General features: G+C 38.6%; 1 protein-coding gene across 1 annotated transcript; it reads left to right on the forward strand.

Moving 5' to 3' along the window:
• The first annotated feature begins 512 nt into the window (after positions 1-512).
• On the forward strand, positions 513-51,591 carry BARD1 (BRCA1 associated RING domain 1). The gene is made up of 11 exons (XM_087819605.1): positions 513-670; positions 8,951-9,007; positions 11,812-11,960; positions 18,434-19,386; positions 25,397-25,477; positions 27,099-27,271; positions 36,837-36,957; positions 39,739-39,871; positions 40,403-40,495; positions 47,998-48,095; positions 49,107-51,591. The coding sequence occupies exons 1-11, from the start codon at positions 528-530 to the stop codon at positions 49,437-49,439; spliced, it is 2,334 nt and encodes a 777-aa protein (XP_087675731.1). The 5' UTR covers positions 513-527; the 3' UTR covers positions 49,440-51,591.
• Positions 51,592-72,089: the final 20,498 nt, after the last annotated feature.

The following is a 72,089-nucleotide window of genomic DNA, read 5'->3' on the forward strand; positions in this document are numbered from 1 at the left end:
AGGAACCTGAGGGCAGGTGCACCCAGACAAAAAACTGGGTTGGAGAATAAAAGTTACTTTCTTAGGTCTAAAGAGCGTGGCACTTCCAGTGTCATGAGTAAAGCTTTCAAGCTCAACAGTAGTCGGAACACCACTCCTTGCAGATAAGAGCTGAACGTGTCCCGGTTTGTGATTTTTCCTCGGTTAAGTTCAGCCGAAAGCGAGGACTCCTTCTGTTTTTTTCTCGCCCGAATCCCTCCGCGAAGGGGGCGGGGCTGCCCCTGGGCCCGCCCTCTCGGCCGAGGCCCCGCCCCCGAGCCCGGGCGTGCGCTCGCTGCCCCGCCCCCGCGTCCCGCGCGCCGGGGTTTTGGCGGGTTTCAGGGCCCGGCCCCGCCCCCCAGGCGTCCGGCCCGCCCAGACTCGGGACGCGCCGGGGCAGAGCCCGGGCCGGGGTCGCGTCGCTGAGCTGCGGCGTCTGGATCCGTGTCCGTGTCCGCGTCCGCCCGGCATCCCGCTCTGCCGGGAGCCTTCTCCGCGAAGGCGGGGCGATGTCGGGGAACCGGCACCTGAGGCTGCGCTCCGGGAACGAGCCCCGCGCGGCGCCCGCCATGGGGCCGGCGGCCGGCGGGGCCTGGGCCCACAGCCGCGCCGCGCTCGGCCGGCTGGAGAAGCTGCTGCGCTGCTCGCGTTGGTAAAGATGAGCCTCGAGGGGGCGGCGGCGGGGCGGCGGCGGGCCCGGCTCTCCCGGGCCTGGGGGCGGGGACCTTCTCAGAGCCCCGCGTTCCTCGGGCCATTGCGGTCCGCGGCCGGGCGGCGGGCGGCGTTGTCCCTGTCCCGGGTCTGGAGTGAGTGACCCCTCCCCGCCCCCGTTCACATTTCCGGGTGGCTTTCTAGCCGCCTTTTTTCGGTTGGTTTTGTTTGCAGCAAACCCGACTCAGGGTAGTTCAGGAACTTTGGCGGGCCGGGGAGCGCGGGAGCGCGGCTGACCGGGCGGCTCCTGAGCCCGCCCCGGGTTTGAATCTGGGGAGCGGGGGTGGGGCTAAGGCGTCTGCACTTCTCACTGGGCCCCTGGTCTCCGCCACCCGCCAGCTTCCGAAGCTTGCGCGAGGGGGAAGCAGCTGCCACTCCTTGCTGACCGGCCTCTTGGACCTTGTAGCAGCTTTTGGGGGGGAGAGGGGGAGTTTTGGGGGACCCTTGTTGAAGGAAGGTTGGAGACGGCAGTGTGATGAGCACCGACATTCTATTTCTCATTCAGTTTCTCATTTCCTTGGTTTGATCGAAAGACTGGCTTGGGGTTCCACCTCTTAGAGATGCTTGCTTACCGTGTTTGGCTGCTTATTTTCCTTCATGCTGTTAAACCATTTAAAGTCCCCCGAGTCCAGAATTTTCATGCCATCTTAAGACATCATTTTCATGACTGATACTCCTTGCTTCTGCTTTTCCAGTAGCTCTTCCTAGTATAGAAACCAAGAAGGTTTATAAAACCCAGGAAGGGCTTTTCTCACTTTTCATTTCGTCCAAAAGCATTTATTGAGCACCTACTCTGTGCACAGCTCGGGATTTCTGCACGAGTATCACTGTTTGGCAGGGATTCTCTCCTTGTAGCTGCCTCGACCATATTTTCTTTTTGGACTGTTTTGATTTTTTTGCCTCTGATTTCCAACTTGCGGAACTTAGTTATACATAAAGTATAAGTAACATAGCAGCTTTTCCTTTAAAAATGAAAAGGACTTTATTGTCACAGTTTTGCATTGATATTTTGTTTTATAAAAACTTTAAAACCTATGACAAAAATGACATCATTGTACTCCTAAGAAAAGTGGCAGTTTTGCTGGAATGAGCACCTGAAGACATTCTGGGTTATGTGTGTTTTCCTATAGCACAGGAGTCATCCATCTGAGAATCAGAAATTTAGAACTGGCTCTGCTAGTTGCTATAATAGGAGCAATTGTCACGCACAAAAAGTCAGTTCAACGAAAGTTAGACGTTTGGATGGTACATTTCTGTACGGGAGACACTAGGGCAGCAGCTCAGTGCTTCACTTGCACCGTACTGTCAGTTGTCTGATTTCAGGTTCCAGCTTTGACGCTACTGAATGGCCCAAGTCTTTCAACTTCTCTGTGCGTCAGTTTCCTCATCTGAGTGATGCTAGTGCTCATTAATGATTATTAAAAATATTATTGAGCACCTTCAAAATGCCAGGCACGATTCTAGGCATTTGAGATTCATTAGTGAACAAAGTGGGGGGAAAACTCCAACCTTTATGAAGATAAAATTCTATGGGAGTGAAGAACCTAAATGAAATTACACATGTAAAATGTATATAGTAGTTGTCATAGAATAAGTGATAATTAATAGATGTCTTATAAAAATATAAAAAAATCATAGTCTGCTTGCTGAGTAGTTTGGAGGAAACAAGATAGGTGATTTATATGAGTAATCTCTAGGTTGCCCTGAAATCTAATAAAGCCAGTTTCACTTTTTATCCTCTAGCAAATATTTTCCCAGTTTCCTACTGAAGTGAGCAGACAATAAGAGCCATATAGGACTGAAAGTAGATGTCAGTAGTTAGGTCTGGACTTTGAATACAACTTATCCCTTAGCTGGAGAATGATGTTGAACTCCAGTGATTTAAAAACAACCACACGAATATGTGAACCACTAATAGATTAACTAAATCTCAACTGTTTCTTTAAATGCAGATTTTAACATAGGGCTCTGCACACATTTTTTGTAAAGGGCCATACAGTAAATATGTTAGGCTTTGCTGGCCACAAACAGTCTCTTTTCTTATATTTTTGGTTTTTTTACAATTCTTAACCTAAACAACATTTTTAGCTCAAGGGCTATACAAAAACAGCCTCTTGGCTTAATTTGGCACTTAGGCAATACTTTGCCAACCTCTGTTATAACTGGTAAAATGTCTTGTTTAAAAATCCTTGTTGGTGTAAAATTTTATACCACATGGGTTTAATAATAAGATGATTTTGCATTCCGCTCCTGGTATCTCTGCATGTTTTGCACTGCCTGTAGTGAATACAGCATGACCGGGTGCTCCTTAACCATAGGGGGAAAACACCATTCTTTTCACCTCTGCCTTTGCCTAGTAGCTGCCTGGCATCATTGCTGGAAAGGAGCAGCTCAGGATGGTCTGCTTCTTGCTTTTGCTACCCATCGTTCAAAGCACGTCATGTTATTAGAAATCGTGTGTCAGTATGTATGTCCTTTTACAGAGTTTCAAGCTCTACCCAGAGGGCTAGTGATTTTACAGCAAGCATTACTTGCAGGTGAGGGGGGATTAGCTGCATTACAGGGCATTCTTTCTTGACCTTTAGCATAAGTACTGCTCCAAGGTGAACTGATGAAATTGTTCAAGAGGCCACATGTGACATTTGAGATAGGTCCAAGCCTCACAACCAGATAGAGACTATTTAAAGATTTGGAAAAATGAGACAGGAAGACCAAATCATGTGAGAGGCTGGTAGAAAGGAGAGTAATGATGTGTTCCTAAAGGAAGCAGGAAATGATAGCAGGAGCTGCAGTGTGAAGCTGAGGTGTCATATGATACCACTTTGGGAGTTGAAATAATTAGGTACCTCAACAATTTATTGTGGGGGAAGGTTGTCATCCAAGACAATTGTAACTTGGAGTTCTAGCACCTTTCAAATCATCTTTTAGTAAAAAGTCAAAAAGTAATCTTGCCGTTTTCAGAATAGGTGATTGTATTTTTCTGAATTATCTCTTGTCTTTTAAAAAGTGATCAAGTTTTGAGGCAGTCTAGCTTAGTGGTTAAGAGCATGGATTTTGGACCCTGGCTCAAATCCTTACTCAGTGATTTTGAGCAGATTAATTCATCTTTGTATGCTGCTTTTTCTTCATCTGCAAAATGAATTATTAGTAGTTTGTACCATATGAGGTTGTTGTGGGAATTAAATGAATTAATATTTTTGAGCTACATGGAACAATGTCTGTTACATTCTAAGTGCTCTATGAACGTTTGTAAAATAAAGGATAGATTTCTTGACTTCAGCAGTCAACTTTTGCCTTTCTTTGGGAGTTTCCAATGTTCAGAGGCATTCATATAGGCCAGTGATCCTTACATGAGATGATCGCTCCTTTTGGTTTGTTCTGGAGCTAGTTGTTCATCAGGGTAATAAGCAGTCACTGAGGCACTGTTGGTGGGGATATGGTGAGACATTCCCTATCCTTAAGGAGCATATACTTAATTCTAAGCGATAAAATGTGTACACAGTTCAGGGTAAATTACAGTGAAGGCCAAGGGAATGCAAAGAAGAGTACTAGGGTGGAGCCAGTGGAGGAAAGCTTCACGGGCTTTTAAATTGGGCTTTGGGTAGATTTTTATTAAAATGGAGCCAGGTGGGGAATTATTAGCAAATAATATGCTAAAAAATATTCTAGAATAAAGGTGGAGTGAGTCAGGTAGGTAGAGAATTAAGGCAGGGTCAAATCATAGAGTGATTAGTAGCCTAACAGACTATTCAGTTGGCTCAGATGGAGGCATACCTCCGATTGCATTTTTTACAAACTGAAGGCAAGACCCCCTCACCAGCAAAACGATTAGGACTTGCTTTATTGTGACACTTGGTTTATTGTGGTGGTCTGGAACCAAACCTGCAGTATATCTGAGATACGCCTGTAGTTACTTCCAAGGAGAGCAATTTGTGTAGCTTTCCTGAGACAAATGTCCTCCTCTATAAAAATGAGCAAAGTGGACTAATTGATTTTTAAGGCTCCCTCCATCCAGTTCACAGACTCCATAATTATTAGTGTCTACTGAGTGCTATTTAAAATTTTTTATTGAGGTTAACATAGATACAGAAAAGGGCACAAATCATTGGTTTTCGGTATATATCATGTAGCCCTCCAAATTGTGGGATTTGTTTACTTACGTGGCATTTGATTCTTCGGTTGATGCCTGTCTTCAGTTATACTACACATTTCATCAGGACAGATTCACATTTGCAGCCACAGTGTTGGACCCATAGCTTCTTAGCGTTTGTTAAATTGACGCATGAAAGAATTAAGTTAGGATCCCATTTAATGGGCCTTTGAAATTGGACATACTAGAAGGACCTGGTTAATCCACTTGAATCACCAAGAATGCCCCCCTAAGATTCTGGGGTTAATTACCCATAGTAAACATGACTAAGGGCAGGCAGGTATAGAAGGTTCAGGTCTTTCCCCCTGGGATTTTGAGCTGAAACCACAGCGTGAACAATCCCATTACAGTCCTACACATACCTGGTGTTATATAGGGCTTGTGACTACCAGAGAAACTTACCAAACACACTGAGCACCCATAGCATAGGGGAGGGTCTTACAAATGAAGTTTTTGGTCTCTAGATCTGAGGCCCAGAGGAGAGCTTTCAGGCTGGAAGTACAAATTTGAGACATTGCCTGTAGGTGGTAATGGAAGGCGTTCTTCTGGAAGTGAGCAGGGAAGAGAAGATACAGAGCTATGCTTAGGTCCGAGCCTTGAAACTCAATATTCGAACATAGGTGGTGGTAGGCATGAAGTCCAGCAGTTACCTAGATGCCGTTTTACTTTGGAAAAAGGGAATAGAAGACAAAATAACCAAAACTGTTTCAGTTGGGCACACACAGGACTCTGTGGCTTACCTGCCTGTCTCACCTCACACGGGAGATTCTGTTATGATTGGTCATTAATAGAGTTCTAGTGTCCATTTCACTTTTGGGATATTTGACTCATTGATTCAGTAGTTATTGACACTAAACAATTAGACATGACTTCTTATTTTTCCCATGTGATTTTCTTGAATATGGCATATAAAATAGCTATACAAAAAATAGGATGCTTCTATGTCATCCATATCCCTTACTTGTTAACATTTCTTCATTCTCGTGAAGATAAACATAGAGAAGTGTTTAATTGGTTTGGAGAGCCTGTGCATTTTGGTGTTAAGTATGTGTTCCACATTTAAAAATACCTTGGAGATTTTCTTACATGTAAGAATACTGTGCTAGCTATCTTGTCTAATATTTAATAGTAGTTGATATATAATGGAAGCCTAGGGAGCTGTTAAGAAATAGATCTGCCTTGTAATCTCAACTGAATTTACTTTCTTTTTTTTCTTTGCAAAGAAAATTTTATATCAATAGGGCCTTTTTTTAAAAAAAAGTAGTTCTTACTACTTAGCTCTTCCCTAAATTATAATCCTCTGACTGCACCGATCTTTCCAAATCAACCACATGTAAAGTAACAGAAGTGTGGCTGCAATGGGAATTTTCAAGATACAGAAATCCTATTACCATGCAGATTCCTTTTCTTATTCCTCTCGATTTTTTCTTTCTAATATGTATGTATATTAAACAGAAAATAGGGAAGGACCAAATAGAATTGTTACTATATATGTGTTTTTGCGTGTACTCTTCTATTTGGTTTTTTCAGTAAGGATTTATTGAAATCCTGCTGTTGATATAGCACCATGCTAGGTAGGTAATAGTGTGTTGGGGAAGCTCAGAAAAAAATGAAAGTCATGATCTCTTGTCTGTAGGGCTACAATCTACTTTCAAACAAACAAACAAACAATCAGGCAGATAAAATACAAAAGATATTGTTTTCAACTAGATGCCATTTCTCTGGAACTTCAGAACATTTTATACTTCTTTTAAGTCATATATATAGTAACTAGGCTTATAAAACTACCCAGCTAGATTATAAGCCCCTTAGGAAAGAGTGTAATGCATTCAGCCTTGTGTCCACAGGAGAAAATCCTGTTAAATTACAGCAGACTAACCAGAGGGAGGAAGGAAGAGACAAAAAGGGGTTCATCAGTTAACTGCAGTGCAAAACCAACAAAAGACTGCTCACCTTCCATAGTGTAGTTGGAATCATTAAATTAATTTCTAGGGGCTATATCCAAGATTATCCAAAAAGAATAGCAGGCACGGCTGACCCCAGGACTTGTTTACACGTCTTGTGGCTTGTTTACACGTAGCTTTAAGGACTCTGTTACCCTATCCCAGGGCTAGCCCCATTTCACCTTCTCACGCCCCCTTTGTCTATAGCTAAAGTAAATTCTATCAGAGCAGCTCACATCTTTCCCTTGTCTACTTAATGTATAAAATTGCTTGCAAAACTCTAGAGGATGTACATGTCTGTCTCCATGCCCCAAGACCTGTCTTCCGTTTTTGCTAGCAATGGCCTAATAAACCCTCCCTTTTAAAAAGACTTCCTGCTCTGGAAGTTAAGATTTTTGTTTAAGTTTTCTTTACATTTCTGCAGGGTACAGATTTACCGGAAGCGATGGCATGGACACTAACACCCAAAGATTCTTATGCTGCTTTGTTTAGTGACATTTTTATTACGTCATCCTGGACAGTATTTGGATAAAGTGGCAGGCCTGAATAGTTTTGGGGGAGGAGGAGGTGTGTTCTAGGTGGGGGAGAACAGTCTGAGAAGTGTGGGCTTAGAGTTGGACCTAGGGTACTTGAGAAATGTTACAGACACTGTCCTGATGAGAGCACGGGGTTTTGGTGAGCAGTGATAGGAAGGTTGTGAGGGGTACCAAAGTCTTGCCACCCCCAAAATCTGTCTTTTGGGATATGATTCAAGACTGGTTATTAAGAAACTAAGGACTCGGAAAGAACTGGTTGGAGCATCGTCCTGTTCACCTGAAGGTCATGGGTTCAATTCCTGGTGAGGGCACATGCCTAAGTTTCTGGTTCGATCCTGGTCCAGGGCCTGTCTGTATGGGAGACAATGGATCAGTGTCTCTCACATCGATGTTTCTCTCTCTCTCCCTCTGTTCCTCCCTCTCTAAAATCAATTTACAAAGTAATGGGTTTCATAATGTCAGTAAACACCATTTTTGGTAACTTGAGAATAACATTGTGGGTACATACTCTGTTTTTAGCACTCTTTCTGAAAGCTCAATTTCACTTTAAATTCATATCTATTAAAATATGCAGTGTGATACTTTTGATCTTATAAGAAATGTGTTAAAATTATTTATTGGTATGTGTACAGAAGTAATTGGATAATAAGGGTGTAAACACCTAAAGGCCCTAGGATTAGTGTAATAAACCAAGCACACAAAAACATGTTCATCCTTTAAAAACTTGACTTCTGTTTGCTTTTGCTACATTATGCCCTCTGAATATAATGACTTCCTGTGTGTTTATTAGTAAGTACCATTACCTTAGGATTATCAACTATGCCAGGTACTTTGATGGACAGCATTGGAAATAATTGTGTTTCTGTCTCACTTACCCCAATGCCACAAATCTCATTCAGTCTGCAGATTGATTGTCTGCCTGATGATTCCTATTTTCACTTGCTTAAGAACAAAACAGTTGACTTCCTGTGACCTGAAAGAATGGCTGTGTTTTTGACAAGGCACCTATGAAAAATAGGTGGCTGCTTAACAAGAGCAAGGAACCAGTGTTTTCTTATGGGAACATTGAATTCTTATTGGTTAGGTGATCAGATGTCCTGATCTTCTTGGGATAGTCCTGATTAGACCTGGGGGCCCAGCATCCTGTCCAGTTGTTACACTTCTTGACTCTCAGAAGTGCTCTCATTTGGATGGTACATTATATGGTCATTAAACTGTGGGTCTAATTTTCAGATTTATAATTGACTCTTTGAATCATTAGGTGAAGATGTATCATAGTAATTGAAAGCAGCAGCCAGTGATTGGTTTTGCCTGTTGGGAGAGGTTTGGAGATGTTAGAACAAAGCTACTTGTTTCTATGACTTCGCAGTACATGTTATTAAAAAGTGTCACAATTTGTACTGAATTTTGGTAGTTGGTATTTGAATTCAACAGGTATGTTATATAATATTTAACCAGGATGAATACATCCTTAATATCCTCTGCTTTGAGAAAAGACAAATATAATAGTGTTGGGCCTTGGATTTATGAAATGTTGGGTATGAAATGTTTATCAGTGACTAAGCCTTGATTGTTTACCTTTCTTCAAACAGCACTAATATTCTGAGGGAGCCTGTGTGTTTAGGAAGATGTGAGCACATCTTCTGTAGGTAAGTAGTTATGGCGTGATACATATTATATATTATATGTTACATATGTAGTTATACATCTATATGTAGCAACTGTTTTTTACTAGTAGCAGTCATGTATTCATATTTATGATGATATTTCTTATGTTTGTGTAACTGTCTTAGACTTCAAAGTAACTTATTATACATTATCTCATTTTGACCCTTATAACTGTCTTAATTTATAAGAAAGAAATCAAAGCTCAAAGAGGATGACTTTAGCAAAGTTATAAAGTTTAATAAGCAGCTTTGCTAAACTTGGGGGAAGATTAATATCTGTTATATAATTCAAATACGTCTCTTTTTTTCTTCCAGTTAGTTTTGAATTTAGACTTTTCAAATTATAAAAGTCTACTTATAGTAATTGTGTTAGTTTCCTATGGCTGCCATAACGAAGTACCAAAAACTGGGTGGCTTAGAACAACAGAAATGTATTGTCTCTCCCTTCTGGAGGCCTGAAGTCCCAGAGCAAGGTATTAGCAGGGTTAGTTCCTCTGAGGGCTATGAGGGAGAACCTGTCCACGCTTCCTTCCTGCTTTCTGGTGAGAAGCTTTGGCGTCTGGCAGTGTGTGACATCCTTGGCTTGTGGATACATCCCTCTGTTCTTAGCCTTCATGTTTACATGGCATTCTCTCAGGTATGCTTGTTTGTCTCTGTGTCCAAATCTCCCCGTTTTATAAGTATACCTGTTCTGTTGCATCAGGGCTCTCACCCTGATGATCTCATCTTAACATGAATATCTGCAAAGACCCTATTTCAAATTAGATCACATTTGCAGGCACTGACTGAAGGTAAAACTTCTGGGGGACACAATTCAAGTCCTAGCAGTTATTGTGAAATTATATCCATGTTATAATATGAAAGCCCTGGCTTATAGGTTATAATATTACATTTTCTTCTTATCCTGTTTCTTATTCAGGAGAAACCCATTTAAAGACTGAATGCCTTAGTTTAACTGTCTTTGATCAGGGTTAATAGAGCCTCCTTTGAATCAATCTTTTAATTATTTCCAGTGATGTCTGTGAAACTAACTGGCCTGAGCAAACCGCATTATGAAGTTTAAGCACATATGAAAATAATTTACTGTGTGACTTCAGTGGACTGGAGATGTGTAGGAGGCAGCTATGCTCAGGGTCCCAATTTTGCTTCTAGAAACTTGGATCTGTTATACGGGGCATATCCGGCAGGAGGATGGGGTAGGAAGCAGTACCTATCACCTACCTGGTACCTCCATTTGGAGGGTGAAAGGGTTTCACTTTGATGTAGTCAGAGCAGATCCATTCACCATCATCCCCTGCAACCCCTCCCTGCCTCAGTGGTCTTCACACTAGTAAGTGGTGCTGCGGACTGCAGGGTTGGTCAAGGCAGAGACCATAGCCCTACCTGATTCCTCTTTTTCTCCCTTATCCCACATCGGTAAGGTCTGTCAATTCCACCTCAAAATGTGCCCTCAATCTTGAATTTTCTCACTTTTCTCTGTACTGACTACTGTTCACACTTTGGTCCAAGCCATCATCATATTATCTCTCCAAAGCCTATTGTGATAAGTTCATAAGTGGTCCCCTCTCCTACTTGTCAGTGATCTTTTAAAAATGTAAATCACATCTATACCATTACCTACCTTAGAATCCTTCAGTGGCTTCCTGTTACTCTGCATTAAGGTCTCCTGAGGAATCAGTTTACCTACTTTATGTGTTGAGGTTTCAAGTTAAGAGTTCTTAACTACGAGCAAACAAACTCAAAGAAGTTCATTTCTTTGCTAAAGAAATTTTACATTTATTGAATCCAGTGATCTGGATGGTCTCTTCCAGCTGCAGTATGTTTATAGATTCACTTTACAACATTTAGTGAGTTACTTTGATTCAGGAATCATGCTAAGATCTAGGGATACAAATATAAGAAATGCCTCAGGGTTTTTCTGAAGGGAGCTCATATTGTAAGAATCTTCTGTGCCTACCAATGAGTGGGTCACCTGAAAAAGAACGTAGTGTTTGGGGGAGATGAGGCTTTTACGACTGTTACATTACCCAGTCCTGCTAGAGCCTGTCTGATGAGGCTAAGGAAGGAGTGGATTTATAGGTTTCTTATTTTGGAATTCACAGATAGGCTTCAGGGGAGATTATGATCCCTCCCCCACCCCCACCCCCCTTTTTATTTTTTACAAGAACTTGTGTATTTTTTCATCAGATTTGCAAAGGGTTTGTAACCACCAAAATTAGGAAAACCCTTCTAATTATGAGACTGTAACTCCTGGATAGATAATCCAAGGTAATTTAATTGAATCTACAGTTACACAGGTACCCGAAAGAACCAAAGATCTTTTCTCAAAAACTACTATAAAGCCTTTAGACACGTCCCAAAACAAAAGTAACCTTCCCAGTCTCTTTGCGGTAATTTCAGGTATTTTCATGAAGCACAGTGTTAAGGTTTAGCATAGGGGAGGTTGAAAGACATGGCTGTTATGTATTACGTACTAAATATGTTTTTTATGTCCCCCTCTGTGCTCTTGCCCTTTAGAAGCTACAGATTTATTTGCAGGGGAAAATTGTACAGATGAATGTCTGGCTATGTAGTCTCTTCATTGCAAATTACTGAGCAACTTTAGATTTTATGTGTGTATCACACTCTTTCAAAAACAGTTTTAACAAATATTGTATAATTGTCCATTGTTAGAACAGCCTTTTCTTCGTTTATTTCTCTTCAGACACTGTTTATATTTATTTTTTAGAATTCAGATTCTGCTCAGTGCATTGATAATTGCATATATATTTTTAATTCTTTTTCAGTAACTGTGTAAGTGACTGCATTGGAACCGAATGTCCAGTGTGCAACACCCCAGCCTGGATACAAGATGTGAAGATAAACAGACAACTGGACAACATGATCCAGCTTTGCAGTAAGCTTCGAAATTTGCTGTATGAGGGTGAGCTTTCAGGTGAGAAATAGCACTGTCTCCCTCAGTTAAATAACTGATGAATTCATATTAATCACATAAAGGGTGTAAAAGAGCTATCAGGAATTCTGAATGGCACGTTTCAGATTTTAAGACTTACAACGTTTGGAATTATTTTGAGTTACAGATACCTTAGAGATAATTAAGTCTGACTCCCTTTTTTATAGATGAGAAATGAAGGTCCAGAGAGGTTAAGTGATCTTGTCTGAGGTCACATATGTAGTTAGTACCAGAAGCAGGGGAAACAGCCCATTTCTTCTGATTGTCAGTCCACTTCTGCTGCCTGCTTTTTCATTTATGATGTCTGTGTAATATGTATAGAATAGTGATTTTGTCCTTAAACTCCCTAAAATACACTTTTACAAGATAGAATATAACCTTCTTCCATGGATCACTTTTCTAGACTGAATTAATTAGACCAGCACATTTCAAAAGAGCAAAAATCTAATATTCATTTTTTTTCTTTTTAAATGGGAGCTAATGTTTTTCAAATTGTTCTTAGACTCTGTGTATTAACTATGTATCTTCCCATTGTGCTTTCTGCTGAGAACTAATTAGGTGTGGAAAGAAAGTAAAGTGTTTTGAATCTTCATAATTAGTTATTGAAATTGCCCTTTTATTGGCCAGATCACGTAATTTTAGCTCGTGTCTCTGTAGGCGAACCTGTTCTTGACTGGCAGGTTGCCATGAATGATTGATAAGGCTCATATGAAAGGACTGGATTTCTGTGTTAACATCTTTTGATCTTAGTTTTCTGACGTGATGTGTCACTGTCAACTATTCATGGTGAAGTGATTGGACAAAATAAAGAAATGAGGCAAACACTCTGAGTCTTATTGACCAAGTCCGTATTTTTAGGAAGAATTAAAAACATAGTTACCTACCAAAAGTTTTCTTCATCTAGTTAATCTGATTATTATATTAGACTCCATTCTTTTATGATAAAATGTGCTATAGTGATGAAGTTTTACTGATTTTCAGATGTAATTATACACATACACCTTTTTAAAAATACCTTTTTGAAAAAAGAGGCTGTGTTGTAAATCTCTTAACGAGCACAATGAGGAAAAGTTTTATTATGAAGTTCATCTGTATTCTTTTCCTTCTTTTCAGAGACTGTGCTAATAGTGTTCATTTTCTAACTAAAGAGATTAGTGTACTGTCGGGTGCCCCGATCCCCCAACATTGATTAAAACACTAGTTCTTAATCAGAGTCCGTGCATCTTTGGCAGTGATGGGGGTGGAGGGGTAGAATTAATGAGCCTCTTGAGTTAATTATACGATATGAAAAATGTTCGTGTCTCTGTGAAGGTGGTTGTCATGAGATTCTTAAAGATGTGTGGTCTGTTAGGAGTGTTGGCCAAGCATTGAAATTTGGGTGCTGCTCCGAGATTTGCGTCTGTCCTAATGTTTTGATTTGATCCTTCAGTTGCTGTGTAGTGATTTTTAGGGCTACTGCAGTGACGTTAGCGTGCTGGGGCTGCCGTAGCAAAGAGCGCACCACGAGCTAGGGGACTTAAACAGGAAGTGCTTATCTCATAGCTCTGCAGGCTAACGTCCGAAATCCAGATGTTGCTAAGGTGGGTTCCTTCAGGGTCTGTGAGGGTAGGATGTGGCCCAGGCCTCTCTCCTTGGCTTGTAGATGGTGGTCTTCATGTTCTCATGATGTTCTCCCTATAGGTGTGTTTGGGACAGATTTCTGTTAAAAAGATGCCAGTGATACTGTATCAGAGTCCCACTCTGCTCATTTTCACTAATTACATCCATAATGACTGTTTCCAAATAAGGTCACATTCCGAGGTGCTGTGGGTTGGACTTCTATATATGAATTTTAGTAGGAACACAATTTAACCCATAACAGTGATGTCACACATTTTTAATGGTGATAGAAGGGGAGTAGAGTAACCCTTGCTGAGCAGTACCAGGGGGTGCAAAGAATGAGATTGACGACTTCTCTAGGAATTTTGCTGTGGTTAGTGATGTTTGAATCGTCGTCGTGGTTTTCGTATTTTGTAGACCATGGCTAAGAAATGCTTTAATATTTCATCATTTAAAAAGGTATTTAGGGAAATTACTGAGCTTGAAACAGTTTTTGTGTGGGATCTGAGGCCCTTTAGTATGCCATCTTTTTCATCTAAGAGCAGAGGTGGAGTTTGGGGGGAGAATTATGCTGATTAATTTTCCTAAGCCCCTTTTGTATTCATTTTTCTTTTTATATAGTGAGTAATTGCTTTAGTCCTTAGCAGACTTGAGTAGTGCTGGCCTTAATGTCACTTACTTTAAGATGAAATTTCACAGTTTGTATAATATATAATCAGAATTTTAGGAGCTGGAAGGTTATCTTTAATCCCTATATTCTGTAGATGAGGAAATCAAGGACCTAGGTTAAGCAGGTGGTCATATTGTAAGTTTCTTGGCTTTTGGTTTTAACTTTTAGCACATTGCTTTTGTTAGAAGTATAGGTGTTCATTATTATGTTTGTTTAATTGAGTTGGAGAAAAATTGGCAGTGCTAAGACTTCATTTGTATCCCAGAGACTAAACATAATTAAAACAATTTTAAAACAAATTCTTAGGTTTTAGTTGCAACAATTCCTTTAATAATGGTAACATTCTCCTTTGCTATTTTTACAGAAGATGATATATATAAATGCTATCTGAAATATAAATTCTGAAATACAATTTTCTAATCCAGATCTCATTTCCATGGTGCAAAGCTTTTTCTACTTATTGTAAATTGCATTGTCATCAATTGTTTCTCCCAATGTCCCTTAAAACAAACTACCTTGAAGGGCATTTGAGTTTTTTTAAGAGTGTTTCTTTATAGTTATCTATTCAATATGTTTTATGTAGTACCTTTATGTTAGTTTATCTAGCAAGTATTTAGAGTGATATAAGGCGAATGAGGTGAGTAGGTAGAGAGAAATAATAGTCAGTTCAAATAATGGTTGATTCCCCATTATAATGCAGAAGTTAGAAGTGATCTCCTCATAAAATAAGAGTATTAGATCAAGTGATTTCTAAGGCCTAGCTCTGAGATCTTATGGTTAAATGGTCAAGTGTTGAAAGTGAATTAGGTGGAATGGTTGGACATCTCCCACATTTTCTCTATTTTTTTTTAAAACCTCTAGTTCACAATTTATCTTCCAAATGAACCTTGTTGTTTGCACTTACTATGAAATATATAATCACTGTAATTGAGGTGGGTAGTTAGGAAGAACTTGTCAAGTCCTGGACACAGTATATGGTATATACTGGAGATAAAGCAGCCTGATTTACAGTAATACTTTCTATAATGAGCTTCTAAATACTTGAATAGATTTTTCTCAGTTCAGTGTATTTTAAAGTGAAGAGACTGTGTGTCATAAATGTTTCTGACAATCATTTATGGATAATTTTACCTTATTCTTTATAACATAATCTGCTTTCTACTAATGTAGTGAAATTTAAAAGTTTTTATTTTCTCTTGGCCCCTTCATATTAAATTGGACCTCACAGGTGCTGGTCAGGTTCTGTGAAATACATGTTCGTATTGGTGACATTAAAAAAAATTGTGGTGATGCTTTCATAGGATCACAGTTTTATTTTCTGGTTTCAGGAGAGGCCGGTCTTTCTGTGGCAAATTACATACTGTTTCATATATGCTGTGACTTTTTTATAATGATGAAGATGAGCATTTGAATAGCTGTGTTTTTATTTTATTTAGATAGAACTGAATACTTCTTAACTTACAAAATAATCATTCTTCAGTGAAGGCGTTAATGTTGCACAGATGGTAGCAAAGTACTTCCCTTTGGTTTTTAATAAGGGGCTAGTTTGTCAACGAGATTCCTCAACTTCTGTTGTGAAACCTATAATAGAGGATAATTTGAAAGGCATACAATGTACATCATTACAATCCTTTGATGCAGATTAATGATAGCTGGATCACATTTGCTAATTGCCTCTCTTTTCTATGGTTTATTATTAAATTTTTAAGAATAAATTTGGCTGAGCAGGTCCTTGGCACACGTGCATCTCTGTTCCAGGGTAGTTTGGAGTACTCTGAAATGTTTAAATTCAGAGAATAAAATTCTTTTAAATAAATATCATCGTTATGAAATTTATCGTGTAGAGGATGGACCAGTATTTTTCTTCATGAAATGAATATGATAATTTATCATGCTAGAAGCATTCACCCGTACAAACTGTTGTAGCTGTTAACAGTAAGGTTGATGTTCAGCAGTGGTGGGGATTTTGCTTTTTGTCATCTTAACTTTGATACGCCATGTAAAACCCAGAATTTACAACATGCTTGTTGTTGTGGTCCTTGCTTAGTTAGGACAAGATACACAGTTAAAATAATCTTGAGTAAATATAGTATTACTGGATGACTAGTGAAGTTATTGTGTGCCTGTTAATTGCATGAATGTATGCTGTAATCATTTACTGATTTATCAGATAAGAAACATGTACACCTGAGTGAAATTTGTTGTCTTCTTAGATTTAGGTTTTTTTGGTCAATTGAGTGTGTTGCTACTACTTAAAGCCTTAATTTTTTGTTAAATGTCTAATTCTACGTTTTTTAAGTTTTATAAGCATTGAGGACTTCAGGATTTGACTTTTTAGTTGAAAATGTAATTTATCTTTGTTTAAAATAAATTTTAAAAAAATCAAATACACGTTTTTACAGACTACCAGTGGATTAACCTTAGGTCTTCGTAATCCTGAGTCTTCCTTAAAAATTAATCCTGGTAACATTTCATTTTGACCTTTCCTCTAGACTTGAGAGTATATCAAAAATGACTTAGTTTTGAAATCTACTTATCACTGCAGAGGGAAGACCTTGTTGAATTTAGACATTAAGTCTCTGTGTAAATGGATACCTCATTCTGTTCTGATTTTCATGATCCTGTCCTAATAACACTTGGTTGACCAGGTGCTATTTAGCTAGGACATTAGAAGGATGTTGGGATATTCACTATTCTGACTTAGCATGTTAGATTAGTATTAACTGTTTTTATGTACTCTTTGTATCTTGCTGCTTTTGCTCAAGAGTATATTTGAGAATGTAGTTATAGTTCACTCATTCTTATTAGGTTTTGGTTTACATAGCTTGAGATTATATTAGATGGTACGTAAAGAGTTGTGACTATTACCTCTAATCCCCTAGATTCATTTTGTCTGAAGTAAGTTGAAATTGGGTAGTGTGAGTTCTCCAACTTTGTTCTTCAGTATTTTGGTTGCTATTCTGGGTCTTCTGCCTTCCTATTTATATATTTTTTTGCTTTTCCATGTGAATTTCAGAATTAGCTTGTCTATTTTACCAAAAATCCTACTGGAATTTTCACTGGAATTATGTTATAGTCTGTAGATTCTATTGGGGAGAATTGACATCTTAACAGTATTGAGTCTTCATTTCATGAACATGATATGTCTTTACATTTGTATAGGTTTTTTTACAAATGTTTTGTAATTTTTAGCAAGCATAACTTGCACATATTTTGATTTATATTTAAATATTTTATGTACTTTTGTTTGTTGTTAGTATAAAGAAATATAAAGTTGGTATATTTACCCTATATTCTATGACCCTGTTAAAGTCACTTGTTAGTTTTACTAATTTTTTTAAAAGAATCTTTGGGATCCAGTCTATCTAGTCACTTAAGTCAACTATGAGTAGATGCAGTTTTATGTCTTCCTTTACAACCTGTGTGCCTTTCATACTTTTTTCTTACCTTGTGCTTTCTAGGACTTTCAGTATGATGTTAAATAGGAGTGGTGAAAGCAGACATCTTTGCCTTGTTCTTGATAATAGGAAGAAGGTAATAGGATCAAAATAGTAGATTCAGTCTTTCAGCAATAAGCATGATACTAGCTGTGTGTATTTTTGTGGATGGCTCTTCATCAGGTCGAAGTTCCTTCTATCTCTAATTTGCTCAACCTTTTTAAAAATCATGAACGGCTGTTGGATTTTTTTTTGTCTCAGTATCTGTTAAGAAAATCACAGGGTGTTCCCTTAGTTGGTTGATACCATGAATTATATTGATTGATTTTCAAATCTTTAAAAAATAAGCATCAATCAGTGTCTTAATTTTTGGACTACTGCTTATTAAATTCCCTATCTGCCTATTTATTTAGTTAATATATCTTCATAGCTCTTATAACCACCAGCATACTGTGTATTTTGCTTATTTATTCACATATTCTGGTCATCTCCAGTGGAATATACATTTTCTCTTTTGTTCTCTGGTGTATGTCCAGTCCCTAGGATGTTGTCGGACCTAACGTAGGATTCTGTATATATTTGTTAAATGACTGAATATCTGTGCTTATGGAGTTCATAGTCTAGGACGAGAGAAAGAGGTACACAAATAAAAGGTGATGTATTTAAAACCATAAACAAAATTCTTTGGGAGCTCAGGATGGGAGAGATTAGGTTCATGTAACAGATTTCTTTTCTATTTTTTCTATCAGATTTTAAAGAAGACACATCCAGGAAAAGTTTATTTAATCATGCAGAAAGTAAGAAGAATTCAATAAAAATGTGGTTTAGTCCTCGAAGTAAGAAGGTCAGATATGTAGTAAGTAAAGTTTCAGTGCAAACTCAGCCTCAAATGATAAATGATGAAAATGCCTCGACGTATGAATATGTTTCTACGAGTCCTCCAGTTGATGTTTCTGCGAGGGCTAAAAAGGCTTCTACAAGATATGGAAAAAAGGGGAAAAAGAAAACTTTAACTAAAATCAACCAAGAATGGAATTTAGAGGCAGACAAAAAAGATGGCGAACTTGACTCCAGAGAGAAATGTAAGGAAAAGCTGGTATCTTTCTGTGTCCAACCATCTGTTATTGCTAGTCCTCAGAGAAACGGTGAAATAGACTTACTAGCAAGTGGCTCTGTAGCAGAAGATGAATGTTTTGGAAACTTAACCGAAGTCTCTTTACCGTTGGCTGAGCAAATAGAGTCTCCAGAAATTGAGAGCAGGGATGAAGTAATGACTCCTGAGAAGAATCTCTGTGAAAATGATCTTACATCTGAGAAGTCCATGTCCTTAGGTCATAATGGAAAACGTCGGCGTCACAGGAGACTTTCCAGTCCCGTTTCTAAGAGATGTAGAAGCAGCATTCCCAGCACCAGTGGAAATTTTGTTAAGCCAACAGTGCTCTCAGAAAACATCCCGTTGCCTGGCTCTTCTTTGCCACCTTCAAGCAAACTTAAAGTTGGTGACACATTAAGGAGGAAAACCAGAACTATATTAGATGAGTCCTTTAGCTCGTCACCAGGTTCACCACCTTCTACACTGAATAATACAAGTTACGGACGAATGCTGTCCAGCCCTTCGGCCTTGAAGTTGTCGCAGGGTAACCTTACGACTGTGAAAAGAAATCACAAGGGCGAGACTTTGCTCCATGTTGCTTCAATTAAGGTACTAAGCTTACTTTGAAATACAGTTTCAGAATGAGACTAACCATAAAACAGTTTCTTTGGCGTTTGTGAAAAATGAGAAGAGATGACTAGGATAGTTTACCACAGGTACGGTACTCTTAAAAAGACTGAACCAGAGAAGTAGAATTCATAGGGACCACATGCCCACCTCAGTTAGAGCGGTGGTCTGGGGCCTGAGGGAACGTAGTTTAGGAGGATACCAGTATGTCATATTTTAACTTCTACTTTGGCAAGTGCCTTTCATTTTGTCTATTCCATAATGGTTTTCTGTTTTTACCATTTTGTTGATCCTTTCTTCTCATGCTTTAGGAATACAGATAATTGCCAAGTTACTGCTGGCAACGTGTCTTTCTTAGCAAAAGAGCTAGGGGCATTATGAGAGATAGCAAGTTTCTGTATGTTTGCCACTCTTAGGGGGCACTGCCAGCATTTGGAAGGCTGAAAGATGTGATCTGTACGCTTCTCCGATAACCAGGAAATTAGTCTGTTAGAAATGGCTCCTGTAGTTCACCACAAAGGAGTTGCTTTGTGTCCTACAGCCAGCCATTCCTTTCACTAGCATGTTCATTGAAGTTAAATTCTCTTCATTTATTGCCTCAACACCTGGGGTGTGGCAGTGTTTGTTTTTGGGAACCTGGCTGGTTTATGGAGCTTGAAGTGATTAATCTTTGAAAGTTTCACAGGTACTGCACATAAAGAGAAGCAGTTAGCACCATACCTTTATAGACTTTGATCTGTGATTTCACGCAAGTGTTATGAAAATATGACATGGGAGAGCTTGGTACTAAATTAAGATAGGTTTCATGATATTCCAGTAAATTCTTTGAGAGATCCTTGGGTCCTTTGTATGTATAGAGAACTTTGGGATGTCTAGAAGGAACCCCTTCATGAGGTTGGTGACATAAAACATCTGGGAGGAACATAGAGTAGACATTGAGTCCAGGGACCCCTGTATTTTTGTGTAGAGAAAGAGAAAAGCACAAAAACCAGTTTCTCCCAACTGTTAGTGTTTTATTTTTTTCCTTGATTTATCTTCCAATAAATGATGTATGTAGAGTACTCTGTGTGATGCAGCTTTCAGGGAGAACCTGTGATGTGACCACATGCTTAGAGTTACATATCCTTTGAACAACTTGAAATTTCAGAGTTAGCTTTGGTTACATTTTAGTTTGATTTTTGCAAAGCATGATTTTAAAAATCAGACTATATTTTTTGTCTTCTTTGTTATATATAATATATACACATACATGATTATAAATTTTAACATGCTATTAATGCTTCATCGACATAATTAGCTAGCATAATAATAAATTTTTCTTAATAATACATCAGAATGTGGCTTCTTGAGTTTCTACATTTTGCTTTCTGGGAATTATTTTCACACCACCAGGTAAGCATCCACTTACATTGGTAGAGAATTTTTCTTTTAACCATAAGATTTATTTATCTTTATTAATGAGGATCTGTAAGACCTAGAGTCTAGGCCATGGTTTGGCAAACTCTTTCTTAAAAGGGCAGCTAGAGTAAATATTTTCAGCTTTTCAGGTCAAATAGTCTCTAACTATTCGGCTCTGCTGAGGTAGTGCAAAAGCAACCACAGACAATATGTAAGCCAATAAAACTACATCCACAATCAGGTGTCTGGCCCACAGGCCATAGTTTGCTGACCCTTGGCCTAGGCCATGGAAAAATGCCAGAGTAGAATCTTAAGACAGGAAAAAATGGTGGCATGATGCTGCCTTGTGAATTTTCTCCATTGATGATTGTTTCATACAAATTTTGTCAGATTGTCAGTTTGCTGAGAGTCTTGCCAGCTTTAGGATTACCCATTTTGATACTCTTGATCTTATCAAATACTGTTTTTGTCATTAGTTGGAAGATTCTGATACAATACACTTATGAAACGTTAATTGATTTCTATTGGTTTTTAAATAACTATTTAACAATAGTGTCTCTTTTAAAAATTTACAATGAGTTGAATGTATACCCCTACCCAGCTTGATTTTAATAGCAGAGATACTTGAAAGAAACTCAGTACATTTATTTGTATATACATTATTTTGTTTGCACTTACATTCATTTAGCTTTCTATTTATTATAAAACTCATGGTTATCCAGTATATATTCCTCATTTAAAATTTAATTTCAAAATATGAGTAATAACTTTGTTTCAAAATAAAAAAATGTATTGGGAAGCCTCATATCTGTTCTGTCCCAGCCACACTATTGCTGATAAGCCCTACCTGTTAACCACCTTTCTTATTGTATATCTTTTGTGAATTTCTTTATGCAGATGTATGCAAATGCTCTCCATAATAGTACACAACTTTTTGTACATTTTCTTAGTAGCATAGCTTTCCATGAATTTTCATTATTTAACTAGTTCCTAACTGATGGATGCCTGTTTTTCTTTCTTTTGCCTTTATAAACAGCATGACAGTAAGCAATCTTTGTTTTAGATGTGCACAGGTATATTTTTAGGATAAATTCCTAGAAGTGGGATTTCTGGGTTAACATGTTATCTTATTTATCTTGGCAGTAGAAGGATCTTATGAAATATCCAGACTGCCTAAATATTCAGACTAACAATGTAGATAGATCATCAGCAGATACTGTTTGGACTGTCAGTTCTCATGTCCTTCCCCCTGCCAGGATCAGGGGCATATAGGCCAGCCAGCTCGTTTTGGAGTATATACAGCACCATTTGAATGAAAACTCTGCACAGGATTATTTTTTAATATCTTAATTGAACTTTTATTTTGTTACACTATAAATTTCAATTAGAATATTCATTAATACTATGCCTGGGATGTTGTGAACATTCTCATTTAACCAGACCAAAGTTGAAGTCCATTAGGCTCTTTATTCCCCATGTTTCTGTTTGAGTACGTATGTCACCTGTAGCTATAATGCTTGTGTAACAATTGAGAGATTTTATGAGAAAATGTTATGCGTAAGTAGAAACTAAGACAAACACTCATATTGTTTATCCTTCTGATTTAATGAAAAAACTACTTTAGTATTTGACATTTCTCTAGATATAGAGAAGATTTCGATTTGTTACTCAATTATGCTACCTTTGCTAGAGAATTCGTAGGTGCTGGGGAAAACCTCCCCAAATTCTCTAGTATACAGATCCTTAAAATGGTAATGATTACTCGTAACTCATGCCACAGCAGTGAATGTATGATGAAATACAAGAATGGCTTGAAGTTGGCATGTCATATGATGTATTTGTCATGCAGACATCATAGATAATATTTTGAAGGCAACTTACAAAGCATGATGTGCTTAACATAACAAAGGGGATGAGAATCTGGGAAGAGAGAAAATCCCTGGTGAGGAGCCTCCTCCAGGGTTGGTAATTTTAGGCTTTACGGCAGTCATGTTACACTGTGTAAAGTTACATCATTACATGTCCTTCCTACTAGCCTCCTGAGGAAGAAGTAAAGGACTCAAAAGCACACTGGCATCTATGATATTTTCAAGATTTTAATTTCTAGAACACCCCTTGGGGTCAGTATCCGTTTCCCCTGTGCCTGTCACCTACCACCTTTGTAATACCAGTAACTTACGTGACGATGACTAGGTTGTCAGAATCATCTGTGAAATCTTATTTTATTCTATAAACTATGGCTCAGAAGCCAGGGAAATGTTTAATATATTTGAGAGCTCCATTCCAGATGACTCAGTTTTTTAAAAATTACATCTAGTTGCTAAAAGAAGTTTTAGGTACTTGGTTAGTTCATATGTGTGGAAAGCTTAACCATTTTGGGTAACTCAAGATTATCGCACTTAATCGTAATATGCTATACTATATTTATAAAGATGTTTATTACCAGTACTTTGGAAGCACTAACCTATATAATAAGGAAAAAGTTTTGTTTGTGTATGTGTTTCTAGAAAGTTGATTTATATTGTTACAGTATGCAGGAATGTGTGAGAGCCTTTCCTTTGAATGAAAGGTTAGCAATAAGAAAATTCAGTGTGGCACCCATGCTTCCTTATTTTCAGCCTTGGAAGTATTACTTCAAAATATCAAATCCATTTAAAATTTCTTATAAGCCTTGGTAAATACTTTTCTCAGATGATTTTTTTTCTTCTTGCTGCGATTTAAAAAAAAAAAAATCTCACTTTTTTTAAAGTTGTGAGGAGCCTAAAAGTGAGTGCTTATTACTCAGAAAATAATCTCTTACAGAAGAAGGTAATTTAAAGAAATCAGGAGTGGAAGTTAATTTATTTCCTGGAAACTTCATATTGGTTCAAGCTTCCCCAGTTGCCGTGGCTCCTATCTAATTACCATAATTTTATTTATGTGCATGACATTAGATTTACATAAAGGAGACGGATGAAAACCGGACACACCTTTAAGCACTTGGGGAGAGAAGCAGGTTGGGTTTAAAAGTGAACAGTTTGCCAACAGTGGTGGTTGCGGGGAGGGGCAGGGAGAGGGGTGGATGGAGGTGGAAGAGGGTATGGGGGGTAAATGGTGATGGAAAAATAAAATGAAAAATAAAATAAAATAATCAAGCAGTCTGCAAATCAGCTATGCAGTTCAGGGACACCTAGGGGTGCAGTATTAACAGGAGACGTCTGGTAACAGGAAGCTGTGACGTGAAAGAAAAATACTGCTATTCACAGCCTTACAGGAGGCTCTGCTTTGAGTCTCTAGATTCACTCTATTCCTGTGTGACTATTTCCATGTGACTCTTCCAATCCCCACTTGTCTTTATGTTATTTTATGGGCTTCTTTAGGTGAATACAGTTTTGTGATTACCATGTAGAATTAGAATGAAGAAATTTTGGAGAAAGTTTTTTGTCTGCTTATGTTTATTTCCATGTTGAAGGTTGGTAATGGGTGTGGTTGTAGCAGTCCATCTGCCCCAAATTGTTTTTAAAAATTCATATTTGTATTTTGATAGGTTTTCCTGAGCTCATTTGGAACTGACTTGAATATAGAGCAAAAGTTGCTAAATACATGTTACCTTGCACCAGAGATCTAGAAGGTGCACACTTCGGGAACTATGGGAAAATAGTTCAAACTGGAGCATTTGATTTGAAACATATACCGTGCTTATTTTTTAGGTGCATTGAATATTTAAGGTCATTTTGTTAATTTAGGAACATTAAAAAAATGTATGTTGCAATGTGGATTTGTTTTTCAGAAAACTGAGTAAGCTATCATCTTAAGATATGCTGTATTTGATAGGTGGCCCAAAACAGTCAAACAAAAGCAAATGCTACTGTATTAAGGTTCTTAATGACTTCTTCATTATCAACCTGTAGGGGATAAAAACTCATTTCAGAAGAGTCGGGGCTGGGAGTGGGAGGAGACAGACTTGGTTCTCTTTGAACAAGTGCTTCACAAAGCAGCGTTGTCATAAGTCACTTGTCAAATGTAATTTTTTAAATTTATTTTTTCTGAGAAAGCTCTGTTATTTTTGGAGAAAATAAACCTTGCTTCTGCCTAGAAAAATATCTTTGAGCAAATAAGGTGAATTAACATATTAGGGATAGAGTGACAGCCCATAAGACAGTTTTTGGTAGTCTTAACATTGGTTTTACTGAGCAGTCTTCTTGGCTTTAATTTTGTTTTAAAGAATACTCAGAAACCATTTTTATGTGTGCTCAAAAGGATGTTTTTCACAAATGAAATGACTTAAAACTTTATTGTGATTGGCTGACTTGTGGCTATGGTCCTTTATTTGGTATTTTGAATTGAATTTCAACATGGGTTGCTTATACCAGAGAATTTGTACTCTGCGTTCAAACCTGTACCTGTCACATGAGTTCCAGCAGTCGGCACCTCAGAACAATTCACACAGAAAACATACTGCTTATTAACTCATGAGCAGTGGACACAAGGGAAAAGATTTGTTTTATTTTATCTGAAAGAAGCAGAATCTTTTAAAAAAACAACAAAATCTCATTATCTTACCTTTTTCCTTCATGGTTTTTAATTTCCTTTCGTTTTCTTGTTCTTCTCCTAGGGCGACGTGCCTTCAGTTGCATACCTCTTACAAAATGGAAGCGACCCAAACGTTAAAGACCACGCTGGATGGACACCATTGGTAGTATTCTATTTGCTTTTTATTTCCATTCTTTTATATTTTATAGTTATTATAGCTGTTAGTTATGTCGTTGTCTATATACCATTCTCTGCCATACATATACTCTTTTAAGTCAGAAAACTTGTATTTTCACCAAGTAAGAGAAAATGATTGTTTTTCATCTAGCTCTTCAGTTGTGATAGGCACGAAATGAGCTCCCTTTTGACTGACTACCTCTAGATTTAGGGAACCAGTTACACCATATTGCTGAATTTAGCAAACGTGTGGAGAGGTAACTGCTACAACCAACACCAGGCTCCATTCTGCAGCATTGCATGTAATTGGAAACATTTCATGGAACAGAGAGGTCAGAGAAACTAGGTGGACTAGGAAGGTATCACTAGGCAGCGATTCTTATTGAGGATCTATCTCAGCCTCATTTATATACCCTACCCAATTCCAAATATAGACAGGAAGTAAAACTTGGCTTCCCTAATCATTTTTAAAGTGCCTGCTTATTATTACTAAAATGCAGTGTGAAGAATAGTCTGGAAAAAGAATGGCACAAATACATGGAAACAAGTGCCATATAGGCTAATTGGCTTAGGGCAGTAAGCATTTGAATATAGCCATAGATGTGAGTTGGAGATTCACAAAAATTGGGAGATTCTTATTAGGTTAGGTGCAAAAAAGGTTTAAAGTGGTACAAAATGACTTCTCTTTGCTAAATTTAAGCTGGGAGGTTTAGTTTAGTCTTTGTTGTTTGGACTCTGGGCTGTTTAACCTTTTAACAGAAATGGGTTTTTTTTAAGCCACTAAGGCAAATTGTGGCCTGATGCCTAATTTGGATTCCTTCCCCCTAGAAATAAACCTATAGACGTTTGTATGTACCACCTGTTATGAAATTAATAGCACAATATGCCCGAGATTTATTAGAATACAACAGAGTGGCATTGTTAGCAGATCCTTACATGTTCAGGAAAGATTTGCACGTGATATATCTCTGAACATTCCATTGTTACCAGTTCTGTCATTCATTCAGTAAGCTCTTTTTGAGGATCTACTCCATGTCATTTCTGTTATCATTGACACCAGCCGTACAGTAATCTGTAGCTTCAGCAAATAAGAGGCTTGTCTTATACACATTCTAGAATATTCACAGTATTGCATGGTTATGCACATGTGTGGGTGCACCACTTAGCTTTTGGCTAAAGCACCTGATTTAGTGAATTCCGTTTAGCCTTGGAGAATTTCAAAGTCTATGCGTGACTTGGTTGTTGAAGACTTTCTAAGTTTTTCTTTCTTTTTTGTTGTTTTATGTTTCTTATTGTAGAACAATGTAGGAGCTATAATTGGTTTGAAGCTACATTTTCTTTTTAAAAAAGCACTCAACCTAACGCTCAAATGCAAATGTTTTTTCATGAATTGCATAGGTCTTTATCACCATGTATCTTATCAGAAAGATTATGAATAGTGGCTTTTCCTCTGTCAACAACTTATGGTCTCTATGAGTATTTAGGTAAGAACCAATTTGCTGACTGAGGCTCACATTAATTTTTCTAAAGTAAGGTTTTATTATGATATTACCCATTGCTGTTCTTCATCACTCTTCTCACTCCTTTTCTTTTTTAAAAAAAATTAGCATGAAGCCTGCAGTCATGGGCACCTGAAGATAGTGGAATTGTTACTCCAGCACAAGGCATTGGTGAACACCCCTGGGTATCAGAACGACTCACCACTCCATGATGCAGCCAAGAATGGGCACGTGGATATAGTCAAGCTCTTACTGTCCTATGGAGCTTCCAGGAGTGCTGTGTAAGTAGTTCAACGTGGAGACTTTTTCATTGACTTGAATTCCTAAATCAAGGTCTGTGATGAAGCAGATTTTTTAACCCAGTGATGACTCTCTTCTCTTTCTCAACTAAAGTTGGATGTGACCATTAAATTCTGGATTTAAAATCATCATTCATGGCCTTTTTCTTTATGATACATATTCGAGGGAGATATGCTCTTTTAATTCAGAAATAGTTGTCCAATTTATTTTAGAAGCTTTTACTTTCTGTACAAATTCAGTTAGTTTTTATATTCTTTGGGTTGATTAATGCTTTTAATAGGAAAAGAGAAGTATAGAAATAACTTTTTTATGCTTCACAATACTTTCAAATTTTTTTATTGATTTTTTTTCTTCTTTTTTTTTGTTTTGTTTTTTTGTTTTTAGGGAGAGAGAGAGAGAAACATAAATGCGAGAGGGACACATGGTCCACTGCCTCCTGCACGCCCCCTACCAGGGATTGAGCCCACAACCCCAGCGTGTACTCTCTCTGAGGAATCAAACTGGCAACCTTTCGATGCACTGAATGACGCACAACCCACTAAGCCACACTGCCAGGGCTCAGATTGTTTTAACTATTCATTCCTTCCTGCTTTCTCTGCATATTTAGTATAACAACAATTAAAATATGTAAGAATTCAGATGTTAGGCAAGGAGAGTTGAATTATTTCATAGATTTTTCACATCATTCAGATGCAGCTCTGGGTAAATTGTTTTGCAGTGTCAGGGCAAAGATGCATTAGTGAGTGCTGGCTGCTGCATTTTAAAATGGTCATTGTAAAGATCATCAAGCAAATGCTGTGTGTGGACTTTATATCTTTAATCCATAACTTGGTTCATGTCTCCCTATATATTATTTTACTCTTTTCAGTTAATGAGGTAATTGAAATGGAAATGCAAGAACTGTCTCTGTGTTCCCATTGCTTCTTTAGGTTTGGAAGGAACCCACAAAGGTCAGACTTACTCTGGTTAAGAGGCAAATAAGAATTACAAAATACAGAGCTTCTAGGTTGTAATTTTTATAGGTAACCATGTAACACAAATTACTAATGCAGGAGTACTCTACCTTGGAGCTGTTCCTTTCAGTAAGTGTGTTTAATATCCTTTCTTCCCCATCACATGTGATAAATTAATTGGGGAAAACTCAGGGGATGAATATTCTTTTTATTAATTAATTATTTTTTTCTTGCTTTACATGCATGCACACACACACCTTGAATTCGGCCCATATATAGATATGAGATACGGACCTAACAGATATGACCCTCCTGTGGGTTTAACAAGCCATTTGATAAAGCAAATGGTTGCTTGGGTCAGGTGAAATGGAATAGTTTCTATCCTTGGCTTCTTAAATCAGCCATGACTACTTTAATGAATGGGGCACTGGTCAGGCGTTAGGGAATCCAAGTTCTATTTGTGACTCCATTATTGACTTTAGAGCCTCAGGCAGGTTAATTTCTGTGCCTTGTGTCCTCACCTATAAAACATGGGTGATGCCTGTAACTTTTCTATTTCTTCAGAGCATAGTGAGGATTAATGAGCCCAAACACAGTGTTTTGTGGCTCATACACCATGAGTCTTCTCTACACTGTGAAGCTTATTAATATACAAGGTGTGGGCATGAGACACTGAGTGAATCTGCCTTCACAGGTGCCTTCTCAGATAGATGTGCTGTTTTAAATGTGTTGGACCTTGCATTTGTAATTATAAGTTAGAGTTAGAATGATTTGTGGTTTTATCTTTAATTTTTTTGCCCTCAAATTTTGATACTAAAATTATGCCCATAGCTTTTTCAAGGTATTGGGATGCTTTCCACCTTCTCTGGTGGAATATGAATGGTGTATCTTACAGAAATACACCCCCCTACGCCTGTTACATCATTTATCTGTTTTGATAACTTGCATATTATATAATACTTGGAGAGCTCTCCAGTTTTGTTACTAGTAGCTATTACCACTCTGAAATACTAATGTATTAACAGTAGATTGTAGACACTAAAGACCAGGTGGATTTTTTGTTATGCTATTAAATTTATCCTTAAATAGTCCCTGTAGAATATAAAAAAAATGTTGCCTATTTTGCAGTTTAATCTGAGGCTGTGCTTTTTAGGAAGATGCCCAGGTATATCATCCTACTGATGCTTAGCACAGGGCACACCAGTGAGACAGGGTCTGTAAGGAAACACTGTCCCTAGTCTGTTTCTCACATGTATATCAATATTCAAACCCATAAAGTCTCAGGCCTTCCTGTATATATTTTTAGTCAAATGTTGTGATAGTTTCTGTGTATTGAATGGTAAGAAGTACTTTGTTTCCACGTATTTCAGGGCCCTATAAGTGAAGTAGGCCAGCATCACGTCCATTGATATCCACTGCACTACATACACAGGAAGTGGTGGTTGATGGAGTTCCTGTTACAGCATGTTTGACAGAACACCTAGGTCCTCACACCAAATGTGGTCTCATTCTTATTACTCAACATTTGGTATATATTGATTGATATTACACCTTTGCTGCTGCTGTAGAATTTTATTTGAATTATTTTAATTGGAGGTAAAGCAGACTTGTAGAGAGGAGTAAAGATTTTTGTACCTTAGCCTTGGGTGAGAGAAGAAAACCCAAGACAAAGAAAATCCAACCTTAAAGGTACTTTTGGTGTGTTTAGAAGAGAGAAAAGGTAAAGGGATCCACGTTAGAAAGTTCTGTATTCTGTTATGTTTTGTTATTAAGTTGTCATGAATGGTGCTAACACCACATACCTTTAAATATTGGAGGAAGGCTCAAGAACTATCTTCTCAGTAGTAATTTATAAAATGTGAAGATTACTGAGAGCCTTTTTGTAGCCTAGGAAGTGGGGAGGGTCAACAACTCAGTAATATAATTAGGCACTGAATGATTATGGAAGATCAGAGAAAGAAAGGAATATTACCTACTGCAGAACCCAGTGAATTTGAAAGCATTTTATTGCATACTGTTGTAGGGAAATCTTAAAACCTCATAAGGCAAGGCATGATAACTAGGAATTAACCACGTACAATATTAATTTAAAATACTGATACTCTTTATTTGCCATCTTCATGATTTTAAAGTCACATTTTACTTAGAATACTTTAATATGCGCTTTGAACTTCTGCTGTGCAAACTTTGGCATTTTCTAAGTGCACCTTGCATTTGAATTTAGTTTTAATTCATTTAGCTCTTGAACTTCTATTTTCATGAGAAATTGACCTCTAGTGAGCTAAAATAAGAGTCCATTACTCAAGAGGGCAAATGAGTTCTGTTTTGACCTCAGATAATGAGAAAAGATTCATCTTCTATACTTCTTTGTTGCCCGAGTATTTCTACTAATAACTGTTCAACACTTCTTTGGTGGCCCTCCTTCCCCACTGCCTTCTTCATGCTATGTCCCCGGTGGGAACCTAAGACAAGAGCTCTTCAGTCACATCAGAACCTTCTGAGTGTAGAGAGTGTCAGGAGCTTTTTTTCTCTTTTACAGATAGGTAGTTTAGGATTGGTACTTGGTCTGCATTAGCAGAGTTTTCCTTGGAAGGATGTAGAATTCTTAATTAGAAAATATGATGTGGACCATTGGTTCTTTCAATATCCCTACCTAATTTTTTAAAAATTAATCTCCTACAACAGAGATAATTTATGTTTTATAGCATTTAAAAAAAACATGTTGCTCTTTTGAATTTCTGTGCTTTTTCCTGCTTCACAGCAAGCCAAGTGACTTGAAAAATTAAAACCTATGTGCTTGCAATTTCATGGTTGTTCATAACGGTTTCATTCATGGGCTGTCTCTTAACAGTTATAATAGGTTTAGCATCAGTAAAAATTCCTTTTTGCTTATGTGTGTTTGGGATTGAGTGGTCTGTATGTGCCAAGTGCAAGTTTAAATTTGCCCTTCTCTCCCCCCTTTTAATAGTAGGGCAACTCATCAAGGCCCAGTTGTAGGCACATGCCTGTTATATCATTCTTGAGGAGCAGAGGACATTTCAGGCTTACACTATGTTCTGAACTCTGCCTTTGGGGTCAACCGTTTAAGACTTTAGTTGAACTGTTTGATAAGTACTTCTTTTTCATTAGTCTTAGTGATGAAAATGAATCCTAGTGAATGAAAGTATATTCAGGGTCATCTAGTACATACTGCTTGTCTTTAGATTTGTACCGTACAGGAAAATGAATATCCCCTCCTATTCCAATGTTGTTAAGAAAACAGGTTTCTATGTTTTTCCTTGCTAAACCTCTAAATTATCACTACAGAGCACACATGAAGTATATTATAAAGTTGGGGAAAATGAATATAAGGGCCACCACTACAGATGTAACTCATGTTCCCTACTTCATTCTGTTTGTCTTCCAAAAATGCAAATCAGTAATTTAATAGATGGCAGTTATTGAGCTTTCACTATCTGCTGGGCACTGTTTTACATGCTTTTGTTGTGAGAATTCATTTGGTCCTCACAACAGTACTATAAAATAGTAGGTTGTATTATTGTTCCCATTTTACAGATGAGGACACGGGCACAATAGGTGAAGTAACTATTCTAAAGACACAACTATTGAGTGGCAGAGCTGTAATCTAATTCAGGCCATCTGATTCTGTGACCCCAGCTCTAATTGCGGTGCTCTACTGATCCCATCCCTCCTGCTTACAACCTTTGAGGGAGCTTCACATTTGTCCTTAGGATAAACTTTGTTCAGGGCCTCATGTTGTCCTTAGAATAAAGCCCGACTCCGATGCCACCCATTTGTTCTTTCTTAATCTGGCCACAGCTTACATTTCCAGAACAGCACCTTTCTTCCCTGTGCGTTCTCTCTCTCTGCCTCTCTCTTTGTGTCTCTCTCTTTCTCTGTCTCTTCTTTTTCGGTCTTTCTTGCTCTTCTCCTTTCCCTCTTTTTGGTGGTCTCCTGTGCCGCCCTAGCTCACTTCAAGGCTTTGTGCACACTTTCTTCTCTGCTGGGAAACTCTTATTCTATGTCTTACACTTCTTTTCCTTTTTTCATGTCGGGGGAGGCTTACCAGAGTTTTAAGTCCTTCCTGTTTGCCGCCCTCTGCTTTGTGCCTAGGAGCTCTGGGAGGACAGGAACTGCCTTTAATCTCATCAGTTCCTTAGCGCCTGAAAGAGCTCTCAGAGGTACTTGTTGAGTGAGTATTTGCCAAGCTGATTACCAAATGATATTTGTACTCCTCCATGTGCATACACATGTACTCATTCTGTGTGTGTTAAATAAGTAATAACTAAGTGGTTATTGCTAGTCCTGGTATATGAGTGTTGTGTATATTAATATATATAGCCGCTTTTTGCATAGAATCTATTAACTTGTATGAGTAGCAGTGATCCTCTAATATTTCTTAGTAGCTTTCAACAGCAAAAGCAATTACTTAGGAACGCTTAGATCTTCTGCCAAGACTTTAAAGTAAGTTTAAAATCTTCAGTCACTAAAAGTTTTACATGAAATATATTTTCAAAATTATGATGGAAAACCATAGCTAAAGGAATAGAGCAGGAATACCTTACAGGAAAAAAACTGGTAATATTTGCCAATGTTCTGTGTTGCGAAGGAACAGAAAAGAAACCCAGAATCAGAAAGGTATCTTCTTGGTTAGTGATCGTGTAATGTTTCAATAAGCAGAAAAATACAATTTTTAGGATTTAGTGTAGATAAAGCATATTGTCTATGTAATCCTTTGGAATTCACTGAATTTTAAGAGGCTTTTTTTGATAGGGCGTTTAGAGAACTGAACTGTCAAAGGTGGTGCATGTGACAGATGTTAATAGACTGTCATGCACTACATGCAAGTTCAGCAGTGAAGATGCTGTGTTTTTCTGCATCCCGAACAGAGCCATCATTATACTGGTGCCGCATCGGCCCAGAGAGTTTAATAGTAGACGCTTGTGCCTTTCCATTTTCACAGCTACATGCCGCCTTTGTCTCTAATGCCCAGTATTTCATGCCTGATTATTTCATCAGCTTTCCGTATCGTATTCTACACATGAGCATGCGGTGATTAGACCCAGCCTTGCCAGAAGGCTTTCTCCCATCGATCCCATTCCTTTCAGCAGTCACACTGTTAACGCCCTCCACAGGCCCTTCACGTTCACCCACCAAATTGTGGTTGCCAGTCCTGGGTTCAAGGCCATTGTTTGCCTATGTGTATTCTTTACGTGCTCTGGAACGCCTCTTATATTTCACCTCATTACTCGTGCTTCGGCTTATACTTTGTCAGTTTTATTCTTATCTGTTGAATGAGTATCTCTCCTCAGTAAGATTACAGGCGAGGATAATCATTTCTAAGTATTATGTATCTCTCCAACATGCCAAGTTTACGTGTTAAGGCTTTAGGTTAAAGTATGTCAGAAAATAGAGAATGTGCTATGTTTAAGAACATTTAGCCCTGCCTGGTGCTGCTCAGTTGGTTGGGCTTCGTCCCATGCACCCAGAGGTTGCCATCACTGTCAGGGCACATGCCTGGGTTGTGGACTTGGTCCCCAGTAGGGGGCATGCAGGAGGCAGCTGATAGATGTTTCTCTCTCTTCCTCTCCCATCCTCTCTGTAAAATCAATAACAAAAAAATATTTTAAAAAAAGGACATTTAGGGGGGAAAAGTCAATCTATAAGCTCCCTTGGTAACTCATTCTAATGAAATTATTGATGTTTAGCCTGAGTCCATGGTGTTTTGACAGATTAAAAAAAAAACTTTCCTATGTAGCAATGGAGAGTAAGAGATTTATCATTGTCTTCAATTAATAGGCAGTCACACTGATAGTCCCTTGTGCATGTGACATGTGACATTTCCTGTATAACCTATTTTTTTTTAAAGCATAAATTTAATTATGTACATTTTAAGCTGATTTTTAACTCAAAGCCTGTAAGCAAAGTGTGAGCTCATTCAAATATATCATTTTGGGGGGAAAATTTTATGACTCTTTTTGTGCCCCCATAATAAAGGAGAAATTTTGCATATGCTCTGACTTCTCCTGCTATGGTTTTTTGAAGGTGCCACTTAAAACCTTGTGTCTAATTTTAAATTTCAGTTGGTTTAATAGGCTCCATCTCCTATGATCTCCGATGACGCAGGGCTGGGGTTTAACTGATTCTCTTTCAAATGAGTATTTGTAATGTGCCATTAACAATACAGGAGGGCTGAGGGTCTAGTGAGTTGTGTATAAGCAGAAGCCGGCCACTGTCTAAGTAGAGAGACCACGTGTTTACAGGCCAGATGAGATAGCTTTGTGTGAAAGACTGTAAATGTAAATTAGAGTCCTGCTATTATTTTATGAAGCAGTTCTTCAGGCAGCAAAAACATCTTCCAAGGCCATTGTTTTAATTGTTAGTTTTTGGTAAAGTCCTCACTAGCTAATCGCTGAGGCACTTTGGGAAGTACTTTCATTAACTTTTTTTTTTATGTTACTATAGTGGCCTTGATTTGTATTTGTGTAAAGTAGGATACTACAGTTACTAGGCATTAAAGTGCATGTGACTGGGCTCTTAAATTTTATTTCTTCCAAGTGTAAATTCTACATTTGTCTTTGTTAAAAAGTCTTTATGTGTGCAAGGATTTGTTTGATGGCATATAATGTGACTTTAATTTATTTTTTTTATTCATTTTTGCACTTGGTGGGTTAAGACCTAGAAGATTGTTTTTTTTAACTCCGATTTCTGATTTTTGATTGTCATACTTACAGATCGTGCCTGTAAAGAGATTGTGGGGTTAATGTTTGGGCATAATAACTTAGGGAATGCAGTTGAGAAGTATCAGGTATAGTGTAGTGATGAGATTGGCTACCTTTGAAGTAAGCTGAAACTGTTGGCCCGAACTATGGGGATTTGCAAAGACCCCAATTCCAGGACAGTGACTTGCATCACTTTGTTGTAAATCAGAAAGCTGAGTTACAATTGATGGCAGTATACCTTGTCTGGAAAAAGCCTATTGCCGGAGAGAGGTTATACATTATTGGACCTGGGCACAGAGGGGACTCTGAGAATATGAACTTATAGCGTTTACCCAGCGCTGTCCCAATAAGAAATACTGACTGAACCCGACAGTCATGAATAGCAGCCATTAGAGAAACATTTGCAGTTCTTTTTTTTCTTAATCCACTAGCTTTCTTTTCCTACTATGCCATCAAAACAATTTTCTCTAAAGTTGTTAACGACCTTGTCTCTAAACCCAGTAGATGCTTCTGTATCCTACCCATGTGTCTCTCATCGCAGTGCCCTCCATGCCACATCAGAGGCGACACCTTCCTCCTCCCTCTCTCTCTAGTGTTCACTCTGTTTCCTTCCAGATCTTTTTCTACACGTTTAGTACAATTGTAAAATCTAGTATTATACCATGTTTATAATTTTATATCCTGTTTAACACATTGCATTTTTACGTGAACTTTAGTCGTCATTATATGGATATACCATAATCCTAAAAAACATAAAAGATTATGCCCTGGCCGGTGTGGCTTAGTTGTGCTTCGTCCCATGTACCGAAAGGTCGGAGGTTTGATTCCTGATTGGGGCACATGCCGGGGTTGCTAGCTTGACTCCTGGTGGGGGGCATGGAGGAGGCAGCCGAACCATGTTCCGCTCTCACAGCGATGTTTCTCTCTCCCCCCTCTTTCTCTCTAAAAATCACTAAAAATATTTGTAAAATCCATAAATTATAAAAGAAATGCTCATTTTAGAAAACATCCGCCATAGTGTGGTATATTAAAATCATTTTGAAACCGTATGATGGTAGTGGAATAGGAGACAAAAGTTGTATAGTTTTTACAGTTTACTGATAAATGAAGGACTGAAGATGGGCAGTAATGCGAGGAGTACTGGGACAGACAAGGAGAACACGACCCTAAGCCAAGCCGCTGGGCCTTTCTCTCTTGGTTTTCCCTCTTTGTCGTCGTCTTGCTGTGTGTGTCTGGAGTCTCCTCCAGTGTATAGTCTGTGCCTTGTGAATTAGTATGTGGTCAGAAGTCTGCCTCAGCTGTTCTCTGAAACATTCCGGTGTGTTCTGTGATGGTGTGATTGTTACACACTGTAGTGTGCATACGTGTTAATCTAAAAAGTGCCCTGTTTGCTACTTTGTTAAATTCTTTGTCATGTGGCATTGGTTTTCTTTCTAATGGATCCACATATCCATTAGTTTATCTCATTTCTGTATTTGTTTATATAGATGATAGAGCCTGTAATTGCTACCATGATTTTTATCCACATTTGAAAACCTCTCGTACATAGTGATTAATGATTTAAAGTATGAGTATGAGTATGAACACAGAAGAGTATAGAGTTGTGAAAAAATTCATGTGTGAGTAACAATATATTTAATTAAAAATACTCCCTCTCAGAGTCTGGTGTCAAATTGAAATTTCACCTCTCCCACTGAATGCAGCAGCTTGTGGTACTTGATCCTTACGCTTTGTGTGAATCCTGAGTCATTTCTTTAGTGAAAATAGTGTGGCATTAGGAGAGTTGAAAGAGTATTTTGCTGGTGCGTTCATGTAGTTAACCATGAAGTCTCCTCTTCTGTTTGCCTAAACCCCTGTGTTTGTCCTGCCAGTAACATATTCGGCCTGCGACCTGTGGATTACGCGGACAGCGAGACTGCGCGGTCGCTGCTGCTGCCGCCGGAGAAGAGGGAACCGTTGCCTGCCGGCCGCGGCTCAGCAGGAAGCACGGAGGTAGCTTCGGGAAGTTTATTTCTGATTGAAAGTGGTTATGAAGGAAGCATAATGGAAAAATTTCCAGTCAGTAAATTGCTTTTATTCACTAAACAGTTATTGAGCACTTCCTGCGTATTAGCTATTGTGAATGTGAAAACATAATTGGAACAGATGTATCAGCAGGTATTTGTTGACCCCCTCTATACTAGGCAGCACTTAAACGCAGTAAATATGACTGATAGAACTCCCTATTCTCAAGGAGCGTATGTTTTAGTGGGGGTAGGAAACATTGTAAACATGTAAGCTAATGGAAGTAAAATAATTGTAGGGACTCATAAATGAGTGCTGTGACGGAGACCCTGTAGAGTGTAATTCAGTGGGCGTCATGGGCTATGGAAGAAGCACTTTTTCTCAGGGTCATTGAGGAGGGTCTTTAAAGAACTGATACTGGTTTGACACCTGCGTGATGATAGGAGGCAGCCAAGTGGATATCTGGAGGACAAGTGTTCCAGGCAGAAGGAACACTTTTGTAGTAGGCCCTCAGTGGATGAGCTTGTCATATTTGAAGGTTAGAGAGAACGTCATTGTTACTGGCAACTAGTGAGTGTCTAGGAGTAACGAAAAAACACTGAAAGGATTTAAAGCAAAGAGACAACATGATTTAGTTTATGCTTTAGAATTTCACTGTAGCTGCTTTGTTCTTTGCCATCCTCGGCCTTGTCCTCACTAATCTCCCCCCAGTGGTTATAGGATGATGGCCATAGTTGCAGATGTGACAGTGTCCAGCGTTAAAAGGACGAAAACCTTTCCCAGAAGCCTTCCAGTGCACTTCCTTATGTCTCATTGGTCAGAACTGGCCACACAGTTGGTTTTGACATATGTTATGGTTGAAGATAGGGTTAGTCCTTAAGAGTGGCATCTGAACAAAATTAGGATTCTTATAATGTGTAGGAAGTGAGGAATGGATTTTGAGTGCACAGCCAACATTGCCCACTGCAGATTAGGTATACAAAGTGAGGATGACAGTCCCAATAAGAGGAACAGCTGCTCAGAGACAAGGAAGCATAAAGGACCTTGGGAATTTGAGAAACTAGAGTTTAGTGTGCGAGGAGCATAAGGTGTGTTAGAGAATTGACAGTGAAGAGCAAGGTTGGGATCAGATTGTGAAAGACCTTGAATCCCTAGGAGGGGGAATTCCCTGTGGAGGGGCACCCTCAGTGTGTTTTTAATGGAGTGGGACTGCAGAGGGTAGGCGGGAGCGGGGCAAGAACTGAAGATCAGCCAGGAGGCTGTTGTGGTGGAGCCCAGGTGTGCAGTGGTCATGGTGTGGGATGGGAAGGGTAAGAGGGTTTTAGAGAGAGAGGGACGGTTGACTGACTATGTAGCAACTACTCAGATGTGGGAAATAAGAGAAAGGGATATGTTGACATCTAGGGCCATTAGAGAAGACTTCTTGTCTAGTTAGGGCAGTGGTAATGAACTGGAAGAGAACCTAGAAATCAGGTTAATTTCCTCATTTTAGAAATGAGAAAGTTGAGACCTAGAAAGGTGGTGATTTGCCCTGGGTTAATCAGCCGTAAAAAATTTTTGAATGGATCAGTTAGAACACGAATTATTTAAATCTTAGGTCAGTACTCGTTCAGTCTCAGCATACTTAACAACTATAAATTGGCACTTATTTTATTCATTTGAACTTGAACTCTTCTGGCAGAACATAGCATAACTAAGTTGTCATTTGCCAATGTTCCTTTTATGTAAAAGCTAGAGAAAGATGATTTTAAATGTGTCAAAAATAAGGATATCTTTATGGCATTCTTGGAGTCTGAGAATATTAATGCCCTTCAGAAAAGAGCAGAGTGATTGTCCTCCCAGTTCAGCTATCCAGTTGCTATTGTGTTTTTATTAAATGTAGGAAACCTGTACTTTCTGCATGTCACATGGACATGGCTGGTGAATATTCTTTTGTGTCAGGTAGCTTTTAGCTAACTCTCATTTCAATTCCTGTTGGCTACTCTTGAATACACTATCCCATTGGTTTTTTTAATCAATCCATTCTAATCTCTAATGCTATCCGTTGGTGCCTTCTCTTTGTTTTTGTCTTTTCTGTCTCTTGTAATACAGTTGTAAGTCTTTCTGTTGAAGTGAAAATATTAGTCTTTGTTAGTAGAGCACTTCTTTCCTTTTCATGAGCTGCATTGACTTACTACTGGGGCAAATCTCACCTGACTTTTGTATTCTCTTGTCTGTTTTCATTTTCTTGGTTTTGAAAGGTAACTGTTTCAGTGTTAAAAATTTGTTTCTATCTTTGAGGTCACTGCTGTTCTAGAAGTCTGCGTGCTCTTTTGACTTTTCACATAATCTCAGTTTAAACTAAACAGACCAAGTTTGAGTTCAACTCTACTAGAATAAGTTAGTGGAGGAGACAGGGAATTGATCATTTTAAATGGGTATTTTGGGTTACTTAAAAACAAACAAACAAACCACCGGGTTTACTGGTGACAGAATGAAGTTGTAAAACCCTAAAGAGACCCAATTTGGAATCAAGGAAGCAAGATGCCCTGAGTATAAAGAGCTACCCCAAGTAATGTTTTAATTGGTGGGAGGGGTGGGGATAAAGAAATCGAAAAATAATTATTTAAGTGAACTGAGCATTAAGGTTTTGGGTGATGAATCAATGGAAATTAGTAGATAGAGTAAGCTACTTGAAATTCAAGCTTACATCAAGTGAAGGTCAGTTTAATAGCTTTCTCTAGTCTTTAAATATTGTTAACACTGTGGCATCTCCTTTTCTATTTACAGGTGCACACTGCTCGGCGTAGGGATGGACCTCTTGTTTTGATAGGCAGCGGGCTTTCTTCAGAGCAACAGAAAATGCTCAGTGAGCTTGCGGCAATTCTCAAGGCTAAAAAGTGTGCTGAGTTTGACACTACAGGTGAGGATTATTTACTTATTTTTGGTAGAAAAAATTTTAAATAGGTAATTCCATTTGTAGAACTCCATTGGGTATGACTTTATACTTTGAATCTTGTTATAAATCTAAAATCTTTCTATAGCTATAAACTACTTATAGGCTTAATGTGGTTAGGAAATGTAGTTTAAAGCTTTGCCCTTAGTTTAGGACAGAACAATAGGTCAGAAGAGCAAATTTATGAGTTTGCTAATGATAAATAAATTGTAGTGGTGTAATGCTTTAATTCCTCAGTTTTGATTTGAAAATAAAGGAAACAATGGCATATGCTTTTAAGATATTTGGTTTATGATCTGATTTTTCATGTTGGTGTCCAGATTAGAGAATGATAATAAAAGAACTCTTACACCTAAGTATAAAAATTGTTTTTGAAGAAAATTCAGGTAGAAGTTTATGAAGTGTAGACTAACTGCTATAAAGTGCAGACTGGTTAAAGAATTATATTGGTTTATACCTCTGCTTTTCTTAATTCCTTTTTTTTTTTTTGTATTCTAGTGACTCATGTCATCATTCCTGGTGATACAGTTCAAAGTACCCTGAAATGTATGCTTGGGATTCTCAATGGCTGCTGGATCCTAAAATTTGAATGTAAGTGTTAAATTTGGGAGAATTACAAAATGAATTCAGTAGACTAATTTCATTTTTCATAGTTCAGTGTTGCCAATAATTATTTAAGGAAGTTATACTAATTTTCTTACCTCTGGTTAGTTACTGCATTTGCAAAAGCTTGTCATATTTATGGTATCATTTTGATGTTCTTGATAAATGTCCACAGATATGTTCTGGTTTGAAAGTCTTTTTTCCTACAATACCAGCTATTTTAATGAAGCATAAATGGATTATATAGTAGACTTTTAAGCCCAAGCAACCCATATTACTATTAAATGATACATTTAACTTAATAAATGCATGTTTTAAAAATACTATTATGAAATGAAAGTAGTTTATTGCTTTCCCTCTATGATTTCTAAAAACTTATATGTAAACACCCTTTTGCTTTCTTAGCTAATTCAGTATGTTTTAGGAAGCTGCTGGGAAATTTAGACTGCCTTGTACTACCTGATTTGGGGCAGTTTCCCCAGCTATTATCTAAACCTCTCTTGAAAATATATTCCCGTTGCCTGCTGCTTTTTAATAGTGAAACACCACTGCTGTCAGAGCCTCCTTTCACCTTCCCTACTCTTATTTGTTTGCTTTTCTCAACCTTGGATTCACTGAGGACTTAAAGACAAATAAAAAGATAGCGCATACAGGGTTATTTTCTACTGAATAGCAAAAGTATCTACTTTTGTTACAGTGGCTAAACTAGAACAGTGGATTGACCTTTTTTGTTAACTAATGGTTTAGGAAAGAATAGTGGTGGTAAAGGGGGTCACAGGAGAAGACTTGTGATGATACAGTTGAGTATCGTGATTCTGGTAGTGGTTCCCTTTCACAAGGCTACACAGGTAATTAAATTATAGATCTACTTACACACATACCACACACACACAGACACACACACACACGAGTGCATGCATAACTGATGAAATCTGACCACACTGTGTGGATTGTATCAATGTCAGCTTCTGGCTTTGGATATTGTGCTATAGTTTTGTAAGAGGATAACATTGGCCCCTGGAGGAAGGTGCATGGGACTTCCCTGTACATGCCTTTGCAACTTCCTATGAATCTAAAATTATTTCAAATTAAATAGTGAAGGAAAAAAGAATAGCGTATATTTTTGATATGAAACTTTCTTTTTAAGAAGCAAATAATGGATCAGAATTAGTTTTTAAAAACTTTGTTTTATGGCTTTGTGCTTTGGAGGTTTTATGGTAGAAATGCTTGATTTATTAGAAATGCTTGATTTATTAAGATCTTAATTATATTAATTTAATCTGTAGTTTGAATTTGATTTGGTATGTAAAACTGTTTTAGCATTTGGTATTCATGTCCTTTTTGAAAGTTTTTTATTTATTGATTTTAGAAGAGAAAGGGAGAGAGAGAGGGGGAGAGAGAGAAAGAAACATCAATTTGCTGTTCCACTTCTTTATGCATTTACTGATTGATTATTGTGTGTGCCCTGACTGGGGATTCAACCCTTACCTTTGGACTATTGGGACGAGGCTCTAACCTCCCGAGCTACATGGTCAGGGTGATGTTCATTTCCTTTTAAACGCAGCTACCACTTGTCTTGTGATGTTAGCCTCCACTGATGTGTCCTGCCCAGCTAAGTGGCTGTGACTAGCCACCCTCTGTTCTTATCAGTCTGCTATTAGTCTCCCCCAGTCATGACCAGTTTAAAAACTTTGATGCACCTGGACTAATCATTTACATAAGAAAAAGGGTTTTTTTTTTCTGTCTCACTCCTGTGTCTTGAAACTTTTCCCTTTCAAATCTGTGGCAAGTCTAAAAAATTGATTTAAAACAGTTCCATGATTATAGATGCTTTTGTACTGAATCTGTCAGAAATCGTGCCAGTGGTTATAGGAAGGAATAGATTTTCACAATAATAAGTTCTCAGTAATAAAGAAGCCATGTGAAATTTTGAATGGTATTGCATTTACCACTTAACTTTGAATATATGGGTCTTGTGAATATGCTGAACTTGCATTTGGTTACATATATAGGCCACGTGATTCATGTCCGTAAAATCTGCCGCCTTTAAGAAATGGAAGTTTTTGTCAATTTAATGGCTTGGCCGTGTCATTTTTATAGAATCACTGATGGACTCAAGCTGACTTAATAGTGTGCTATTTGGTGATTCGCACAGTAGTGAATATCATTCTAATATCAGTGGTTCTTTTGGTGTAAGGGATGGATGGGATCTCTTAGTGAAGTTCATATTCCCGTCTTTTCTAATACAGAGTCCAAAGAGAAATAGGTGTAGGGCTGAGACAATTACTTTAAACAGTCTCCGGGTTTATAAAAAGTAGGCAAGAACCCTCAAAATACCTTTTTTCCTAATATATATTTCTCACAGTTTTCATATTCTTAGTCTTAGGCATCTGGTTTGATTTTTTAAAAAAATGTTCAGAGCTATTCAAAACTACCTGAAAACTATCTGTATATTAAACAAAGAAAATGTGGAGCAAAGCTTTTAAAATTAATTGTAAAGATTTGTGACTTATTAGAGCTAGATATTGTATTTGAAGTTATTCATTAGCTTGCTGGTGACAAAATCTATACTGGCTTAACTATGTAGAATCTTTAATATGATACCTTTTAATGGGATTTTCCACAAACCATGTAGATTCAAGAGGAAATTTTATCTAAATGATCTCTGTAGATAATTGACTTGTTTTACAAACTTAAACAAATTAACAAAAAGAAAAACTATTCAATTTATTGGAAGTTTTCTGTTTAAACAAACATGTTTTGTCTTAACTGGTCAGTATCCCTTATTTCTACATTATATATGTAGAATGTATTAGACTGGTACACTTAATGGACTTAGCATGAAGGTTCTGAAAATGGGCCATAATTTTACTGTTGTACTATTCTGTCTCATCATATGTATTTTATAGATATTTTACAGAAATGGGAGCTACAGACAGGAAAATTTCCTTCTTCAAGATTAAATTTGTGGCTGAGATTCTGTTTTAGTCCTGGTTTTCGCACTACCTCCTCACAGGGGACTTATAACTAACTCTGTGTAAGGGTGAATTTTGGCAGGGAGGTGACTAGAATGAAACAATGGAAGATACATAAATGTCCTTTCATTTTTCGCTTAGAGTATAAATAAGGTAGATCTGAATCCTAAAGATGTAAATGAGCTGTCAGTGAAAAAACATCTGACCTGCTCTTTTAGTACACTGCTTTCAAAATTTCCTCTAGCCTAACCTTAAAAAAAAAAAAGAATTCTACTTCTTCATTTTTCATCATTATGAAAGGAAGAGCAGATGGCTGTCATCTTTTCTTTAATAATCTCTCCCTCTTCTCCACCTCACCTAAGTTTAAATAAAATTGCTGCTGGAGAAGTTTTGAAAGGCCTCAGCACCTACGGGAATTGCTGGAGGAATATGCCAAACATTGACATTGGACTTGAGCCTGTGAGGTGGGGGAGGGCCAGATAGGGTGGTGTTTCTTTTTGTTGTAGTTGAGGAAGATGGAACCTAAAAGACAGTCATTACATCATTTTATTAAAAACCTCATAATCAGATTAACATACTTTTACAATTAAAACATCTTTCTTCAAATGGATATTAAAAGTGCTGTGGAAATTTAAAAATAAATGTAATTATTTTTCTATTTAAACTTTGCTAATTATAAAAAAATAAATATACCAAAGCATTTCTGTCAACTAAGATTGATTGAGCAACTTCATGCTTACAGAAACTCTTTACCAAAGATTCTCCAAGAATTAAAAAAAAAACTGTATCATTCTTTGGTCTAATAATTTCCGTTCTGAGAATTTACCCTAAGCAAGTAATGCAGATAAAAAAGCAAAAAACAAAACTCTTTGTCTTGTTATTTCTAATAGCAAGAAGTAGGGGGAATACCCAAATGTGAGAGAATTAAGAACATTCTGGAAGGTTTAAAGACATCCTCTGGAAAAAATTTATATTTTTATATGATTATTAAGACAGAATGAAAAACAGCATTGTTTCAATTTTAAAATGTATAGGACAATTATATCTTTACTTTCAACAACATGTAAGTGTGTGACTGCATACAGCAAAGGGATAATCAAAAGAAAGCCATAGTGGATTAGTAGGTAGGTGTCTGTTTATAACCATTTTAAAAACAACATGTCTGTTAAATGGAATTAACGTTCTCTAGGAAGAAATTCAGGGTCTCAAGTTGTAATAACATGTTCTTTTTAGCCTTTCCAAAGAGTAATTGGATAGGTAAAGGCTTCAGTCTCTATCAGGGAAATTAGAACCTGTGTGTATATGTCTCCAATCTGATACCGCAGATTTTTTATACCTGTTATGCAGACCTAGCAAATACATTTTGATATGGTGGTTGTCCTAATCACCATATTCTTATATTCTTACATAAATTTTTGAACTTTAAATATGTGGCTGAAAAAGAACACCAAGTATGAGTTTTTAAATTATTTTGTTAAGAAAATTTTTGGACATTAAACTCCCATTTGGTCATTTAACCACATCTATAAAGAGAAGAATTATTTCGATATTGTTACTTATAAAGTTTTAGATTTGCTACTCAAATTTTGCCTAAGAAAATTTTATGAAACAGTAACATATTTTGATAGAATTTTACCTGTTTTCTTAATATGCATTAAGTAAAATAAATACAGCATGTTATCATATTAGGAAATATGCTTTTATGTATAAATATATTTATAATTAGAATACTGGCTTAAAAGTATCAGGAAATAACTAGCTGTTAAAATGGTGTTTCTATGGGATCACAAATAACGATCTGTGGCAGTGTTTTCTGTGATATCCCAAATCTAGATATTTATCCTGCCATGAGTGGAGCATTTAACTTTTTTTTTTTACTTTTTTAACCTTTATTTCATTGTTCTTTCGCACTTTACTGTGAAATTTCATAACATAGCCTTATTTCTTCTTTTTCTTGCCTAGTTTACTAAAAGGCCTAATAGAAAAGCATGTAAGAAACAAATTCTTTTGTTTTTACAACATGGGTGTTATTTTTTTAATAGAATAAGAAGGGGAATCCTTCAAACAATTTTTTTTTTTTAATGTGCTGTTGTCTTGAGTTATTTAAGTGCATAGCTGGGATCTGATGACATATTTATTAGGACTTTTGCTTTTGACAGAGTGATGTTTGATTCTGTATTTTAATTGTTTTCATGACATTCGGTGTTAACTGAGTGATACTTAATTCTCAGTTTCAGTGCTATTTCAGTTACAGATCCAGATGTTTATGATGGCATGAGTGGTGCACTTAGCTTTCATTTTACTTTTTACAGTAGCTCCAGAAGAATAACAATTCTTTAACATATGGATTTATTTACTGCACTAGCTTTTGAAGAGACTGAGTAAATCTTCCGTGGAGGGCAATTTCTCCCTTTGGACATTTAGCAGATCTTCATCTTGAAGCTTTCTTCTGTCTTCATTGTATTCTGTAATCATTTGTGTAGCACTGGTTTCAAGAACCCCTTTTCCTACTCCCTTCCATTTGTATGTTCTTTTTCCCTCTAAAGTGGTGGAAAGTGACTAAGCTTAATAGAGATCCATGAATATCATCATTGGGTCATGCAGCTAAAATGAAAATACGCAGATATAGATGCTTTTATGAGGTAGGAGGTAAGAGTGGATACTACAGGAATACCTTTCTGTATAGTACAAGCTTCTTTTTGGGGGGGAAATATATATATATATTATATATATATATTATATATATATATATATATATATATATATATACACATATATATTGTAGCCCAGAATTCATAGGCTGCTTTAGTATTCAAATATTGCAGACTTTGCTAAGGTAGCCAGAGCTTCATTGATGACTTTGAGGTAAGCAGTACTTTGGGAATGGGCTGCTTACTATATATGAACAAAGTAATAATGATCAGGGCCAAAGGAAAGCTTACCTGAAATGTAGACCTGATCAGGAATACATCTGGGCTAAAAGAATCTCTTAGTTTTAATAAGATAGTAAGTCATTCCTCTATTTCTACAAAATGATAGCACATTACTGGGATCAATAGATACTATCTTAATATGCGTTTTTGACAAGTAAGTAAAACCATAATGGGTAACCAACAAGCATGGGCATAGCCATTTATTGATTTCTGTAATTAGACATTAGCCATCCACTTGTTACAGCAGATACCATCGGAGTATTCAGGGTTAAGTCCTTGGCTTTATAGACTGGAATGTTCATTTATCTAAAGATTCTGTTATGAATGCTCTGTAAATACCATTAGGAAAGGAGATTTAGAAAGGGGCTCCTTGCTTGGTAAAAAGTAGAAGTAATAGTTTACATGTAAAATAATGAGTGTGATGTAAGTCAGTGATTTGGCTAGATTGCTAATGTTTTGGGGGTTGGTGTTTAATATGGAAATAGTAAATGATGTAATGCGAACACACTGGCGATGTTTCTGGGATGATACTTTGACCTAGTCAGAAATTTTGAGACTCATTTTCAATACACAGTAAAGTTACTATTTTAATACTACCTTCATCAGAAAGATAGTTTTTTACTCAGTGAGTGATTATTAAAAATTATACTATTTGTAAAATATAATTTTTATTACATGAAAACAATTTTTATAGACCCATGATATTTGCGATATATCAGTGAAAAGAATAAGACTTAGACATTCAGCATAGCAGACGTGGCTAAATATGATTCTTGTATTAAAAACATGGGGGGAAAGCGACACTAAAACATAGGCAAGACTAACAAATTAAGAATCACGTGACAGGGCATTATAGAAAGGCCAAGGTTTAGTGTTGCATTTGGAATGTGCATTCCCAGCCCCAAGTCAAGAAAAAAATGTAGTCTCCTGACAAAGCTCTGCTTTTGGAGAGACGGAGTGTTGGATTGTTCAGTCTTCTGACTTTCATGTATTGAGCAGCATCTCGGAACATCTCAGTTGAAGCAGCTCTAAGGCCCTGGAGACGCTCACCAACTCATCCCTAAAAGGGTGACTTCACTGTGTACCTGTCAGATCCCAAATATGTCTCCTGCTCTGCTTATTGTTGATTTTAACAAGCACTGCGGAACCCCTGTAGTGTGGCCAGCTGAGCTAGGTGCTTTGGGCCAAAACACTTTCCTTCGTGGCAGATTGCTCATAGTCTAACAGGAGATGAGACATCACTGCGGCAGTGAGCATGCGGACGATGGCGTTCAAGTTCAGATCTCTGGGGGCCGAGCAACGAGGGCCTTTTTGTTCACCTTCATTTTGATAATGTAGAGTTTCATTTGTTAGTGTTCAGTACAACCTCATTGCTCCGTCCTCTGAAGGAGAGATTTCTAAAATTTCTTTTTATGGAAAGCCCATTTTATTACATTTGTTTTAGCATAAGTAAAGTTTCTGTTTCTACTTTGAAATAATACTTAACCCTGAAGAAGAAAAACCACTTAGGCAACATGCTTACTTCCAGTTGGAAGAAGCAATGCTCCCTCGATGTTTATTCTGCGTTCTTGCTTTTGGTCAGGGGTGCAGGCATGTCTGCAGAGCAGGCGGTGGGAGCAGGAAGAGAAGTACGAGATCCCTGCGGGGCCACAGCGAAGCAGGCGCAACAGAGAACAGCTGGTATTTGTCTTTCGCCACCGCTTTCATTGTTCTTACTGTATGTGAATATTATTATCTCCATCAGGAAAAACTTCTGCCCTTTCAACAAGTATAGGTGACTGATTAAAATTTTAATTGTCCTATTTCAAGCACTTGATTCTGAGAGATGATCACGGTGAGCAGTAAAACCCAGAAGGTAATAATTTCATAGCGGTAATGGGTTTTTGGCACCTTGAACATTGCCATAAACCTTTCAGAATCTGAGGTTAAGTCGCAGATACAGGAAGTGACTTAAAAGGAGACTTAGCGCTGCTGCTCAGATTCAGTTGCCATATGTCTTTATTGCCGTACATTGCAGTTTTAATGGATAATAGTCCATTATCCTGTTGATGTATATTAGAAATGATGAAGAAAAATTTTCATGCAAGGGAATTCTGAAACTTTTTTTCATAAAGCACACACAAGTGTGTTTCATAGCTAATTGGGTCCTTAGCCATGGCTGCGTAATGTATGGTGCCCCAGGTCCAAGGAATACATCCCTGACCCTGGAGGCCACACTCCGAGGCAGCCGCTCTGGAGACCTTAGGTTGGTAATATACGGGGACCTGAATACAGATGGGCAGAATTAGATAAAGGTCCATGGAAAAAGTGTTATATTTGTCATTTAAGTTTAGCTTGTATCCCTGAAGCATGTTTCAGATACCCAGGAATCTTGGGCTTTTAAGTCCCACCAAATATGAGCAAACTTTCCGATAAAAGAAGTTTGATGAACAGTTTTTGTTCTATATAAAACACACCTAAAATCTGAGGACAGTCAAAAGTACCCAAGATAGTGACCAAGTCTTAGGGAAAAAATAATAATTAGGAAACCTATAAATGCATAAGTATTTTTCACCTCATCCCAGCACCGCCTTAACTAGCTTCTTAACTGATCATGACTGTATTTTTAATTCCCTCATTTATATGCAGTGTTTTAAAATATTTTGATCTGCTTTTAACAGGTTTTTTGTTTTGTTCTTTTTGTTATTCCAGTTGCCAAAGCTGTTTGATGGATGCTACTTCTATTTGGGAGGAATCTTCAAACACCATCCAAAGGACAACCTTATTAAGCTCGTCACTGCAGCTGGGGGCCAGATCCTCATGAGGAAGCCCAAGCCAGACAGCGACGTGACTCAGACCATCAACACCGTTGCCTACCATGCCAGACCCGATTCCGATCAACGCTTCTGCACACAGTACATCATCTACGAGGACTTGTCCAGCCATCGCCCCGAGAGGGTTAGGCAGGGCAAAGTCTGGGTGGCTCCTTCCAGCTGGTTTATAGGTTGTGTGATGTCCTTTGAGCTGCTCCCACTTGACAGCTGAACATGCACCACAGGAGCACTTCAGGTTGAGCACAGTGTGAGAGCCCAACTGCCTCACTGCTTTAATCAGTCACAGTTTTATAAACGGGCACACTCACTCATACATGTTTTGTTTTTTTTAATTAAAAAAATCTTATGCTAGATTAGGAATTTATTCTATGTTTACCATTTAGATGCTGAGCTTGCATTGAAGGATCTTTAAGAAAAACTGACATATGTTTTGATTTATCATGTCTTTCTACTCAAATTATCAGCTATCAAAGATTAATGAGAGTTCCAGAATTGTTGGTTGATATACAAGTGTTATCATTAAAGTCTAAGCCTATTAGTGTTTTTTGATGAAATAATACACACCTGCCACCAGCAGCAATACTTGCCACCCTTTAGTAAACAAAGAATATTGTCACATAACTTATTGTGATGAAAATAGAGCACCTGGCCGACATGTGTTACCATAGGTGTTAACTTTTTCTCCTGTCTACAGTTGTATTCATTTTACATTGTGTTTATTGAGTTTCTTATCATTTACTTGGATGTCTGCATCTATGTTTTTATGCCTTATTTTTATCTTGCCTCTCTAACCGGGAAATCATGATTTGAACCTTTGGTGGTGAAAATCAGCATGGGCTCATGGCACATCTTTTTACGTGTACACTTGCTTATGGTTGACTGTCGGTGTGCTGCTGTATTTATCTCTATGAATGCATACTTCAAGCATTTTCTCCAACATATTTTAGTATCAATATTTCTTAGAAGGTCTCATCAGATTAGCAAATTGTTGATCAAATGTTAATAAATTAAACTAGGAAGCAGTCTTTTTCTGGTACCTATTGCTAAAATATTTTTTTGAAGGTCTTAATTTCTTCCTTCATGAAGGTTTTTTTGTGGAGTTTTTTTGTTTTAATTTTTAGGTTGCTGTAGAGGCAGAAGTTGGGGATTACTTGATATAGAACAGATTTTATACAGATGGTACAAAGAGCAGTAACAGTAAGTCTGGAGGTTAGAGGTAGGAGTGGGAAGAACTTGCTCAAACAGCAGGACAGTCAAGGCTGCGGAGTAGTGGACAGAAGACCACCTGAGAATGGGAAGACCTGGGGAGGTTACTCGAGTCTGAGTGTTCTTGTTTATGAATCCACAAGGTAGATTAGATCATTTAAAACATGTTTTAAGAAGTCTTTCTAGAAATTGAATGTTCTTATAACTAAGGAATGGAAAGAAAGACACTGTGAGACCTCTCAGTTTGGTCACTACCAGGCCAGAGAGAGCAGTTTGATGACCATTGGAAGTTAATGGACATTTTAAGATTCACTTGTTTGAAAGTTGGAGATTCTGCTGATTACTCAAAATAAATTTTACTTTAATTTCTTCTTAGACATGTTACTTTTCCATATCAGAAAATATGTGAATACAGTAATATACTGCTGACCCTGACCTTCAAGGGTGAATTCGCTCTGAGACTCTCCCCAGTAATGTGTGTCCTGCAGTTCATTCTAACAGAGAATGACGAGCACCGTGGCACCAAACAGATCTGAGAGTTAGCTCGTGTCTGCGTGGAGATTTTAGGACGCTTTGGGATTTGGGTTGTCATTTTTGATTTATAGCTGACTTTTCATCATTTTCTATTAGCTTATTGTTCCTAGACAGGTGTATGTCTATCCTCTGATCTGAATCCCTGTTTGTGAAAACACCTGTGGGGATGTTGCTTGCTTTCCCTTATTCCTTTTCTTGGTCCATCTGCCCCCCTCTTTGTTGTATATTGTTCCCCACTATTAAGCAGTTTTATTCTTGCCCTTTTTTTAAATATTTTTATTGATTTTACAAAGAGGAAGGAGAGAGAGAGAGAAACATCTATGATGAGAGAGTCGGCTGCGTCCTGCACGCCCCCCACTGGGGATCGAGCCCGCAACCCGGGCATATGGCCTGACCAGGAATCGAACCGCAACCTCAGGTTCATAGGTTGACGCTCAACCCCTGAGCCATACCGGCCGGGCATATTGCTTTCTTTAAATATTTATTTTGACAGCAGTTGATTGATGTCAAATTTTTGAAACTTGTACTTTCTGCATAGATATACTTGTAATTATTTTCATTTTTCAATCATAGATTCAAACTTCCTTTTATTTACCTTAAATCATTAAAGTTGTGTTTCTGTATCTTCTGTGGAGGTGGTTTATTCTACGCTCCTGAAGCATGAGACTGAGTAAGACTTGTGAGGAAACCTTTCAGCTGATGAAAACTTATCTTTTTAAACACTAATGCTTTTTAATTATTTTCAGATATAATATTTCTGAAGTATATTAGATACTTTATTACCTTAAATACATTTTTTCTGAATACAATGTAACCTTGATAGTTTGGAATCATCACATGTAGTTTTTGTGGATAGGGTTCACCTTTTTTTTCACCTGTCTTGCTTTCCTTTGAGCCCGCTTTGTGAATGTTGCGATTAAGGGACCTCGGCATAGATGATGGTTATGTTTTGGGAGGTTTGATGTTTCCCGTGGGAATAAGAAGATGCGGGGTGGGGGGAGTGCCACTTTACACATTAGTTATCACTGCCTCCATGGGTTGGGATAGAAAGAGTCATTTGTGTCCTAAGGGTTTGTGGACCTCACCACAGTCACAAACGTCTATTCTGTTCTCTAATCAAAACACATTAAAATGGCAAGAAATAATGCTTATTTAATAACTATAATCCACTGTTTACTTGGAAGATGGGCTGAACTATATACATCATAAACAATGTATATTTGATAAGTCAACCCCTTTCAAAGATACACACCTCAAAGCAAAACTGAGCAACTGTTCTAATATTTTCAGTCAGCTGATACTGCATTATTTTTGGCATACGCTTATGAATTAGGGATGTTAATTATTTGTGTAGCTCCCTAAGGAACTGGTGCACCTTTTGATGTTCTTATTAGAATTGCACTGTGAGAGAAGTGGGGAAGGCGTTAGACCATTCGGACTCGGACCTGACCTGAAGGGTGGGTGGCTAACACCCCAGCCTGAAGAAGCCTGCTTTGGCCCCGTGTTCCCATGCGCCTGCGCAGGCCACTTTGAGGTCAGTAAACTACTGTGAGGCTTGGAGATTGGATTCAAGACAGGAAGGGTATGACTTCCGTACAGGCTTTGAAGTCAGTGGGACCTGGGTTTGTTATCTCTACTAGTTTATAAAGGGGAGAAGACTCGCCATCTCACATGAACATAAAAATGAACAAAAGCATGAGCACCTCTTAGGCACTGATGGGTCGCCTTCCGCTGCGTCTGAGCAGGATGGACATAAAGATGACGTCTCGGAGCAGCTTAGTGGGAGGGCGCTTTGGGAGCATAGCTCGTCTCGTCCTGAATCGTCCTGCCCAGCTGCCGCCTGTCCTCCAATTTCTCTTGACTCAGTAGCCTTAACAACTAGGGCCTGGCCTGGCCGGCTGGCTCTCACCTCTGATTTCTCCCCATCTGTGAGTGAAGTTTCTCCCTTGGTAGCTGTCCTCCCCATTCAGCTAAGGTTTTGTTTAGATTTCATCTCCTGAGTGCACTTGCTTTGGATACCAAGACTGCTTAGATATCCACCTTAGAAAGCACGGGCCAGACTTCCACCAGCATTATGTCAAGCCCTTCTGGCCACCTCAGCCCTTCTGCTGCGTGACCTTGGGATAACCTTACTTTACATATTTCTAAAAAAAAAAAAAAGGGGAGACTGATCTTTTCTACCTTTTGTCCATAATTTGTGAGACTCATTTTTATTATTAATACTACAAATTTGCCACAATCACTCCAATTTACCTGCTGGCTAAAATATTACCAAAATATTTTGCCATCAATGAAATATGAAGGTCTTTTCTTGAATTTTACCAATGTGGCTGTCTTCAAGTTTTTAACTGCTAAAGAAGTATTATATAATTACTGTAGGAAATTTGCAAAGTACAGAAACACAAGGAAGAAAATCCCAAATTCAGGAATCATAAAGTGACTGTGTTGTTTGGCCTTCAGTGTTAAAAGTTTTTATTGACTGATATTGACTGGACATGTGTGCTTCAGTTTCCCACAGTCCCCACTACTCCTTATTGTCTGACCTCTTCCATTTTATTTATTTACTTGGGCCTTGGGAATATTGTTAACCCATAATCCAAAATAACAATTATTAACATTCTTATCTTTTGTTTATTATTTAAGCACAGCTTTTATTACTAAGGCGTAAACCCTGAATATACTGTTACTCCATATTTTCCCATGCAATTAAATATTCTTATCCATAATTTTCAGTAGTTGCATCCTATCAGCAACATGTATTATAATTTATTTAACCAAATCCCTGCTATTGAATATTTGGCTAATTTCTATTATAGATAAAGCTATATAAACATACTTATAATAAATTTTGGTCCTGGGGGGGGGGGGGGGGTAGGAGATTTTCTTTAAAATGTAATGCTAAGAAGTCACCTTCTGTCATTACCATTTCTGCAAAATGCAGTGCACACCATATACATTTAGATTAAGGCTATGCCTAAAATATAAAAATTAGAAAATGAGCCTTAATTGATTGCTATGATTTTCATGAGTTGATGAGACTACATGTAAGGCTGAAAACATTCCAGTTCTTAGGGGAGGAATATAATTTTAAGTTTCCTAGATGGTTTTTATGCCTGCACGTCCCACAGTTACAAGTCACTGCTTTGGTACCATTCATGGCTGGGTTTTACTTGTGACATGGGCATACCATGTAGAAACTATTTGTGATTTAGGTGCCCAGTGTGTGTGTGTATTTGACTAAATGTAACCGTATATTATATATGTGCTCTTACATGATTGCCCAGGACGCACATTTCTAAAGTTAAGGTATTTACTATAGCATATGATGATTGATACGCCTTAAACTCATCACCGTTTTCATTGTAATAATTTTTCCTTTTTCTGCTGAAGTCCAGACACCTGACAGTAAATTCAGATTATTTTTCTGGGCTGTGCTAGTGGCGATTAACAAGTAGAACATTTAATTAATTTTAACAGGGAATTCAGACATTCTGAAAGGTAAACAAAGCCTGAAGATTTCTATTGACCTTTCTCTTCAGATATGTGACAGAAGAGCTAAGTCTTCTTGTGAAAAAAGCAATTGACTTTTCCAGTGTATCCTCATATTTATAAAGGGCTATGCAAAGATTCACTAGCAGTTATACATACGCGTTTTATCCTGTTCCTTTAAAAAGATAGGTATCTGGATTTACATTTTCAAAGGAGGTTGAACAAGAGTCTGATACTGACTCACTCACTAATTTGTACCTTGATTTGTAAAATATTTATTGGGAAACTACTGGATACCCAGGTTTGTTGTTCATGTGGAGCAACTAAGGTGAGTAAGGCCTGGCTACAGCCGTCAAGGGGCTTACACTGCATTAGGAGAGCCAAACAGGTAAACAGGTGATGATGGCACAGGTATTGTTTTCAGTTGGGTCAGGACAAACTGAGAGGGCTACCTGCCCACACGTGACTCACTGGGCAGAAGACCCATCCAGTGTTGGCCTGGACATAATCAGGTTATTCTTGAAAGGATATCTAGGACTCATTTTTAGGACTCGATGAATTAATATTTCCCATTATATTCACTAAACACTTTCTTATTCCCTTTGAGTGATAACTTTCAGTGTTTTGCAGAAAAGAATGACATTTCATCAATGGTTTATTAGTTTTTTTTCTTCTTTAATCAGGAAGTCAAGTCAGAAGTAGGAAATGTAGCCTGCATAAGCCAGGAATAGGAAATGAGCTTTTTGCTGTGTGTTTAATTTGCTAAGTTAGCAAACTTAATCTCAAGAGAATTTAGGCAGTAAAGATATCCAGATTTATTTTATCTACTGTTGTTGTTTTTTTGGTTTTATTTTTTAAAAAAGCATCTTTTTAATATTCATGCTGGCTTTTTATAAATTTAGATGTAGTCATTGGAAGGGAGGGGTGTTTTAATGTAAAAGTTTTCTAAATGGATCGTTGGCATTTAAAAATTGTTCACATTGTAGCAAAGTGATTTGTGGACCTAGTTTAAAAAGTCGAATAGTGCTGAAAGATTTTGGCTACAAAGCGTCAGCCTCCTGTTCCTCTTTCTAATCTCTACTTAAGGAACGGTCACTTTGTACTCGTTCAGTGGTTTGCTTTGAGAGCCTTCTAGGGAGGTAGGTATGTGAGCACTGCTCTCAGGAGTTGTCCACTTGGGGTATCGGCTGACTTCCTGTGAGGGAAATTGACCACTTCGGCACTCTCACCCCTTCCCTCTGCTTCCCAATGGGTCATTTAAATCTCCTCAGGGCTTTTACTATAACTATGGAAATAGTATTCTTCAGAGTCACTTGAAGGATTGCAGTTCCTTTTTTGTAAACCTTTTCATTTTTCTTGAATTTTTGTTTTCAAAAAAATCTCTGCCTAAACTTCTGAGCCTGTGTCTACATTTTCCACTACGCTCTGGCATCTCTGAAAAAGGTCTCACAGTCTCACTTTCCTCTAAGTCGTAGGGTCGTAGGCACACTCCAGTCTCCCCTGGAAAGCCCTCCTGACGCCCCACCTGCCCCCCCAGATCCCGCAGCCCCTGTGCTGCTCTTCTCTGTCGGCCCCCTGTTGTCTGCTTTACGTCTGTATTTGGACGGAGTGTATCCTCCAGTAGCCTCAGGAGAAAGGATACGATAGGTCAATATTTTGAGAAATGTTTTCATTCTGCCATCCCCCCCTGACTTTGGCTTGGTAAATAATTCTCAGGTAGCAAAGTGGGGTTTTCCCTCAAAGGGGTTTGGAGGAGTCAGTTAGCTTCCTTTGTGTCTGAATCCTTAACCTGCCCAGAAAAAGCCCACTGAGCGTCCGTAGTGTTCATATAAAATATTAGCACATTCATGGGGGACTATTTTGGCAGGAAGCCTTCCTATCTAGTGTTGCCTGGCCAGGCACTTTTTTCTGTAGGCAGTGCTCCAGAGATTTAGAAATTGTGTGACCTAAAAGTAAAGGCAGAACTCACAGGAGATCTGCTAAAACGCCGACGAAAGCCACGTAGGTGCAGGGAGGTGATGGGGGTTTAAAAAGCCACCATTAAAGGAAGAACTGCCAGTTATTAATGACACAAAGTGATATGGACAACGGGTGATGACAGATCCATCAGGAGTTTTGGGGGTGCAACATCAAGTAGAAAGCGAGTCAATTTCCTGTGGCTGAGGAAAGGGGGAGAAAGGACCAACACACTGAAGTGTGTATGGTCAGTGTTTTACGTCCTTTTATGTTACACTATAATTTCTTAAGAATTGGCGGGTAAGCTGGTAGGTTTCGTGGGTTTTCATCTATAAGAAAACAGTCATCCAGTTTTCTATTTAACTGTGATTGTGGGAGTTGGGGGCCCTAAACCATGGAGCTTGCGTTGGGTGGTAAATAATCTGTAGAAATATATCCAGGTGGTTACTGCTGGGGAATATGTTAAAGATTACATAGTAATTTTTGAAGGAAATGAACCCATAGGACAAAAAAGAGGAATTTAAGAACTGAACACATCCCTGAGGGGCTCATTTCTACTAAAATCATCGGCGTGAGCTGAGTGTCAGGAAATTGGGAAGAGAACCTTGATCCTGAGCCATTTCCTTCTCTTGCTTTGAATCTTTTCCAAAATTTTATTCCTTCATAAGTCATTTCCATTTGGAGGTGAGAGTCAGGATCACTAAAAGTAGCTTTCTGCTTGTTTAAAGAGTCACATCACACGCAAGCTAAAAGGCCGCAGAATTGGAGCTCAGAGCTTTCCCCTCCTGGTTATTAGATTTTCCTGTTTTCTCCATTGGTATTTGGCTGTTTTCCTCTCACCAGTTCTGTCACCAGATGTTGTCAATAGGTTCTTCCTTCACGAAAGGCCCCTGCCTCATCTCTGCCCTGTGTCTTGAATAGGAGACGGATGGCGTGTCTGGCGTATCTTTATGTTTCCACGTCTGCTAAACTTCCACTGTTCACCTGCTCCATGTGTCAGCCCCTCGCTGACCGTTCAGTGGCATTCAGTCTCGACAGTCCTGAGCTTGGGTGCTCTCAGTTGTTTTCTAGATTTGTTATCAAGAGAAAAATATGTTACATTGGGTTCTCGGATTCTCGCAATGGCCTACATTTCCTAAGACTGAGAGTTTAAGGAGCTTGACCAAAGTCGAACGGTTCATTTTAGTCCTGCGCAGAGTTGAGCTCAGACAGATTCAAACCCCCGAACCTCAGCTTCCCACAACATCTCAACCCAGATGTGACTCCAGAAAAGGCTTTGGTGTGAAGAACCAGCCCCCGAGCTGACTGAAGCGCACGTCTCAGGAGAATGAACTCCGAAAAGCAGCGTGAAACAGGCAACAGGCCGTAGAAGCTAATAATGGGCTGACTTTAAGTTATAAAAGTTAACTCAACTTCAGTAATTGGGGCAGGTAACCTGGAGTCTGATACTCTCTTTCCTCATCTGTAAAATGGGAACAGTAATGTTCAAGGGGTCATAGAGATGAGATGAGAACATATAACGGGCTTGGTGTAAATCGAGGAATCAATACGGGGGCCAGTCTGAGCAATAGATCAGCCACGTGGGTTTGAACGGCAGTGGCCTACACCAGGGAGGAAATTAATTATACTTCTCTTACGCAACATGAAGTCTGGAGGCAAGCGGTCCAAGGTTGGTACGGTGGGCCCCAGTCCCCTCCTTGCAGCGTTGTTATAAGGTGTTTGCTAAAGCTCTGGCCACCGTGTCCGCATTTTAAGTTAAAAGGAGGGAGCAAAAGAGCCCAGCAGGTCTCAGCGACACCCCAAGTCTGCTTTTCACGTGTCTTTGGCTACAAAGTCACATGGTCAGCCCATCTGCAAAGTTGGTTAATGACAACGAAAATGGATCTGTGTGTAAGGAAGAAGGGCTGGCCAATACACTGTATGTGTATGTGCATGAGGGCTTGCACGTGGTGATTACATGTGTGTAGTATGTTCCCAAAGCAGGAGCAGAAAGAACAAACTATCCGGAAACTCAGGAAGTATTGGAGTGGCAGAGGCTGTGGCCAGCAGCCCACCGAAGCCGGCAGCCGGCCGAAGCTGGAGGGACCGAGTTGGGAGGGAATTAGATGTTCCTGCTACACACTTTAAGACAGAAAAAGTGAGTTTGACCCTTGCAACAGAATGCCATGCAAATACATATATACACCTGTGTATAGTCACATTCGGGCCTTAAGAAGTTACCTTCCTGGGTCAGGTAGAGTGATGACAAAAACCCTCTGTATGCATTGGGCTTGAACTCTACAGGGATTCATTACCTGCCTCGTCCTCTCTCCTTGGCCACCCTCTCTAAGTGACTGTAGTCCAGACAGTAATTCATGTGAGTTTTTCTCAACCTGTCCCCACTCCCAGAGGAAATGCAAACCCAAACCATGAAACATCCACTTAAGAGAGATGGGCCGATAGCATTGTCTTTGCTCCAAAAGACGAGAGCTCTGATGCTAAGCTGGGGGGCGGGGGCTTCCGGCCATCCTAAGGGACCTGTTGTGTCTTGGTTTAACGTGATTTCAAATCCACTTGTTTATGACAAAGACAAAAAGGTTTTAGAAGAACAGTTGTTTTGCTAGAAGTAGCGTGTCAGGATCCATCTTCTCCTCTGCCGTCCTTGACAAGCAGCAGCCCAGCTGTTGAGGGTCCCCCATGGGGTCTCACTGATGAGAACATGTGGGAAAGAAAGTGTCAAGGGGACATTTAGACTATAAATACTGAGCGTTTGTGGGGACTGTTCGAGAGACTCTCTCTGGGAAAGGCATACTTTGCTGGCCTAAATAGCTCCCCGAAGATCTTGAGCTCTTGCTCCCGCTGTGGTCGAGGAGGCCGGTCGGCAGAGGTGCTGAGATGTGCGCTGGTCCCTGGAGCGCTGACCCGCAGAGCGGCCCAGCCTGTCCTTCAGCGCAGGTGCCTCGCATCCCCAGCAATGTGCTCCGACAACAGGGGACTTTCCTTTTTGTGCTGGCAGCTGGAAGTCACCTCCCGGTTGGTTAAGCCACCTCTCCAGAGAAACCAAGCTCATAAAAGATATTCCTCCAATTAAGTTTGGGCTTTATTTCTTTCATCTCCCCTTGCCTGCAACAATAGTGTGATTAATCTGTCACTTGTTTGGAGTACATTATTTCTTAATTTGGCTTATTAAGAGATATTATCCTGTATGTGATTGGCTCGTAAAATTATTATAACTCCCAGTGCAAACCTGTGTTAAATAAATGGCTGGGAGAGACAAAATCAGTCCCTGAGTACAACTTTGCCACCTCCCCAAACAAAACAGGTACATACTTGTTCTTAGCCAGACAATGAACGGATAAAATAGACTCTTCAGGAGTTCCAATTCAAGATGGATGAAACAGATAGAAATACAACCCAGGAAGAATACTGTCTAGGTTTACTGCTAATGCTGAATTTCTTATAACACTGGCAAGTGGCCCAGCTGCAGAAGATCACTATGATTTTCTACCCTCTGCCTTAAAATAGGAAGGTAATGCGATTTTAATACGCCCGCCTTTGAGAGAGGGGAGTGGCCCGTATACATTTCTTTTGCTTTTGATCTGATAAAATTCCTTTTTACCCTCTCATAAAATAGGCCACCTCAGAGGAGATTCTTGCATTTTTGGGTAAAACGAACTAGTAGCCAAAGAATGCAGACAAGGCAAAATAGGTCCCATCGAGCACAAAATGAACGTGACGATTTGGGAGACCTATTTAGGTGCTGAACTGTCTTTGGGACCAAAAATGTCTGCATCTTTGGAGTCGTTGTAGCCTGTGGGGGCAGATAGGCACATTTATGCCCCGCGGTTAGGGGGGCGTTGGTGGGGCTCCCTGGCTTCGTGCTGGGCTTTGCTGCTGTGATGCTGGAGCCCCTGATATTTATGTAGCTGTGCTCTCTGTGGCTTGAAGGATTCCGCTTTACCTAACTAATTCCTAATCTCTGATAGGCATGATTAGGCCGGTACAAGGTTCCTCGATTTCTTGGAGCTTTGCTACATATTTCTGCCACATAAAAGTCAAGGCTTGATTAAATCGAATCACCATCTCCTGGTAATAGGATCTGCGACTGCACCTCGGGTCAGAGGCCCGCTCGCATCCAAGACTCGGCCTGTCAAGCATTTCTGTCTCCAGCAGACCAAATTCAAGTGTTTCTGAATCAGGGCCCAAATATAACATTATGACAAATAATATTTTGTTGTGTATGTTAAGAACATAGCATTGAAACTATTAATAGTTTTTAAAATAAAGTTTCCTTTGGCTTGTATACCGTTGCCGACAACAGGGACTGTGAAATCAGGATTTAGTCAGAGATATTTTTGATTCATGAGGCAGAAGAGCTTGCATTTTGCTCTTCTGTAGTGATATTGGATTTTCAGAAGAGGTGGTAGTAAAATATTTATTTTATCTGAGTAAACTAAGCAGATGGGAGTCAGAGGACACACAGGAAGGAAATATATGTTCTTCGGATGCGCCGTTTTGCAGAGGCTCTTTTTGACAATAACCATACTTTATGTCCCTGTCCTTTACAATATTCTGTAATTTCTAACATAACATAAAATAAATTTACACTTTCTCTTTTTAAGTCAGCGGTTGCAGGTTCTGCAATCAATCCCTCAAGTTAAACTCTAGTGCGTGTCCTGAGCAGCCTGATGCAGCCGCAAGCACGTGCGACAAGGAGCCAAGTGCTGCACTGAGTTCCCACCGGGCCACTTGCTCACTGTCACCCTGGACAAGGCCTTTCAGAGTCTCGTTTTCTTAACCTTTATTAGAAAATAATAACTTTTGACTATCCCATGCGGTTGCTTTAAACATTAAGTAGGTCGTCCACTGATATAAGGAATTATAATTTAAGAGGCTTATGACACCAAAATAGCCTCTCTAAATTCAGTTCTTATTTTATCAAAGAAAAAAAGATAGCCAAGACATGCACTTGAGCAAGGCAGGCAAAGTTATTGACTGTCAGAGAAATGGGAAGAGTTTCTGACATCAAAAAGTTTGATATTTTAAATGGGCAGCATCTCCTGAAGCTTTCCAGTTCCGAGATAGATATCTGCAATGATTGAAATATTGTCAAAATATTGACGTATCTACATTTGAAATATTTTGTATGCCATGTAATCAAAGGTAAATAAAAGCAATGATATCTTTAATAAATACCGTACACTCTTACAATTATGGAATACTTTCATTATATACCAAGTTACAGCTATTATGTAATTTGCATAATAATTCAGATTATGTCTTATCCTTCATATGATTTTAAGGTAGCAAGTTATTTCCTGAAAGAGCTTATTTACATTCTTAAGAAGATATTCTTCGATGAAAATGTTTTCTGGCTAAGACTTGTATTATTTTTTTTTTTTTACTCACAGTATATAAAAAATATTTTCCTGAGCTATTCCTCATAATTACATTCAGTGGTGTAGGGGAATCATAAATTGCAATCAAGATTAATCTTTACATTAGATTCTCAGTCATGCAGAGATTCAGCATCACCTTCAAGAATTAGAAAGGGGGACTTTAATGGCATAGACTATTAAATTCACAAAGTAATACATGAGAGGAATCTAAAAAATGTATGTAGTCTGAACTTGATAGTGTAGTAAAAATATGTGAAATTGAAATTTGGCTCTGAACTTATAAACTTGCTAAACTCTACATAATAGTACAGGAAATATTTTCTGAAAAGTATCAGAAATCAAAGGTCAATTCAATATGACAATAAAATGACATTACCAAAAGTGATTCTCTTCCTTTTCTTTGTCATTTACTATCGGAGGAAAGCATTTTATCGGTAAATGTCATTCTCCTTAAAGTGCTCAAAATAGTTTCCAAAAGAATAAGTCTTACTGAGATTTTTTTACTCTGCTTATTAAAAAGTCTCCACTCTTTACACCCCATTTACTTTTGATATTATAAATGTATAGTTCTCGAAAAGCATCATTTCTTTTATAAATATTTACCTGATGACCTGGTGTACTACTAGTCATGGGTGTGTAGACTGAAAGATGAGAAGACATAGTCTTGAATTCATGACGATAAGCTGGCTTTTCCTGATAGTTTAAAGTTTAAGAATCATTTTCAAAAGACAACAAATATTTTAAATCGAAGCCGGATGAAAACAAATTGTATTTTATCACTGTCCTAACATGAGAGGGGGTGTAAGTCAGTTACATATAACAAAAACTACATAAGAAAAATTGCATAAAATTTTTGGGCTTAAAATGTACCCTATAAAGGAGGGGGTGGGGTTTGGGGGAGGTGGGCAAAGGGGGGAGAGAATGGGGGGCATCTCCAACAGTGTCAACAATAACAATTTAAAAAAAACTAGTGTAAAGAATGTATCATATCTCAGGATGCTGCGGCTTGACTGGATGCGCCCGGATGGCTCTGTACGTGGTGTCGGCTGGGACTGCAGATGTCTAGAGTTGACTGGATTGGGTTGGGCAGAATGTGTCACTTGCATGACTGGCAGTTGGCATTGGATACACAACCCCCTTTGTATCTTGGTTCTTCATATGGCTTCTCAACTTAGACTTGGCTTAGACTTCTAAGAATATGCCAACTCGCTTCAAAAAGAGCAGTATCTCAAGCAGTGAAGACAGACTGCCTTCCCAATGCTCCTTCATGCTACACCACACCTGTCCCGCTACTACCTGGTTCTGGGGCATGAATTATTCCAGGGCACTGTTATCATGGACCGCAGGCATCATCAAAATGTCTTGCAGTATGACTATTAAATTATGCTTATTTATGCGGAGCTAAAACTTGTCGCCCAGGAGCTAGTACTAGTTGGGGCTGGCTTTTCCTTAGGCTAAGAAAAATAAGTTTATTTTCCACGTAGTGACTTGTCATTAACAGATATGCCTCCTTTTTTTTTCTATGCTGTACGTGAGTCTTTCTCTTCTTCGGATTAAACTATCTTGGCTTATTTCAGCAGGTTTCTTTTTAAGTTTTTAATTATGGCAAATTACACATAACATGAAATTTATCATCTTAATCATTTTTAAGTGGGTAGTTCAGTCATGTTAAGTCCATTTACATTGTTGTGCAACCGAACTCCAGAACTCGTTTCACCTCGTAAAACTGAAAGTCGGTGCCAATTACACATCACCTTCTCATTCCCCCTTCCCGCAAGCCCCTGGCAAACTTACTACTTTCTGCCTCAATAATTGGATACTCTTTAAGTGTCTCATGTAAGTGGAATCATACAATGTTTGTCTTTTTTGCCTGGCTTATCTCACTTAGCATGATATCCTCAAGCAGTTCTTTTGTTCTTTGTTTTTGTTTTTATAACAAGATTTCCAAAGCCCCTCACCATCCCATCAGTCTGAATTCTCTCCTGTCCGCCCATACCCCTCTGAGTAGGTCAGGTCCAAACAGCACACGTCAACCCAGGCGGAGGCTGAGGTCACGGAGCAGAACTCATCCTGAATATTACATTTCTTATAATGAATGTGCGGGACTTTATGATTGCCTCCTGCCACTGTTGATTCATATTAAGCTTTACTATCAACCCAAACTCCTAAATCCTTTAAGCCACATTTTCCCTGCTGCGCCTCCCCCACCACTGAGTATCACCAGGCACAAGGGACAATAGAAAGTGCATATTAAGGCTATAATGAGATTTTAAAAATCTGAATGGGATCTGCATGATGAATGTATTTTCTTATGCAGTTTCTTCTATAATAACATTTCACATTTTCATTAAACTTTGGGTCATAGGTAGAATGAATGCAGTGACTTTGGGAGACAGAAAATAATAAAAATTATTAATATGCACTGACCCTGCTCTCCAAATTTGTGTTCTATAATGATCCAGAATTACTATGCTGAGAACTTTTTTCCCCACTGAAGGCACAAACATATGAAATTGAATTTTTTCCTTTGCAAACACACATTAGTTTGCATTTAACAGGCTAGCAGTTCTCAAAAATGTCAAGCCACACTTATATATGTGTGGTAAAATGGGTTGTGAACCCAGATATAGGTCGTCTGTTATTAACAAGAATACTAAGGTTTATAAATGAGCTAACTTTTGTTAAAAATTAAGGTTGACCCAAGGCTCTCTCTCTCACCTACATTCCGGTATAGTAAAAAAAGAGTTGAGTTGTAATTCATTAGCTGGGTGGAAATTGTACATAGTTCACAGGCGTGTTATTGGAATTCAACTGTTATTAATGTACTGATAATGTGAGAGGGATTATGAATCATTTAAATCCTTGTAAATTGCAATTTTAATTATTTTTTTTAAATTTTACCTAAAGGTTAAATTTATAATAAGGAAGAAAGTAAGGATAAAGAGACTGTGAATGAAAATCTTAATTCGACATTATGTCTGTGGGACTGCTTACTTTAATCTTAGCTCTTCTTTATTTCTTAGGAGTCTGCATAACTGTTCCCAGGAAACCCTGGCGGGGCTCGGGCCGCCTGTCGCTGTGTCCAGTTCAACGGAGGCAGGGTCGAATCCCATAAGGCGTTTATCGAGAAGGCCACCAGCCAAGAAGACAGGGAGCCTACGAGCATCCCAAACCTGTCCTGCGGAGTGGCCTGAGGGACGGGGCTATATGGGGCAAACTGAGGCTGGGGACAGAATGCAGCTATAGCGCAGTCCCGGAGGTTCGCAGGTGTCAGCTGTTGCTCTTGGTCTAAATCCCTGATCGCTTAAGTATATGTGTTCTACAGTTTTGTAAGTAATATAATTATATTTCAGATTAATTCAGGTGCTCAATCTTTGGACATTATAAGTGCCCCTATCATAACCACGGGAGTGAGAACCTGTAAACATTGTCCATTACATATGTCAAATCTGAAAAATATATTCAGAACCATGAATGTAGGCAATTAGGATAATACATATCTGGGGATACAAATATTATTTCTTATATTATAAAAAACCTGAAACATGTGTAAGACTATTTTTTTGAGCACCTGAAGCATTGGTATTTAGGCAAGCCAGTACCTTGTATACTGGTCAAATTCCCTAAGGTAATTCACTGACCTGTTAAGATAACATTTTTGTTAAGTAGTCACTAAATAGATCACATTTTAACCTGTGAAATAGTATTAAGCATTAATAGTAATAAGTTTGTCTTTGAATTTGGAAAATTGTTCATCAGTTATGGTTTGCTGATAGTTTCCCCCCAAATACATGTAGCTTCTTAAAGCTATGTTGGACTTTCAAACAATGTCAGCACCTTCAGACATATTACTCAGATATAATATATTTGCTAATAAAAATAATTTATGTATTCATTTATCAATAAACAGGGACAGAGAATTATTTTTTCTTTTGCTGAGAATCATGTAAAAAATGTGGTCAAGGTGCTCAAATTGTGTTTCTAACAGAGTATTTCCTATTAGCTTTATGGGACTATAATTTTCATAGTTTACCTAGTGTTTTGTTTTCCGATCTTTTGGTCAGACTTCAGTGAAGACATATTGTATTGATAAAAGTTTTTTTCCAGTTAAATGATTCTATTTACATTGCATGACAATTTCATTATTCTTTTCTAAGGTGAATATAGCTTTTTCTGTGTCTCTGTTCTTCTGCTTTGTGCTTTCTCTCAGGCACCCAATTGTTTTACCCCCCGTTTTATCACAACTCATCATGGTACATGCACGCTTGACCCCTACAATCTCAGCGATTTCAAAGTGTGAGCTGATAGAATTTAGCTTGCTACTGAGTAGAAATTAACTTGCCCATTCACTAGAGTCCTCAGAGTTTGCTACTGTGTCGCAGGGTTTCAGTGGGACACCACTTGAGGTTGTCTAGGCAATTACTGAAATTTTTCTTAAAAAAAAAAAAATCCCTTTTCACTAAACACTGCAGATTTCTGGGCTGGCTGGACTGCTATGGTCTTGGCGACGCCCTCAGGGCTCCACGTGGGTGTAGCTTGTCCCTTCCAGGTAACCCTGCTTCTTCTCAGTGGGCTGGGAGTAATCATCTGTGGCATTACGATGGTAAAAATCCTTTTAACTAAAAAAGGAAATTATATCTTTGCACTTCTCTGGATTAGAAAGAAGAAAACTAGAAACTTTGAACTTTTTTGGGGGGGGAATGTGTGCAAAAAAAAGGGAAAGGGGGACTCACATAAATAAACAGCCAGAATCTTGTTTGCATTTCCCTCATTTTTTGTCTGCTGTGTGATTCATTAAAATAGCTGTTTGCATTCAGGAGAGAATTGCATTTCTCTTGCTTTACTATCTTAGTGGGTTGGGACGCCACCTCTGACAGAGGAAACTCGCTCACAGTCCTAAAACACGCAGCAGCCTCGTGTTGATTGAATAATGGCCACACGCTTCCCCTGAGAAGATGGGGCAGAAATATTCTTCCATATGTTTAAAAAGATCTAACTCTACCAAAGAATGACTGTAGGTCATGAAGTCCTTCAAATACTTTCCTTGCTCGCCAATTAGCATCTTTGCAAACTGAAGAAATCCCCAGTGGAAGCCTAAAGACATTATTAAAACAAAGCAGAGGCTTGAATTTTGTGATGTAAAGATTCTAGATAGACACATGAGAGCCTGGGCGTGCAATAATTCTGAGCTACTCACGATGAAAGATCATTATGTGTGACACTGGAAATGTAGTTAAGACTTTGATCCGTAATCGTTTACTCTTGATCTACACCTGGAGGGCTCCCCGGCCCTAACATGCTTTACAATGTTCCTTTTACAACTACCCAAAATGTTTACACCTGGTGACCCTCTCTCCCAGGGGGACAGCTCTCCGGGAGGGAATCTGCTGGATTTTGAGTTCAGGCCACAGCAAATCTTAGCAAAGGAGAGGAATAGGGGGCCGCTGCGAGATGAGCGAGGAGAGCCAAGGCCCGGGTTCTCCGGGAAGCCAGTGGAGCCACATGGCCACGGGGAAATAAGGTAACGCTCCAGGAACTGCTTCTGGGGACCTTCCACTTCTACTTGCATTGCCCTGGGTTTGTGTTCGACAGATTTGAGCAGCTCTGTGATGTCCACATGCTTGGAATGTACTGGGCAAAACCTCTTTCCCAAGAGCCAGCTCTACAAGAGTGACAACTATAAAGAAAAACCTGACAGCAGACCATTGTTATTATTTCATATTTATAGAATGTCGACAGGTGCTCGGTGCTGTGAGAAATGAGGACCACGGTGCTGAGGTAGCTCGGTGGGTCTGTGTTGTGTCCAGTAAACCGAGGCAGCCGGAGCGTTTGGGCTCTTTGTGGAAGACACAGGACACATTTGCTGGTTCCGGTGCTTTGTTTTTTAACTCCTCGCTCTCTCAGCATTCTTCTTGGATGTCTCATACCCCACAGCTTAGTGGGTCTCAAACTTGGCTACAGATTGGAATTATCCAGGAAGCTTTTTAAAAAAATAACACTGTCTGCCTCTCACCCTCAAAGATGCTGAAGGAACAGATCTAGACCTCAGGGGTTTCAAAAGCCTCCTAAGTATTCTATGCAGCCAAGACTGTGATCCGCTATATTGGTTTTTTTGCTATTGTTGACGTTTGTTTATTTTTTAATCAACTTCGCCTCATAACACTACATTCGAAACAAACTTGGCCCCATTCTCATTTTACACCCCCCCTCTTTGTGCCATCAAACAACAACAACAACGAGAGAACAATTAACCTATTAACCAGCTCCTCTCCTGCTCTAAGCATCAATGGAAGGGGCTTTCTGCTCCTCTCCCAGGTGGCGTTTTCATTTTAACTGGGTTCTTCTGGAGATAATGTCTTTCCCCTTATTCAGAGCTGTGGCTCTAATGGTGCATATTTGAAGTGAAATGTTTTGCAATAAATCTCTACTTAGCTTGTGAGTCCCTTTCAGCCCTTAGCTGTTTGCTTGGAAACAGGTGCATAAGGAGGACCTCCACAAAGGCCTCCATGCTGTGCTTCCTAACCAGCTTCAGGTATTTGTTCTCGGTCACAGGGATGTCTTTCCTTTACCAGACCCAGAGAGCCTCTACTTTCTTTCTTCCCATAATCTAAAAAGCATATCAGATCACTTGTAGGTGCTGGGATGCCATCCTGGACGTGGCTATTAGGTTGAAACATGTGCATCCTAAGACCATGTAGGTTGGTGTAATGTTTACCTATTGCTGCTGCATAACAAACCAGTCTACGACATAACAGCTTAAAACAACAAACATTTATTATTATCACAACTCGGCTTTGGAGGGTCAGGAGTGGCTTACCTGAGTAGTTCTGTCTGCAGATCTCTCATGAGGTTGTAGTTAGGTTGTCATCTGAAGGATTGACTGAGGCTGGAGGGTCCTCACTCCCATGGCTGCTGGCAGGCCTCCATTTCTTGCTGGCTGTAGGTCAGCAAACTCAGCTCTTTACCACATGGGGTCCTCCATAAGGCTGGTCACGACAAGGCTGGATTAAGCTAGAATATGTATGGGGGGGGAATTGAAGTGCCTTTTAAAATAAATCTTGAAAAATAAACAAAAGCACAGATAGGTAGTTACAAAATAGTCATGGGGATTAAAGTACAGCATAGGAAATATGGTCAATAACATTATAATAACTATGTATGGTGCCAGATGACTATTGGAAATAGCAGGAGAACACTTTGTTAAGGATATGATTGTCCAACCACTATGCTATACATCTGAAACTAATACAAAATAATATTGAAGGTAAACTATAATTTTAAAAAATTTTAAAGAAATAAATTTTAAAAAATGAAACTAATCTTGGAAGAGACATACCATAATTTCTGCTGTCTTTTATTGGTCACATGGACCCACCCTGGCACAGTGTGGTAGAAGGCTATTTAAGAATGTCAGCACAAGGAGGTAGGATCACTGGGGGTTCTCTTAGAGTCTGGCTACCACAAGTGGCTGGACCAACAAGGGTTGTGTGTATTTTTGTTGATACTTAACACCTACTCCCATCAAGCATTCTCCCCAATTGTCTATTTGTACCAGTCCCCAAAAACTATGGGAGGAGGGACAGGTGAAAGTCCCTACTCTCACAATTGGTCATTTCTTGGAGCTAGTTCTCTAGTATCTACAAAACCGATCCCCTCTGATAGGTGCTTACAAGGTGCTTAGTTTCAACAGCAGGAATCTTCCTCAGTGATCCATGGACAATGTTTAATATCTGTCACCTCTTTCTGCTTTAGTTTGTTTGATATAAATAAACGCCTTTGCTTTGTATCAAACCATTACCTACATCTTGGCTTCTGGATCTTCCTAATAATTCTACTATACTATTTTCAACTCTAATCTCCCATCTGAAGTGGATCATAACTTGCCGGGGATTATGCTTGAAAAGGAAACTTAATAATTATCCAAGAGATCATGATGACATCCTAAAGCTAGATTTTGGTTCCTCTAATAAGCCTGATATTTTTGAGTAAGAGAGAACTGTTCAGACCTTGGACTTATATCATAAGCACATTTTTGTGGCGGTTGTTCTATCAGTTAATTTTTAAACCTTTTAAAACAACAACTTCAATGAAGCATAATAGACAAATAATAAAATGTACATATTTAAATGTACAAAATTCATTAGTTTTTTAAAATATATTTTTAATTGATTTTTAGACAGAGAAGAAGAGAGAAGGAGAGATAGAGAAACGTTGATTGGCTGCCTCCTGCCCACCCCCTACCAGGGGTCAAGCCTGCAACCTGGGCATGCGCCCTGCCTGGGAATTGAATGGGCAACCTTTCAGTGGATGGACAATGCCCCCAACTGAGCCACACCGGCCAGGGCAAACTCATTGGTTTTGACATATGTTTATACCTATGAAATGATTGTTAAAATCATGATGGCAAATGTGACCATTACCCCTGAAAGTTTCCGAGTGATCTATTGTAAACCCTTTCTCCACCCTTCCTTGGCAGCCCCCTCCATCCCTAAGCAACCACTGATTTTCTTTTTGTCACCATGGATTAGTTTATGTTTTCTAAACTAGAGTTTCTCAACCTCAGCACTATTGACATTTTGGACCAGATAATTATTTGTTGTAGAGGGCTGTCATGTGCACTGCAGGAGGTTTAGCAACAACCCTGGTAAGAGCCACAAGTCCTAGGTTCCGATTCTAGCATTTCCACTTACTAACCGTTCAGTATTAATGATATGGAAATATTTGTCTTGCTCACTTTGCATGATTACTGTGAGGATCATGTCCGAGCTATATTACATTAAAGGCCTAGCACTTGCGCTCAGAGTCTATAAAAATATAATGTATTTGTGTATCAAATCATCTACACTGTGTCATGTAACTGAAGAGTGTTTATAGAGTGCTTGCATTTGTAGTGTTCTAGGTACTGGGAACAGAAATTAGTTTGTTTCCAAAGACCCTACAAGACATTGCAGGAAAATGAACCAATAGAGGTATAGAAATATGGATGAAGTACAGAAATATGGATGATTTACAGAGGTGGCAGGGAAGGGGAAGTGATGCATTAATTCAGAGAAGCCTTAGCACAAAGAAGATTTCCTGAGTAGGTAAAATCTGGGCTAGGTGTTGAAAGATGAGTGGGATCTTACTACGCGGACACTGGCGAAGGGAATTCTATTAGAAGGATGAGACACACAGTAGCCCGAAGTATTTGGGAAGAATCGGAGCTTAGCCCTGCTGTCGTACAAAACAGGAGAGCAGGCCCGAGCGCGGAACACGAGCAATGAGCAAGAGCCAACCCGAAAGGAAATATTTTATCTTGCTAATGTGTTTGGACTTTATTTTACAAATGGTGGGAAGCTACCGAAGTGTTGTAAGCAAGAAATACAAACTGGTTAGTGTTTTGGGAAGATTGCTTTGGTGCCAGCGAGAAGCATTAATTTAAATGCCTGTTCTCATTACTGAAGTGTAGGGATTTTTATTTCATCAATATTTTATTGTTTCATTGTCATAAATTTACATTGATTTATAAATTACGTTTCATTACTAAATGGCAAAAAAATGACTTCTTAAAAGAGAGAAGTGATTCCTTAGCATAATTTCAATTTACAGGGCCAGATAAATATATAGAAACTTTTCTCCCCTTTTAAAATGAAGCTTTAGTTCAGTCATGACTGTTTGAAACTATTCTCTGTCCCCAGGAAAACATGAGAAGTCCCCTGTGGCTGAATGGAGATAGGAGCATGACATACGATAAGCCAAACAGCTCCCGACATAGTGAGCCATGGGCAGGAAGAGTAAAGGGACACGTTCCCCTTTCAAGATGAGACTCAGCCTGTTCTGTACTGAAGAGGAAAACAGGGTTCACAAGCCACACAACTCAAATCCTGTCTCCTCTGCTTATTATCTAGGACCCTCAACTCCCTAACTCTTCTGCGTCTTGGTATTTTCATCTGGAAAAGGGAATTACAACAGAGCCCACCTATGAGGGATCTACTGCACAATGGAAATAATGTTTGTAAACTGCTTACCACAGGGCTTCACACACAGTAATTATAGACAAAAATAAGCTGTTATTGTGGTGCCTTGAATGAGGCTCTCATCTGCTTATTTCTATTCCAGCACTTACTGCCTGGAATCTTAGTAATTGCAGTTACTTGTTACTTGTCTGTTTCCCTCAGTGAACGGGAGGCTTCTAAAAGCCATGGCCGTACCTTAGTCGTCACTAGATCTTAATGTCACAGTGCTTTCCAATGTTGTTCCTATGAAGACAAACACTGAAAAATATTAATCTTTAATGACCCACCAGAAAAATGAAAAGA

The sequence above is a fragment of the Miniopterus natalensis genome, chromosome 8, assembly GCF_054644295.1.
Source record: "Miniopterus natalensis isolate mMinNat1 chromosome 8, mMinNat1.hap1, whole genome shotgun sequence".
NCBI lineage: Eukaryota > Metazoa > Chordata > Mammalia > Chiroptera > Miniopteridae > Miniopterus > Miniopterus natalensis.

Coding starts and splice junctions, on each gene's coding strand:
- BARD1 (XM_087819605.1), top strand. CDS start 528: ATGTCGGGGAACCGGCACCTGAGGCTGCGCTCCGGGAACGAGCCCCGC. Junction 27,272..36,836: donor GGAGCTTCCAGGAGTGCTGT/GTAAGTAGTTCA, acceptor TTGTCCTGCCAG/TAACATATTCGGCCTGCGAC. Junction 39,872..40,402: donor TGCTGAGTTTGACACTACAG/GTGAGGATTATT, acceptor TTTGTATTCTAG/TGACTCATGTCATCATTCCT.